Here is a 72,089-nt window from a genome sequence, read left to right as displayed (position 1 = left end):
ATGTCGGAATGGATTCATACTACTTACCACTGTTGTCCCCGATACTAGGAGCTTGTTTAATTTAATATTCCGACTTTACAAAAGGACGTTAGAGAAAAAGCATTTTCAGCAACATGGTAAGTTATTTTGAATATGCCAGTATTATATATGAAATATTTAGTCAGTTAAAACCTTGCTTGAACATGTTTTCATAATATATCAGATAATATATTGTATAAGTTCTTTTTCAAAAATAATTGCAAACCGCGAAAAATATTAAATTTGATATATAAATGATTTACTTACACAATGTCATGTATATCCAAGGTAACTGCACATACTTTATGATTTATATTCTACATGTTTCAATGATGTTATAAATACTTGCCTTATGATAAATGCAAGTGTCCTACAAAATGACTGAGGTAATGATGAGCTGTACCCTGTCGTAAGTTATAAAGTATAACAAATATTTACATTCACTATATGTTTTGTATAGAAAGGAAAACGCGTTTATTTTCGTATTTATAAACAACATTGGCGCAATAATATAGAGATACTAGTAATACAGGTTTTTATTCGGTCTCGCTCACAAGGCTTCTGCAGACGTTATATGCACAAAACAAACGTGTATTGTCGCTATTCTTGCATAAAAACATGACACGAAGACTAAATTTATTGTTTTCATATGTAACCATAACCGGGGCCCAACAACACTACAAAAACATATATTGAATGCTTTAAAACGATTCTTATTTCTCATGACATTACCCATAATGTTGCATTTAACTTAAAAATTTGGTAAATAGGAACACAATTTCAAGAATAATAACTTTACATTCGAGTTTCTTTGAGTACGAACACATTTCGAGTACGGATGAATACGAACGAATTGACAAGTTTTCAAGATTTATATGAATTCTGTGAGAAACTAGACGGATACTTCCAAATTCATTTATATGATTCCTAAACTTGAACAAACAATCGCTCAAGTTACACGCAATTCAATACATTCACGGTTATCGACAAAAAAGGCCCACGAGAAGCGAGAAAGCACATTGCTGGATCTGCAGGGGAGATGGCAGTGCGTTTGGGGTCGATAACTACGGTGTTCCGTTGGGGCCATCGCAGTTTCGCGTTGTCGTCCTAAGGGCGAAATCGCGAAAACACGATATTTTTACGCGAAAACGCGATATTTTGACGCGAAAACACGATGCTATAACGCGAAAACACGAAGCAAAAAATATCGCGTTTTCGCGCTGTTAATATCGTGTGTTCGCATTTTCGCACTCGATCTGCCATCGTCTTTTCGTATTTTCGCCTTCGTGACAAGTAGGGCGAAAACATGAAAACACGATATTGATAGCGCGAAAACGAGATATTTTTGTATCGTGCTTTCGCGATATTGTATCGTGATTTCGCGTTTTCGCCCTCTCAACTGCAAAGCGCGAAAGCACGATGTTTTAATATCGTAATTTCGCCTTTCGGTTGGACTTGCGCAAACGCTTGCAAGACATTTCGAGAGACCGTAAATTTGATACATTTCAACCCCAACTCCTTGGACATTTCGACCCCTCCTTGGACATTTCAACCCCAATCTAATCCTTTTTTCGACACCTATTCTGTGATATGCATAGAGGTTAAAATATGTAGCTGTGTAGTTATTAATCCAATTTAGAGTTAATTGATAAAGATAATATGTAAAACATGTAATAAAATGATGAAATCGGGATTGAAGGTGATATAGGTTTTGATTTTTTTAATATTCAGATAACTATTATTCAATATTATCCGTGTATATGCACGCTCGCCTGTCTACCTTTTCATCAGTCAAATAAGGTAGAACTTGCTAAGACTTTATTGAATGTGTTTTTACATAAAATCTGTTTTATAATTAGAAGGCAGTCTGAAGGATATACTTACGTACAAGTTTACAAGTATTTTATTTAGAGCAGGGAAATGTTTATAAATGTATTCCTCTTTTTTGTAAGTATATATAAAAATACTGTGTGAATCTAGGCGATGCTCTTGTTGAAACACGCACTAAGTGTATAAAACGGCAATGTTTAGCCGCATCTGCACATAGAAAATGGTGACATACTACATGTACATGTAGTATTGTACATGTCACTATTCTTTCATTTAATTTTTTTTAGTTTTCTTGACCAATATTGGAAAAGTTGGGAAACTTTGCAGACGAGAAGAAAGACTTTGAAATATTTCAGCAGATTTGTTAATGTACACTTGATATTATCTTGAGATGCGCCTTCTCGTATGACATTGGTGTGCAACGTAGCGGGTATGTACATGTATTTGCCAATTTGAAGCATGATTGATCAGATTTATCTGAATCTTAATCGATTTCGTAGTGCAATTAGCATTAAAGTAGATCTATATGGATCGAGTCTTACCTCTAGACTATATCTCAGGTACGCGACGAATGTTGGCAGAACCCCTTGTGCGTTCCGTAAATTAGCCGGATTGCTTTCTTACATTGATAAATCTACCGCCAAGCAAGGTTTAGAAACCGCAGCAGTGAGGGTAAAGTGGTTCGAAGTCAGCGGCCTTTACCACTCGACCTTGGAGGCCCCAAATAATAACAATGATAACAGTAACGAGTCGTTCAAGAATTACAGATGTTGTAGAATTTTATGTTTTCATTAAATTTCCTTATGAAAATTCGTTAACGATTATGATATTTAAAATACCATTTGTTTCAGAGAAACACATCCGTATGTACAGGCAGTGAATGATCTGGCAACAAGTAATTCTGAACGTTTGAGGTAATTCAGTAGAACAGTCTTTGGCCAAAATCTATTGCCATTTGACCAATATGACAATATTCATACCTTTAATACTTTTTACGTATATAGCATAAAAACAATATCAAAAATTAGATTAAAGTGCCCCAATATTTTTTATATTTCTTAAATTTAAATGCCATCTACAGCTCGTGTATCGCACACTATCAAAGGAGTTGCCTTAACTAAAATGTTAAGCATGTAATAGATTAAATGTACAGAATGGATAGTGTATTTATTTTCCAGGGATCCAGTTTTTTCACCAGACATCATTTTCTACAGAACTAAGATGGGGAAAAAGTTCAAGCAAGATTGCGACTTTGTCCATAGTGTTGCGGAAGACATTATGAATAACCGCAGATGTGCACTGGTAATATTAACTGCAGTCAACCCTGTATATACAGACGTCACTTTAGAGAGCCAGACACTTTTTATTTGCTGTTGGTCTGTATTCAATCACAGGCTGAATATTCTGCAAAGAATTCAATCACATGAAACCTGTGATCTTCAGAGCATGGTGGTCACTGTTAACAAGGTGATGTTCGGCAAAGGTTTCACTGTACTGTTTGAATAAAGCTGTATATAAAATTGACTTACACTGGATACAGCATAATATCATAATAGGGTTGCGTAGCTGTTCGCTCTTTCTAAGAAATACGATATCATTGTCTGTAGGTAAAATATCTAGCTTTTAGATTTAAACATAATTTCACAATGCACTGAAGTTTGCTGAGCTATATTATGCAATATCATTTTTACTCAATCAAAGAAAAAATGTGAATATATAAACCTTATAATAACTTTTACAGGAAATTGAGGATGATGTAAGCAACAGAAAATATCTTGACTTTCTAGATATTTCACTGACAGCAAAAGATGAAAATGGTGTTGGTCTGTCAGACACGGATATAAGAAATGAAGTTGATACGTTCTTGTTTGAAGGTAAATACCATAATGTAAGTATTGGCTAAAGGGTAAACATTAGTGACAGTAAAAAATACCCGAATATCTACCAGTGTAATTACAGATGAAGGAATAAGGGATCAAATAAAACGTAATACAAAGTCAATACTGTAGATTTCGGATGTATGTGTATTTTTATGGTCTACCATCCATGGAAATATCTGTATAAAATTAAATTTCTTCCTATAAAACACTTTTTTGAGAAACCAGCATAATATTTTTCAAGGTTATGACACAACAGCAAGCGCCATTTCATGGATTTTGTATTCTCTTGCAAAACATCCGGAATACCAGGAGAAATGTCAGGAAGAAATCGATGATCTGTTACAGGGTAGGGAGTCAGACGACATCAAATGGTAACTACATGTACATTGTATATTTTCCCCTGACGGTATCTAACAATTTCTTTATCATAAAGCTTGTTATTGCTGCTAACTTTGTAGAGAAGCTTTCAGACTATCACGCTAGAAGTCGTGAGTTCGATGACCGTGCCAAACAATGTTCGCCGTGACGATATGCCTAAATTCATAAGTGCCAATCTATGATCCTTGTTGAGTGCTTTCAGTAAGTAAGTAAGACGCTGAATCAGAAATATGACCACCCTAATATATATTTAAACTGACATAATGTTCAGAAATGAAAGGCAGCAAATTGAAACCGTTTGCGATTTGATTTTTATCACTGGCTGTAAAGTCATACGGTCCATTTTCTGACGGTTTTCTACGACCAAAGAAACGTGCGTCATTGTTTAAAAATCTGTGATCTTGAAGGTGAGTAAGACTTACTAATGCAGTTACTTTTAATCTATCTAGGAACAACTTGCCTCAATTAGAATACCTAAGTATGTGTATAAAGGCAGGCGTGAGATTGTACTGTCCGGTAGCTATAGTCGGTCGTGAAACAACAAAACCCTTTGACCTAGGTGACATTACGATTCCACCAGGGACAGGAGTTGCCGTAAGTCACGTTGACTTCAATCCATTTACTACTAAATAAAAACATTTAACAATTTCAAATGAGATTATGGAAAACCTTGCAACATACTCTATGTATGAATTATTGGTGTTCATGCGTATAATAAAAGAAATTGTCTAAAAATGTAATTGTTAAAATGTTGACAAATGAAATAATTCCAATAATGTTTTCAAATCAGACAGAATTTTTAGACATATATCATAATATCTAAATAGGCACTTAGAAATATACATTTTAGTTGGCTATATATTCCAGTTTATATGTACATAATTCAAAACGGTGATAAGAAGTTTTGATAAAATCTGCAAGGTAGAAAGTTTTCTGTTTGCAAAAATGTTATCGAATATATTGTGTTTTATTTTGTATACATACTTCATGTTACAATTTTCTCTGAAAAGTTCACATGTCCTACTGAACAGAACATCTTTAAAAAATACTTAATCTATGTTAAAATAGTTTGGCTATAAATGTATATGCGCATTTTAATACCAAATAAATAATATGTTATGTTACATTTATGACTGGAAAAGTGGATCTATTGCCGATACGAAAAAAAAAAAAAAACTCCAACTATCCTAAGATCGCGTCTCTCGAATTTACGGTCTCTCGAAATGTCTTGCAGGCGTTTGAAGGCGAAATTACGATATTAAAACATCGTGTTTTCACGCTTTCGCCTTTGCAATTGAGAGGGCGATAACGCGAAAACACGATAAATATCGTGTTTTCGCGATTTTGCCCTTAGGACGACAACGCGAAACTGCGATGGCCCCAACGGAACACCGTAGATAACTGATACAGCAAAACATACGATGGATTAGAATGCATCTTTTATGCTACAAAAAAGTAGTTATTATGGAAGAAACAAGACGCAGATACCAGATGTCCATCTGCGTAGGAATAAACGTACGTTACTGGCAAAGCATTTCAAGTAGTTTTTATGCAAGAATGATTGAAGGTGGCTGTATCCGCGATATTCTACGCGCGATTTGACGTTATTCATATAAAAATATGAACAAAATAGCAATAGCGTCGTTTCAAATTTCTGATGTTCAAAACAAACAGAAAGCCGTGACATAGAAAATGGGTCGTCATGAAAGCAAAAAAATGCCATTAGGGGTACTTTTCTATTTATATAATAAGTTCAATGGTAGTCACTTATTTGAGACCGAAGAACACTATATTGTCAAAAAAAGATAAATTTCTACCCTACCCTATTTCCGTTTCCAATAACACAGAAATCGTCCTGAAAGCCGTGACACTTATTCCGTTACCAAGGCTCGTCGTAAACCATTTCTTCGTGTGACTAACATCCCTAAGCATGGATTTGTTCATAGGGTCGATTAGATATAGTATGCTCCAAACACGTTTAAGCTCTAAGTTCCCTGACCGTTCCAAGGCGGTGTCCCTATTTTCTACTTGCTTTTTGTCCGCACCGTTTTATATGTTTTGAATGTTGTCTTACACGTTTCTGGTCTTCACCCCCCACTCCCACACACACTCCTATCCCCACATTTAAAATTCGTAAGCCCCCCCCCCCCCCCACTCCCATCTTCACCACTATCCCCACATTTAAAATTCGTACATTGTTATAAAAGTGTATTTGAAGCTCATCTTTTATCTACAGCTTCTTGTTCATACATATGCTCATACAAATGTTCAAGGAGTTTACAAATACTGAGTGCCTGGTACCAACTTCTAAAATTTTTAAAATTGTTCTTTCAGTCTTCGTCTTCATGAATTGACCAAATACACCCTAGTTTCGTAACTCTGACATATTCTTTTAAAGGCAAAGAAAATCTCCTATATAAGTGACCCCCCCCCCCAAAAAAAAAAAAATACCAGACTTTTTAATCCCCAATATACAAGATCCTGTCTGGTCCAGTCTGATAAGGGTCAATAAAACCCCTGTAGACTTGACATGTAGCCTAATTATTGTCACAGAATCATAAATTTTATTGCTTACAGATAAATTGGTTATTTCCTGTGTTTTGCATTTTATTGATTGGAATGCTGTTTTTTTTTCTTTTTTTTTTCTTTTTTTTTTTAGAATGTACACAAAATTAAATTTAATAAAAGAAATTAAAAGTTTGTTTATTTAATGATTATGATCTTTTTATCAAAAGTAACAAAATAAAACCAGAAAAAGAAATGATAATTACTGGATTTTATTAGAAATTAAAGAAGCGTTCAGTTGCATTTTTAATAGATAAAATGGAATATGGACAGACAGATTTTTTATATTAAAAACGCATAATTCCCCTTGTGTTGTCTAAATAACGACTCTTTTATACGTATAATAAAATCCAGCAATAAAGAGATATCATTATTCAAAATACACATATAATTTATTATTTCTAAAAGTTATGTGCCTGAATGCATTTTTTATATATTTGATTAAAAAAAACAAAACAAAAAAACCCCCACAGCAATGATGAAATGTAAATATTAAAAAACTTGAATATTAAAAATACGAAAAAACATTGTTGTATCTTATCACTTTGTTTATTTAGCCCTAATTCAATCAAGCTTTCTAAACTCGTTATAAAGGTGAGAACTGATTTGCTCTGAAGGTGAGAAATATCACCTATAATTTATGTACTGCACAGTAGCTATACAGTAGCTTATCATAATAAACAGAAGCAAGTCTATCAATGGTCCAGTCTTGTGTATTGGCCCTTACCACCAATACGCAGACCTTATCATTCCCATAGGCCACATACCTGGCATACCAGAATCAGTGTCTTTAAAATCAAGCCCCAGTTTGACATTCAAATTTTACTGAAAGTTTTACATATGAACTTGTTTCACTACAACTATTCAACAGAATGCCAGAACATTTCTTTTACAGTATGTTGAAGCCAGTATATTTTTTTCCAAAGTCAGAAATGTTTTTGTTTCGTAAAATTTCAGCCCCATGCCCCCCCCCCCCCCTCCCTACACACACACACACCCGAAACACACAGAGAATATCAACTGGTCGACCATTAAATCGTATATCATATATAATGAACATAAAAACAGACGATTAGTTTTTACCATCTTATCGTTCCAAGTTACACATACATACTATATAAGACATTTATTGCGATACTGATTACAAAAAAATGTGTGAAAATAATAAACGAAAGACAAAAATAATTAAAGAAAAGACAGTTACAGATACCGCACGGTCGACAGTCAGTGAATCAGAATATAGTAAAATGCAGCTTTCATAAAAGTACAATGTTGCCAGTTTTAAGTGATGACGCTGATTTTCATATCACCAGTAAATGACACAGTTCAATTCGTTAACTGATGAGCTATCGTCCAAATCTGCCATTAGACAGGCAGAAAATATGTGTAGTCGCGTTGCGGACTGAAAGGTGATTTGCTGGGGCGTCTTATAAAACTTTTATGTATGTTTTTATTCGTATTTTATGCATATAAGGGTGCATTCCTTTTAGAAAACGAGACCAAATATGTATTTTAGACAAAAGAGTCCGTATTATGAAACTGCAGGAACTGGCTCTCAAAAAAATGAATCTGAATCTAAACAATATCTTTCATATGAGAAACGAAACTACAATCTGCGCTTTCTGCTTCCGTCCTGAGTCCTCATAATAGTTGACAAACTCTGAATATCCTTTTATTTTGTTTGCTAAATATATTTTCTAAAATTCGGTGCAAGTGTGATTCGTGTTAATTGTTGAACGAAGTTTTATCAGAAAACGTTCAGTTTATTTACACAAATAATGTTATATCTACGTAAGGGGATCTTTGTATGCAAGATCTTATAGGGGTGGATTGAGATCAAGCAGAGGGCCGGTGTAATGAAGTATTTCGACCCCCATAGAATAACGACCCCCCGGTCATTATTCTACAGAAAATGTGACTCCTTTCCTGTAAAATATTGACTCCCCTTATAAAAAACTGACTCCCTTTGAAAACTCTATAGAATAACGACCCCCGGTCATTATTCTATAGAAAAACTGACCCCTCCAAGTAAAATACTGACTCCCTAAAGATGACTCTCTTCGAATCTCATAGAATAACGACCCCGGTTATTATTCTATAGAAAAAGTGAATTCTTCCATGTAAAATACTCACTGCCGAAATTACTACATTCAAACTCTCATACAATATCGATTCCCGGACATTATTCTATTTAAAAAGGTTACTCTTTCCGTGTAAAACACCGGCTCCTAAAAAGACTTTCGACGATAATATCTATTAAAAAGTGATCCCCACCAAACCTAACGGACAATTTCACTAGATCTACAACTCTAATACCCTACATTGCCAATAGTTAACATTTTGATTGTACTACTACTACTGGTGCCGCTACTTCTATTGCTATTACATGTACTTCTTCTTCTTCTTCTTCTACTACTACTACTACTACTTCTACTACTACTACTACAACTGCTACTACTGATACTACTATACCTGCTTCCACTAATACGTCTTGTACATCTACCTCTTCTTCTCCTGCTGCTGTTGTTGCTGTCACTTATTCCTCTGCTGCTGCTGCTGCTGCTGCTACTGCAACTGTCACTACCACTGCCATTACTACTACTACTACTACTACTACTACTACTATGCTGCTGCTACTGCATTTGCCACTACCACTGCCACTCCTACTACTACTACTACTACTACTACTACTACTTTCTATTGTTGCCGCTACCGTACTTTACTGCCACTGCTAAGTATTGCAACTTCTATTAATACTATGTTCTATGCTAGCAGTTTCTTGTGCAGTTTTCTTCTGAAGAATTACTTTATACCGAAGTTTGCAGGGATTATTGACACTGGTGTGTTTTGTGAACGTATTGTGAATTGTTATTTTCCTGAAAAAAATGTATACACCAAGATACAGCGTCTAGAAATAGAATCCCTTTTCCCGTTGCGGAATGCTCTGATATTTGTGTCAAGTGATGGTATCTGGGGCTAATGGTCAAACGGAAGGACGGATGGACGGACAAGGGCAAATCTATATGCCCCCCTCCCCCGAGTGGGGGCATAAAATGCAGCAGTTAGGCCTTAGATACATGAGTTATCGCTAAATTTGACCAAATGACCGGGGGTCGTTTTTTTATGGGAGTCAATATTCTTCGCGAGGTTCAGTTTACTTCACGTGGGGGAGTCATAGTACTATGACCGGGGGTCACTTTTTCTATAGAATAATGACCGGGGGGTCATTATTCTATGGGGGTCGAAATACTTCATTACACCGGCATAGCCACCAATGGTATATTCGAAAGTTGCTGAAAAAAGGCCTGATGATGTTTTAGACACTTACAGACAACAGTCAAGCATTATTTGTGTACATTTAAAAGACAGAGACAGGAAGAAACTAAGTCAAATAGATATAAAAGAAAAATGGGTCCAAAAGAAATGATAATTAGAAAGCTTTGTTAAAAAGTATCCAACAAGAGTGCCAGAATGTCACAATATACGCCTGTCACAGCAATTTCTTTACTCTAGCACCTGTATTTGCAAATGGAATTTTAATTTTGTGGTTGTTTAGTAATCATTGTAAGTCTTTTGTTTTTCTAAGTCCACCTAAAACTCCTTACCAGGTAGAGATACCTTAAAATACACCTAAAAATGGAAAGTAACATCTATGTTGTACCACAGAAAGTGGTCTTGGTTTTTCCCTACGGTCAATTATAAAAAAGTTACAATATAAGTTATTTATAGTAACAACTAAGGGAAGTTAATCTTAAAAAAAAAGTGTAAGTCCACATAAAAATATTTACCAGATAGAGATTGGTCAAAATACACCTCAAAATTGGATGTAGCATGCATGTTGTACTACAGAAAAGTGGTCTCGATTTTTCCCTACGACTAGTAATGAAAAAGTTACAATATAAGCTATTTATAGTAACAACAAAGGGAAGTAATTCTAAAGAAGGGAACTGCGCATGACACTTCGTCTCATGATGGTGTATAATTGTGCCAAGTTACATCAAAATCCCTCCATGCATGAAGAAGTAATGCTTCGGACAAAGTCATTCTTGTATCTGACCTTTGGCCTCTAAGTGTGACCTTGACCTTAGACCTAGGGACCTGGTTCTTGCGCATGACACTCCGCCTGGTGGTGGTGAACATTTGTGCCAAGTTATATAAAAATCCCTCTACGCATGAAGAGGAAATGCTCCGGACAAGGTTTTCATTCTTGTATCCTTTGACCTCTAAGTGTGACCTTGACCTTAGACCTAGGGACCTGGTTCTTGCGCATGACACTCAGTCTCATAATGATGAACAATTGTGCCAACTTTCATCAAAATCCCTCCATGCATGAAGAAGACATGCTACGGACAAAGTCATTCTTGAATTTGACCTTTGACCTCTAAGTGTGACCTTGACCTTAGACCTAGGGACCTGGTTCTTGCGCATGACAGTCCCTCTCATGATGGTGAACAACTGTGCCAAGTTTCATCAAAATCCCTCCATACATGTAGAAGATATGCTCCGGACAAAGTCTGTGGACGCCGCCCGCCCGCCCGCCTGGGGCGTGCCTGCGAAATGATAGTTAAGTGACTGCATAACGGTACTTTCTCTTTGATGTCATTCATTCCGTTCTGTTTATGTGACCTTTTTCTTTTTATGTGACTGTTAGAACAATAGAGAGAACAATGGGGTGTCACATAAATACCGTTTCGTTAGAACGTCCGTTCTCATAATACGTCCCCTTTTTCAAACGGGCGTATAAAAAGGGACACACACACACACACACACACGCATGCACACGCACGCGCACGCACACGCACACGCACACACATAAGCAGGTAAAAACAACAGTAGGGCTCCGCCGGAGGACGAACGGCGGTCAAAATTATGGTGGGCACGATAACTTACGAGGAGTGTTCGATATGAATTGCTTATTGTCCTCTAGCTCGATATCCACGTGGGGCACGATAAAAACCAATACCTACCTGTATAGGATTATTCAATACCTACACAACGGTGTATAAATGTACATGTTAGACTAAGTGTAAGACATAAAATTTGCCATTTAAATACACGCAATCATTGACCACTGTAGTAAAAATGGTTGGTAGAAGCGTCAACAAGAAAGATGAAATACGGGCTTACATCAAAGCTCGCTCAAAACTTGTTCTTTGAAGCAGCTGATGACTGAACTTTCTACTGCTTATGGACCTTCTTGTGTGTCTTATGACACAGTTTGGCGGTGGAAAAAGAAATTTGAGTCTGGTGTAGAGTCCATCAAAAATGCACCGAAATCAAGTAGGCCAAAATCTGCATCTCGTAAAGAAATCGTTTCCAAAATAAAGGAAAGCATTGAAGGAGATGCCAGATTTACAGTTCGTGATATTGCACGAAAGATAGGCATATCACTATCAACGGTTCACCTTATTTTGAAGAAGCATTTGAAAGTCAGAAAGATTTCTGCTAGATGGGTGCCACATCTGTTGACTGATGAGCAAAAGAGGCAACGGGTTAAAGTGGCCAAAAAGCTGCTTCAAATGTTTCCAAAATATGACAAAAAGCAGTTTGCCAATGTCGTCACAGGTGATGAAACCTGGGTCTATTATTTTGAGCCCGTCAGAAAGGTTAGCAATAAGATCTGGGCCACTAAACACAGCAAACGCCCAATAATTGCCAAACGTTCTTTGAGTGCAAAGAAGGTCTTGTATGCAATCTTCTTCTCTGGTGAAGGAGTCGCAATAAAAGTGCCGGTGAAAAAGGGCAAAAGCATCACCGGAAAGTACTACAAAGACGTAGTACTGAAGAAACTGAAAAAGTATTATCAGAAACGACGCCCTGCCACTGGTTTTAAACATGTCCGTCTTCTACATGACAATGCCCCCGCTCATACCTCCGCAATAGTTACGGCGTTTTTGAAGAAAGAAAAAGTAACTGTTTTGCCTCACCCCTCGTATTCCGCAGACCTTGTCCCATGGGATTTCTTTTTGTTTCCGAAATTGAAATCATTCCTTGCGTGGCGGAAATACCAGTCCCGACAGGCACTTGGATCTGCCATTCATCAGTACCTTATTACTGTGCCCAAATCAGCGTACCGTGACGCCTTCAAGAAGTGGATACATCGGCTGAAACTTTGCATTTCTAGCCACGGGGAGTACTTCGAGGGCAGAAATGAGCCCTTTTGGGCTAACTTGAAATTTAAAGTCTCCAGATAGAAATAAGCAATTCATTTCGAACATCCCTCGTACTCCTGGTAAAACAGGAAGGTCTAATACGCAGTTGTTCCAGGGTAAAAGGAGAGATGCAGCAAATGCCAGGGATTATAAATATAAGGGAAAGGGATGGGATGAGGCGATGTGGGTAAATGGGGTAGTGAGTAGAAAGAGGAAATAAACGCTAACAACAAACAAGACAACATACACAACACAAAGTACGAGACGGGTGGAAAACAAGTTGAAAATAGGGGCAGCGCCTTTGAACGGTCAGTAACCTATAAAAAGGAAACTGGGGGTTTAAATGCGTTTAGGGCATGCCAATCTTGCACTTATCCTATTTTCAACAAGTTAGACAAAACAGTGTAAATAAAATCACTTCCTGCTGAGAAAGACTCTAACACTAGTAACAAAATACCAGATCATCCATCAATAGTTTGACCATTTATTAGCAATTAGACTTGTCTAAAATTAGCAACATAACAGATTAATAAACATAATACAGATAACAGATAACAGATTAATAAACATAATAGTTTCCACTAATTTCATAAATACACATTCATTCTGTCTCAAAGATAAATAAAATTGCCATAATATATATGTAACAAATATGTAGTTTGAGCAAAGTGATACCTGATAAATTCAATGAGACAATAATGTAATATGAACGTTTGTGAGTTACAGGAAAATAATCTATGCAACTAAAGAATTAACCTGGAACTCGAATAAACATCACACTTTTATGACAACAATTTTTATCTTTTATCATAGAATGTTTATCACAGCATGTTACTGGTATTATACACTTATAATTAAACGGCACAACTAAATCTATCTCTGCGTTGCTCGAGTGCTAATAAGTTAACCACGTAAAGAACGTTATTGCCGTTTATGAGTTGTATCTTATATACCTAGACATAAAAACGATTATTCGATTGTTTGAATCTGTTAATAACAAAATTTTCAACACAACGACACAGTTACAAAACTCTGTCCATTGCAGTTTTGTTACTATCTATAGTAAGTTATATAATAAGGAAAAATACTTCAGCTTTCACTGTTTTAGAGAAGTTCATAATATGTTTCTATAAGCGTGAGTTAATAGAAAATTTTTCGGCACTTTCTAACATGAAAGCACTTCTAATTATTTTCACTTCATATTTTGATTTAACAAACTCACGATTTACGCATTAAGGGCTTGGTTTCATTTTTTAACCGTCATATTCTGCTCAAGCGAGACATCTGTAACTTATGGTGGCTGATTTCTGCCATTTCGTGTCGGTGTGTTGGCGGGGCGGAAACACGAAAACGGGAAAACTCCACAAATATCTTAGTTGTCGAGTTTTCGTGTTTTCGTATTGGCGGGGCGAAAACATGAGAACACGACACATTCTACCGAAAACTCGACGTTTAAAGGACGCCGGCACAACACATTTATCTGTCGAGTTTTCGTGTTGGCTGGTATGAATATGTTGTGTTATCACCGTTTATTTGTCGTGCTGTCGTGTTGTCGTGATTTCGCAACGTCGACACGAAAACACGAAAACACGACAAATACGATTAAATAGAGATGGCTGGAAAGTATTTATCGAGTTTTCGTGTTTTCGTGCTTTCGCGCCCGCAAATACGAAAACACGACAAATACATTATTTGTCGATTTTTTGTGTTTTTGCCCCGCCGACACGATAACACGAAAACACGACAAATACTTTACAGCCATCTCTAATTAATCGTAGAGTTATTCTGAAGTAGGTGGCAAAGGGTATGAGAAGCATTTTTTTTTCTGTTCGAACGAACCGTCAATATTCATATTCACTATAGCAGCTTTCAGAGATTTGAGATTTTTAGACAGTAGATAAATATGTCAAATGTTCATTTATCGTTTTAAGAATACGAAGTGTATGTATAATTAGAAATTAGGTATACATTAATATTTACACGTAAAGAGCTATTATTTATGATAACTTGCAATTACATTCCAACCAAGCTAGCCGATCACATGTAAGTAAAGACTACTGAATTGCATAAGAAGATATGATGCGGGTCTCTGGTGGGCCTCCGTTGAGCTTAATTCTTACATTTTGTAACTATCTAAAATCATTCACAGTGATGTAACATCGCGTAATGCACGTCACTCATCCCGTGGCAAAAATTGTTTGATGCTTATTTGTAAATACACGAAAGAGGCTTACATTATATTATCATCTTGATGGCTAAAATATTTGATGGTATATATTCACTCTGTTTAAATTTCAAGAATAAGCCATGTTATGTATACGCACATCATTGTTGTAATATATGTCTTTCCTGTTTATTAACCAAAGGCAAGCTATTGACGGTATTTGCAAATAAACTTTGTTGTCGTATAAGTATGAAGATAAAACAAATGAAAAAAGACACCTTACATGCATATGTTATATATAAATTATTCGAACCATTCCAGCTGATTATTTCCAAAACAGACCAACAGCTCCCGTGAAGGTAATGTCAGGTTTCAATTGTAATCTCTGAGACAGAAAAGGATATTCAATTCAACACAAAAAGCACTAAATATTAATATGAAAGTTTCTGACTGGCAACAGACATTAATTAAAACTGTTTTCATTAATTTCACATATGAACGTGAAAATGGAAAACTTAAATATGGAAAGTATGATTAACGATCTAAATTGTTTCATCACATGCCACACTTGTACTAGTGGCAGTAACTAATTTCAGCATTTTCTAATACATGTGCCGCAACACTTTATCAGCATGTGAATATAGTATACAATATTAATTGGTTTTACACAACAGTCATTAATACTTGCATGTTTTGCCTTTAGGTTATCAATTTACCACAAAAAGACACTTGGCATTTCAAATTAAATTAAAAAAAAATGAACGAAAACAACGTAAGAAGGACACGTTTTAAGGAAACAAGACAGAGTACTAGTCACAACATGGTACTAAGAACTGTAAACAACATAAATATTAACAACATAGATGCGTAATTCAACAAGGCAAGGACGATGCGCAATTTAGTTAGAAACATGGTAAATTCAGAACTATTCGCAAGGCATTTATTTATGCTACACACAAGCTTCTAGCAAAATTGATTTTTGTGTGATGTCTGCTGAACAATAGATTTGTAGCTAATAAAATGTTGTAATACTTTTTGTTTTGTACTTACCATGACCAGTGTATAGTATACACTACAACACGAGAAATAAACTGACAAAAATGTTTAGAAAATCACCTGGATGGCGTATGTTGACAATTGATTTGGTTTTCTTGAGGATGAAATATAACAAAATCAGAATCTCTAAATTCAGTTTATTTTATATATTTGCACGTATACCAAACATTATAAAAGTAGATATCATAAATATCAGTATAAATTAACGAATTGCCGAAAAAAAAACAACAAAAGACATATTTCAGTATTATCTAGGGACAGCATACGATTGCAGCAATTTTGTGTAGTATGTAAACATACTAATAACTTATTTTAGTAAAAAATGTTGAAATTAATCGTCCGTTTGCACGAGTTTAGCATTGTATCTTATTTTGAACATTTCTTTTCAAGGTCTGAATCCTATCCAGATATCTATATAAGCGGGGGACGATACTGTCATAAGCTAAAGCGAAAAAGTTTTAACACATAGCTCACGTGGATATTTATTGTTTTCACCATAATAAGGTAACATTTTGAATCTAGATTTCATAAGTCTAACATTTGGCTTGCTCTAAAAAGTGATTATGTTATAGAAACGCCAATGAAAACACAGAATTCATATTCTTGTTATTCTGTGTTATTTACAATAAACATTGACTTATGTAAAGAACAACTATTTTTCTGTTTATGTGTTTGGTTGCCATATTCTATACCAGTACTTACTTGTTCTCTGCACTGAGGTGGAGGACAAATGATTTCAGACACATTCATCACGGAGAACATATGCCTCGGCAAGGTATCGAACTCTCCCTATTTAGCTACGAGGCCGGTGATAAAATAACTTCTATCAATATCAGTTGGTAACATATTGTTTTATACAAAAAAATACTAATATAAAATTGTTTATAAAAATTACAAAAGAAATGTTACAGAAGGAACATGACAGTCATATGAGAATATCCGATTCATTTACAGGTAGTTGATGATGACGTCAGTTATGCTTGTTATGGTTCTTCTTGCTCTTGCTTCGGCAGCGCCACCACAAACTGATGAAGGGTCCAGTTGTCATGCACCGGTAAATAGCTTTGGAGATGCGTGCTAGTATGTATCAGATCTGCATTTATATTAAGAATAAAAACTGAAATGATTTAAAAGAATACTCAAACAGGTACAAATTATTGACAGTGAGATTATTTGTAAGAAAACGTTTCTAAACGCCAAAAAGCAAATTTTTGCATACTTGTAAACATGGCAAAACGGATCATGAACTTTTAAAATAATGGTAAAACAATATTCCTTATACCGTTTCTGCATATACATAAATATAATTATTGTAACAGAAGCTAGCTCAAAGCTATTTTACACAAGTTCCATTAATTGTTATAGATACCTGTAGTTATTTTACTCAGATTGCTTTCAATGTCTGTGCTAAATATTGCGTTGTATCATTCCACACTCTTTGAGCATTTATCAGAGATGTTTTTACTTCAAACTACCCGTACGTACAAAATAAATTTCTGATTGATATTTCAATCTATTTTCTAGTTCTAGTACGAAAGTACAACGAGCTCCAGGGGAAACGCTTAAGTACCATATAACTACGGATGTAAGCACCGAGATATGCTGCAAGGTGTATGCATGCTGGACATCATCTTGCACAATGCAGGATATTGGTTGTGGACATCAGTCACTGGAGTCCAACTCTCTTCCATGGGAAGGCGAACAGAAACTTGATACACCAAAAGTGGAATGCAAAACTACTGGTGTCCATGCTATCTATTACAGTTTTACGACATCTCATTAAATTGTTAAATACTTATCTACAGAGACATGTTATAAAATATTACCTAAAAATATGAAAAAATATATTTAGACATTTTAGAAATTAGATAACGCGGGAGACGATATCTATTTATATGGTCGTATGTATATGGGATGTAATTATTTTTGGAAAATGAATTTCAAAATGCACACAAAAAGCACATCCTCTGTGTCAAGAGTCAGCAGATTTGATGTCATCATAAAGAATTAAGAAAGAAATTTTAAAAAAATAGTTCGAGGAAATTGGTGAAATAGACATTACTATTGACGCGTTTTATCTCGTAAGACAGCCGTTTTCAATCTTCAATTCGACGTTTTTTTGTGTAATGGAAAGTTCACAATTAGGGTATATTAGTATCAATAGATAATGATAAAACGGACTTCATATCGTTCTGCACATTAGGTTTAATTATTTCTGCTAGGTAGAATTTGACTGAACAATTCATTTTGTTAAACTTAAAAAAAAAATAGACACTAAAAATTGGACAGCGTAGTTGACTTTTTTCAGGACTTAGTTTTATTTTTTTTTAAAGTGTATCCAGATATAATGAGTATAACATAATTTTAATGACATTTCCGCATATAGAAAATTTCTAATTCTGTAAAATTAAATAAATTGTCATACTGTGTAGATTTACCTATTAATATACTTTAGTTAGATAAATTGTATATGTTCATGTACCTAATTTTGAGATATTTTGATTAAAGAGAATAACAAACTGGACTAACGTGAATGTTTTTATGCATCCGTTTTATTGACATAAATGAACTGACAATTTAACATTTTTGAAACGAACATTAACGGAAATTTAGTAAACAAAACGAATTATGCTATCGGTTTCTCACTGCTAAGTTGGATAATCATAAAACAATAAAAAATCGCTCCTTTCTTGGACCGAGTGGTTGTATTACTCGTATTTTACAATCAATCCTGTAGAATCAGGGAATCTATTTCACGTGCCTGTATAATTCAGATAGATTGCAGCATACATCCGTGCTAGGGTAAGTCAGATGTACTGCACCTTTCATTACCTATATTAGTAAACAGACTCAGTCTAACCGAGTCTGCCGCCGTCAGTTTGCTTCGTTCCATTATTAGTTAAAGTGCTTAGAGCTCAAAATTGGACGAATCGTTCAGATAATTCTACAAGCAAACCGCTTTGCATGATTATAGTTTGACATATTGCCTTTAATATTTGATCGAGACCCCAACCTCAAAATCAATATGGCGGACAAAATTCAAGATGGCCGCCGCATGGCTACCAAGCTTTATGACAATTGCATAAATTTTGTTAAAAGTGTGTTAAAATATGGTAAGTAAGGTTATTTCTTATTTCTTTATCGATTTGTATTGCAGACATGTTCGACTATTTACTATAAGGTTTTTGCCGGAAATATCAATTTTTGCTTAAAATATGCGCATTTATAATTGTAAAATGGGCGGAAAATTGTCTTTGTTTTTTTTTTTATCAACACATTGAATCTATTTTTTCCAGAAGATTAAGCACCCAAGTATTACCAAAATGGTTTTATAGTCTTATTTGAATTGTTTTAATGGTTTTACCTGTAATACAAATTTTTTTGGCATTATTATCGAATAAAGGCGAGGCTAGGCGGGTGGGGTAAATTGACCCTCTGTAAATTCATTCAACCTGTACATTACTTGTATATCATTTTAAACATAATACGAATGAATTTGTGATTATGTGAACTGCATTATATGACAGTATTTCTTAAACACATTATTTAAGAAAAAATCAATATGTAGCATACTTTACTCAAGTTACGTTACCTTTTCATTTAACTTGTTTTATTATTTCAAATTATTTGAAAGATTTTAAATTCAAGTAGGCAGATTTTAAATTTAAATCACTATGAATTTTGCTGCAAAACATGAAAAAAAAACTTTTTAATAGCATAATCATATTTTGGTTAGTTTGAGGAAAGACTATATGCAAATTATTTTACATATTTTACGTTACCATTTCACTAAACTTATTCTACTGTATCATTATATTTATTATAATAAGATATTTCAAAAATAAGTTACTGTGCATTTAGTTAAAATTAATGCTGTAGGTATGAAATATACAAAACGTACTTGTCAAGTATTGCTGTTTTTCTTACCTAACAACACTTTTAAATACGTTACCTTTATATCTGGTTTTATTTTGAAAACATATTTGGGAAAAATACTGATTTACTGATATCAAAATATTGAGGAATGACAAAATAGTGAGACGAAATGTATAATTCGACAGCCTGAATGCAAACGTTTCTAATAGTCATATAATTATGTACAAAGGGTGATCCAAAATTGCATGGCCTTTTTTCATAAAATTTTATTTAGAAATATACCACACTGAAAATTGTTAAGTATATACTTTTACTTTTTATCTATTGTCTGCAGGAGAATAGAATTTAAAAGTTCCGTCAAATTAAATTTTCTTGCAAGAGTAACAAGTAAAATATTAGGTGGGGCAACCATAAACGGTGTAGTTCCAATGGAATTCAAATACACAAATATATTAAGTATCTGCTGGGGCACATTTGTGTAAGTAAGTCCACTGACTGGTTATGTCAATATGTTATACATACAGAATTTCTACATTATATCGTTGTCTTCACAGAAATTGTATAACGATACATACTTTTGTACAAAACCTTTCAAAACTTTAAAAAAATAAGATGTGAAAAACACATAACATGACAGAAACTAAAATGGCACTAAGACACTTTTTACCTGTGTTTCCAAGCCTTACCTATTTCTGATGTAAATATTAGGTACACACGATTTAAATTTTGTAAAATTCTGTTAATCCAAGATTAAAACCTCTGACTACAACACATTTAAACTTGGAATCAATAAAAGAGCACATAAGTGCCATATAAAACCAAAGTTAGAAACACTTAGATATTTAACTCCCCCTAAACTAATGAAAAAAGGTTAACATTTGTCTTTTTTTGGTGTAGTTATGACAGGGTAACTAAAAAGAGGTATATATACACTACATAAAATAAAAAAAGTTTCTGCGTTGCAGTATATTAAAACAGGTTTTGGCAGAATACCTAACCATATTAACATTAGATAAAATAACAATAATTTTGTCTTCAGCCGAAAGAGTATCAAAGGTGCTAACAACCTCCCTAGCTTTGTTAAATAGCTCAAAATGCAAGTCCTCATATAGTTTACAACTTGTTAACACATGAACCTCATTCTCAACCTCATTGCAAAATGGGCACAAACGGTCATTCACTGGGATATTTTCATATCGGCCTGTTTCAATCCGCAAAGGTGCCACACCACATCTAAATTTACTGAACGCAGCTCTATGTTGTAAAGGGAGAATTAATTTACAGTACTCTTCTGTTTGACATTCTCTTTTAAACGAACAGTAGGTTCGAAGCTTATTCCTGCCATTACGGGACGGACCAATATTGCTGTTCAGTTTAGTTCTCCATTCTACCTTATAACTATTAAATAAGCCCGTCTGTATGTCTGACACAAACTGATACGTACTGTGCTTCAAGATCAATGCCATAGGTGAGAACACTATACCTTAATAACCCTAATACATTGGCAAAAGTACTTTTCAAAACTTACTACTGAATATCTTTTTGGTTTAAACTGTCATCGAATTCCATTAATCTTTCAAGAAGTAAAAGAAATCATGGTGCCAGAAATATATATTTGCTTGATCAAATAAAATACCGAAGATAAATGCATTATTTTGAAACATCTAATAAAGTCTATAAGAGTAACCGAGGCCCGGATACAGGGCCAGGCCGAGGGGGCCCGTGCCGCACGCTACATCCAAGTTTCTAACAAGTTACCTATAATACTCATCAAAGTTGCACCTGACTGTTTTGGCAAAGAAATATTTCTCACAATTAAGACCCAATTTAGACCCAAAATATGATTCAGAGGCCATCATTTAATACCAATACTTCAACATTTTCCAGGGGAAGAGCCTCTTTACTCCCTTAAAGTGATGGAACACCCCCAACAGTACCGCAAAATTTAGACAAAAAATGCATCAGAGGCCGTCATTTCATACCTGTATTTCAAATATTTCCATGGGGAGCCCCCTGAACCGGCTAAAATGAGGAGGCTACTCTATCCTAGGGGAGATTCCTCTTACCCAACATGTGGGTCCAAATTCCACGCCTAAACCATCTCGTCGCTAAGCATATCGCCGATGACGACTTTATACTTAACTGGTGCCCCCGCCGCCCCCCCCCCCACCACCCATGCACACACACACCGCATAGTGTATACCGCAATATTTTTGCATCCGTGACACGGCACTTTAAGACTATTGTTTTGATAGTTTATAAAACCTAGCTAAAAGAGAAAGCGTAGATCAAAGGACCAGAAAATATAACAACACTGCATGAGAATGCATTCAATACTGACACAACATGATAATGGTTTAAGAAATTTGGTCCACATATCAACATGGCTTTTCTCTGTAAATCAGCTTTGATATTCAGTCTTAGTGAATATTATGTTTACATTGTGTTTAATATTGTCATTATATAAAGAAATAGAAAACAGTGGAACAATATTATATTTACATGTAAAACTGGGAGAATATATAAATGGTCATTTTCAATGCATTTCTTGAACTTAAAGGGCTATTGCCAATATCTTGTTGATTTGCATTGCGATACACATTTCGTAATGTAGGAGTTCATAATATGTCACATTAACTAAAAGGCCAAAATGCAACCAGCTTGGTTCTTTGTGTGAACGGGAAATTTTTTTCCGTCTCTTTTTCTTCATTTGAGGACTCTTTTCATTTTTGACGACAGGGGATTATGAAAATATACCAATTGAATAACCATTTCTTATTGGTCACTTTTCAATAAGCTAATTTCCTATTAATTATGTGTTTCGTTGCCAGCTGCAAATTTGTAGTTAAAGGAGAAGCTGGAAGTCAATCACTTTGAATTGTTTAGAGTTGGAGATAGTTTTAACTGTAAAATTTAATAATTATACCATCTCACCAATTCAAATGGGCATAAAATATCAACGAAATCAATGGATGTTCAGTTAGTAAAACATCTGACGGAGAATCTTGGCAGCCATTTTGAATTTGGAAAACTGTCAGTCAAGTTATATCTAGTGTTCAAGTGAAATAAGGGAACTATATCTCATGTTTATGAACTTTATTCAATAAGATTTTCAATGAAATATGAAATGTGGGCAAAATATTTTAGATATTTTGAAAATCTAAATTTTTGGCCATATTATGTCGGCCATCTTGAATTGTGTCGGCCATTTTGAATATAGGCTTTCAAAATCTTAAATTTTCAAAATGTAGATATAAATATTTCATTATCAAAACCCATTCTGCTTACTGCCAACATAAAATATTACTTAATAATCATTTTAATGAAGTCTAAGAAAATTGGCGGCCATCTTGGCGGCCATTTTGAATTTCAGACGCCATGTTGATTTTGACGCTGGGGTCTCGATCAATAATTCAGCGTATGGTTTCAAACAATCAACATGCAAAGTGATTTGCTTGTAGAATAATCTGAACGATTTTTGTATATGTGCGTCCAAAGTATCTTCTTATAGATTCTGTTGTTGAATAAAGGGCCTCCGTGGCCGAGTGTTTTAGGTCACTGACTTCAAATCACTTGCCCCTCATCGATGTGGGTTCGAACCTCACACGGGGCGTTGAATTCTTCATGTGAGGAAGCCATCCAACTGGCTTACGGAATGTCGGTGGATCTACCCAGGTGCCCGCTCTTGATGAAATAATGCACGGACGGGCACCTGGGGTCTTCCTCCACCATCAATGCTGGAATTGAAGGTCTAAACACTTGCTATAAAAACGTCATTTGAAATATGACATACAAAAGTCCTTCGAGCAGGAAACATCTGATAAAAATCTATAACTTTAAATTTACTAAACTTTTGAAGCAGGAATATGTCAACACATCAGCAAAACTATATACAAAAAACATATATAATTACTTCCCTGCTCTGGATTTCCCCCAGTTTCAACGGACTTTCCTTACACCCTTTAAGTGGCATTCTAAAGATATTGAGTATTAACAGAAGAAGACATCTTGAGTATTTAACACTTTTTAGCTTATTCCCGTAGAAGTCAGAACAACCGGTTTTCTGTTTTGTTCATATCACTTGAACGGGTGTTGGCCCCGCGCCCCTGCTGTTCAGAGAGTTTTCTCTCCGCGCCTTCGCCATTATGGCTTCTTAAATCTCGTGTTTGCGCTTGGTGTGGTCGCGACATGAAAACACAAAATGACACAAATCAGTTACCATTTTATCACGATTGTTCTTGCGGTATACACCCTCGTGACTTTCACCGTGCACATTCGTTAGGCAACAGTAAAGATTTTTGGACTGCTTTTCATGATGTTTTGTAATTATACATCAACGAAAGTTCTAATATGTCTCTATTCTGCAATTACTACGAGTATATTATGTTTTTCTATCTTTTTAAGACGTTATGGCCGTTCCTACAAAAAGTCTGTGGTACACAACATTTTGCTTTGTAACATTCCAGTCACACAATGTTTGATGTGGGGTATCCAACAACTTTTCTGTGACAGTGAAAATACAAATAGGGTCCAGCTACCAGTCGTGGTCTCCAAGTTTAAAGTGCGCCCTACTTATTTGCGTTTCGACTGCTAATGTTTATAAATAGTTCTTACTATCATTATCAACTTTGTTTTTCTTACATCAGTAATGATTAAAGTTTTGGTAGAAAAGTTATAAGGATCTTCTAGCTGTCATTTATAGTGTGTTAAAAGTGCAGTACTTTCCCATGAATGAGTTTAGAACTTAAACGGTTGGATTCTTAACACAAACCAGTTTCCCATTGCCAACCGAATGACAAAACATCTCATAGAAACAAAAATATAACAAAACTGGAGAAATTTTACAGCCACCACACGACACCTAAAGACTGCTACAGTGATAAAGTGTAAGAAAATTTGTAACAAAATTCTGTGGAAACTGCAACAAAGCAAACTAATCAGATTCGTCGGTTTGATTGAGTCCGTGAGAATGTGCAACACTCCCTCCCCCCCCCCCCCCCCCCCCCCAACTGCACCGGCTTTGATAAATTCTGTTACAGTAAAATCGAATGAAAATCAAGAAGGAATAACAAATATATCACAACAAATCCCCAGCTTGTAAAGATTGCCAGGTATCTAACATACCAATATATCTATATCAGCTTTGAATTTTCTTTTCAAAAAGCACAAATTTTGTAATTTCTACATCCATAATAACATAACGTGACGTACAATTGTTACAAACAACATATTGTTATAGTACAAGTTAAAGCATAGCAAAAGTTCCTTCTAGGGCACATCTATATAAATATATAATGATCATCTTGTAAATTTTGGTTACAATGTCTGTTTTAAATATTGGTCATCAGTGTGTGGAACCCCAGGATCGGACAGAAGGACAAGACCATTTGGTCCGAGAGCTCACGGGCTTTTATTGCAACAATTGAGGCCAAAAGAAGTTTATACTTTTTTGGAAACAATATTTCATATCCTTCATGAAAACTCATTTCTTAAGTGTCAAAGCCGTTCCTATCTATATTTTGTTCACTTATGTTTGTGATAGGGGAGGTAAAACTCACTTGTTAAAATTTAGGGGGTAGGGTAAGGTTTACGTCTACCAGTTTTTTCTCTGTTTAATTACAGTAGCTATCTGATTGTCAGTAAATGTATATATGTCAACCCATGTCAGCAAAAAGAAATTCATCAAAAAGGAATGAAGGGCAAACTTGACATTTAAGGTCAAAGGTCAATTTTATTTACAAATCACAAAAATTGGCATATTTGAAATTTATTTTTATTCTTAAAAATTAGTTTGTTATCATAAGTCACTCAGCTTTATATATGTAATGTGTATATATCAGCCAAAGTCAGAAATGCAAATCTTATTGCAAAACGTCAAAGTCAATCCTGATAATTGAAGGTCAAATTTCATTTTCTTGCAAAAATGTGAAAAATGTTACCTTTACTTTTTCTAACGTTTTTAATATGTATTCACATTATTTGTCACTGAAGTTAACTCGTTTTAGAGTCTGTATGCCAGGCAAACTCAGCAGTGCAGATGTAACCCCAAAACTGCCAAGGGTTAAGCTTATATCAAAGGTCAAAGGTCAAATTTGCGTGAAAAATTGCATGTATAGCTTCCTGTTTGAAATATAACAGCTATTTCTAATCATTATTTGTAATTGCTCGTGATTTATTTTAATGTATATATGTCCCACAATGTCAGTAATAAAGATATCGTCTGAAATCAGACAAGTTCAAATGTGATATTAAGGGTCAAAGGTCATTTTCAAGTAAAAGAATGAAAAAATAGCTCTTTAACTTTCTTCTTGTTAATAATATTTTGTCGATATTAATCAACGATATCACTTCATTTTAATGTATAAAAATTAGGCGATGTCTGGTATGCACATATTATTTCAAAACATTCAAGGTCAACCATAATAACAAGTCAAAGGTCAAAAAAGTAAAGTAAGTAAAATGTTGCAATAATATCACCTGTTTGTAATATTTTTATTGTTTAAAAGTATTTGTTTTGTCATTTTAGTAACTGATCGTTGTTTATTTTACTGTATATATGTCAGACAATGTCATGGAAGAGAAAATAAGTCAAGGTCGAACCTGGTATTAAAGGTCAGGGGTCATTTTTGTGTAAAAGATCAAATTGTAGCATACTTACTCATTACTTTGTTAAAAAATAATAGCTCTTGTTATAATTTTCTGTTAGCAATTTATTTTAATATATACATGCCAAGCAAGGTCAGCAATGTAGGTCTTATCCAAATAAGGCAAAGCCAACCCTATTATCAAAGGTCAAAGGTCAAATTTGCGTGAAAATTAGCAAAACAAACCAGTATTTTTGCAATGATTTTTTTATTTTATTTTTTAGGGTATTTCAAAACTAATAACTAATTATTATTTATTTTAAAGTATATACAACAGATGATATCATTCTTGAAATAATAATGAAAAATTAGTCAAGGTCAAATCTAACATTAAATGTCAAAGTAGGGGCTTTAAAAAAAAACTCGCCATTATGAAAAAAACTTGCTGGAACAAGTTGGGGAGCATATGCAAAGATCCTCTGCAAGTTTGCAAAGGCAACGTACGGCCCATAGCAGAGTACGCATCAACCTCATTGGTAACTGTTTCCAAAACCAGTAAAGATAAACTGGACAAGGTTAAATTTCAGGTCTGAGGATAATCCCGGAGCAATGAAAACAACTCCAATAAAATAAATGGAAAAGACAGCCAACCCTGAGCCATTAGAGACAAGACGAGAGTACAAAGCTTTTGTGCATGCAGAGAAGGCAAAGAGACTACCATCCCATCCACTCCACTCAAAACACGAGAGCAGAACCATGAACAGACTGAAAAGACAGAGTCTCAACCACATCGTCAAAGAACTGAAGAAAGGGAAAGCAGCAGCATTGGACACAGAGGCAGAGCCGCTCGAGCCCAATAAATGGGTTCTTAGACAATATGCTCCCAAGATCAGATTGGAGGCGCCAGGAGTAGAAGAAAAGGGAAAGCAACATTAGGCTTACCAACAATCTCTTACGCTAGAAATGACCAATAACCGCTATCCAGCGCACTCTTGGATCCAAGCATATACCGATGGATCAGTAGAAAAGGCTGTTCAAAATGCTGGGAGTGGTGCCTACATCAAATTTTCAGACAGCTCCTCTCTCGCACTCTCTCATCCAGTCGGCAAAATATGCTCCAACTACAGATCCAGATGCAAGCCCTCACATCGGCGACACTCGAAATGTATGAGCGAGGAGAAAAGTGAAATATATTCCGAACAGACTCCAAGTCACGTCTTCAGGCTCTCTCAGCAGGTCCATCAGACAACTTTACCAAACAGCTGTTGAAAAAGTCATCAATCTCCTGTCTGAGAACAACAATGTAGCATTACGATGGATTCCTGCACATGTAGGCATAGCTGGAAATGAAGCTGCGCACAAAAGGAAGTAACCAGGCAAATACAGCCCCAACCTCCAACTTCATACAGAGAAGCTCAGACTCTGTGGAAGAACAGCTGTGTGTCAGACTGGAAGAACAAAAATGGAGACTACCTGCCAAATCAGGACAGTTTACACAAGCTAAACAGGCCCAGCCAATCAACTGCCTTCCGTCTGCGCACTGGAGACTGTGGCCTGAGAAAACATATGAAGAAGCTGGGTGTTGCAGAGACAGATAAATGTCAGTGCGGATCAGAAGAACAAACACCGTTTCACATTCTGCTGAGCTGTTCCTATCTGGAAGAAGCACGCCAGAAAGTTTGGCCAACAGACATCAAATTTGAGACCAGTCTGCGGAGAGATGCCAGCGACTTGCAGAATACGGTGCAGTTCATTGACGCATCTAATCATAAGATATAAAACGGCCATAAGAAGATGGAACGTAGTAAGGAAGTAAGTAAGAAATGTTAACATTAAAATGAATTAACATCAAGTTATAACAAGATATGTTTGAACAAAGAAATAAAACAACAGTGCTACCTTTTGAATTTATTACCCGAAAATGGATTTTAAACTTTAACATCAGGGCAGATCTAGACTCATGTCTTATGATATCTTCATTGTTGACATTGACCAATATTATACATGTATGAAACTTCAAGGAATAACCATAAGATACTAATAATGACAAAATACCTTTAAACAATGAAGAGTATTGCAAAAATGCTATTTTTGCGATCTTCCACGCAAATTTCATCTTTTACCTTTGATATAAGCTTTACCAATCACTGTTTTTGAAATAAGATCTGCATTGCTGACATTGACTTACAAATAAACATAAGACATAATTATTTTCAATGAACAAAATGACAAGATAATTTTTAACGAAGAAGAAATTAAAAATGCTGTATTTTGAATTTTTTCATGGAAATGACATTTGAACTTTAATGTAAGGTTTTTCATTATCATTTCAACAGTGATATTGTCTGTTATATATACTTTAAAATGAATAATGATCAGTTTTAATGGTAGTGACAAAAATAACCTACACAATAAAGAAAAATCATTGCAAAATTGCTGTTTTTGTGAATTCTTATACAAATTTGACCTTAGACCTTTGATAATAGGTTTGCCTTTGACTTATAGGGATAAGACCTACACTGCTGACCTTGCTTGACATGTATACATTAAAGTAAATTGCTAACAGTGAATTATAACAACAAGCTATTTTTGAAAAATGTAATGAGTAAGTATGCTATATTTTGTGATTTTTTATACAAAAGTGGCCCCTGACCTCAAATACAAGGTCTGACCTTGATTTATTTTCTCTTCTATGACATCGTCTGACATATATACAGTTAAAAAAACAACGATCAATTACTAAAATGACAAAACAAATAGTATTACTTTTAAACAATAAAAATTATCACAAATAGCTGATATTATTGCAACATTTTACTCACTTTTTTTATCTTTGACCTTTGATATTATGGTTGATCTTGAATGTTTTTAAATTATATGTGCATATTAGACATCGCCTAACATTTATACATTAGAATGAACTGAGATCGTTGACTGATATCGAAAAGATATTATTAATAAGAAGAAAAGTAAAAGAGCTACTTTTTCATTCTTTTACATGAAAATGACCTATCACCCTTAATATCACCCTTTTGAACATGTCTGATTTCAGACGATATCTTTATTACTGACATTACTGACATTGTGGGACAAATATACATTAAAATAAATCACGAGCAATTACTAATAATGATTAGAAATGGCATTTATATTTCAAACAGGAAGCTATTCATGCAATTTTCACACAAATTTGACCTTTGACCTTTGATATAAGCTTTACCCTTGGCAGTTTTGGGGTTACATCTGCACTGCTGACTTTGCCCGACATACAGACATTAAAACGAATTAACTTCAGTGACTAATAATGTGAATACATATTAAACAGATTTAAAATGTAAAGGTAACATTTTCACATTTTTGCATGAAAATGAACTTTGACCTTCAATTATCAGGGTTGACATTGTCTTTTCGCAATAAGATTTGCATGTCGGACTTTGGCTGATATATACACATTACATATTAAGTAAAACTTTTAAGAATAAAAATAAATTTCAAATATGCCTTTTTGTGATTTGTACATAAATTTGACCTTTGACCTTAAATATCAAGTTTGCCCTTCATTCCTTTTTGATGAATTTCTTTTTGCTGACATTGGTTGACATATATACATTTACTAACAATCAGATAATTACTTTAATTAAACAGTGAAGAAAACTGGTAGACGTAAACTTTACCCTACCCCCTAAATTTTACCTCCCCTATCACAAATATAATAAGGCACGGCTTTGACACTTAAGAAATGGGTTTTCATGGAGGATATGAAATATTGTTTCCAAAAAAGTATAAACTTCTTTTGGCTTCAATGGTTGCAATAAAAGTCCGTGAGCTCTCGGACCAAGTGTTGATATGCATAAATTTCGTACAAAAATAGAAAGCTAACAAGTAAAGTTCAAATTTAGACAACAGCTATATGTATATCACAAGTGTACGTTTACATACCTTTAGACCCTATTTGTATTATTTCTTACTTCAAAAGCTTTGTATATATAAATGGAAAAATAACGCACATCATTAATATTATCACTTTAAAGTAACTGTAAAGACTTAAAAAAGCTAGGATGGCGCCAGAAATAATTTCTGATATACTGTTTTCGTAGGCTTAAGAAATCCTGACATTCCATAACAAAATGGTATTCGTCCTCAAGTGCATTACACCTTGTACATTTACGGTCATCATAAGGGATACTTTCTGGTTTTCTCCATTTGCCTGTTTCCACTGCAAGTCTATAAGAGGCTAATCTTAATCTGGACAGTGCAAATCGAAATTTTTAATAGTTATAATGTCCAGATATTCGTTAAATTTGAAGTCAAATATATTTCTATAAAATATAGCTCTACTCGATTCATTTAAACTTGTTCTTAACTCTTGTACGTGTTTGTCCTCAATACGCTGTTTCAACTGACGCAGAAAGATGTTGACATCCCCTAAACCCTGCGAAAGCCAGACCTCATTATAACCTAACCTTGATAATATATGTTTAATCTGTGAGACCTAATTTATTTTCTCTGGATTTAACTCGTCATAACTTTTTAAACAATTATAGACCTGTTTAATATATTTATCCTCATTACAGTTACAGATTTTCAACCAGTGTAAAATTATTTCGCAGTCAAAAACATGACTTTAGTTATTCGTGCATATTATTTATATCATCCTAATTACTAATTCTTCAAATGATACCAAAAAAAAAAAAACCAACAGCATGGAGTAATCAGGCATCGAAATGTTACCTATTTGTCGATCGAGTACCTTAAATTATTATTTTGAACACTCGTGAAAATCCTGCTTTAAAAAACTGCATTACTTATCATTATAAAGCTATGCCTTACTGATTTAAAAAGTAATACTACAAACACAGAATTAATTTTGCATTTTGTATGAATAATTATGATCTGAAACCTATACATAAGTGAAATTTCAAGAAATGTCTATTTGAGTTGAAGCTCTGATGCACAAGCGTGCCACCCTGATTGTAATTGGATAAAAATCGTAATAATACATTGACTGTTATAAAAAACTGCTGAACATATCAGTAAAATATAATCACGATATATGTATTTACCCTTCTTTGATATTATTTACAATTTAATTTCTAGTGTTGTTTCTGTCCGAATCCATATCCGCCAGCAAAATGTTTAGTTTTTTCTTCATGGTATTATGTAATCTTGTAGACGCTGGGTTTAAGATAGCTCTTCATGTATTGATGATTTCACGTTTTCTATTTTTTGTTTAAACTGTAGCTCTGATACCAGCAGTGTTCCACAACCAGTAGCAACACTCCGATATGATATAACTGTACGTGGGAAATTAGAGATATGCTGTTAAGCTCAGACATGCTCGAGATACTTCTGCTCTATGAAGTACATTGGGTGTGGTCGTCAGACATGGAGCTCCTCAAATCTTCCCTGGGAGGGCGACAGTGTAGAGACGCCGAGAATGCAATGCAAGGCATCAGAGGGTCGCTGGACCATTCATTACAGTTATAGAACTACACATTAAGCTGCCACGTGGTTAAATGCTGTTACAAATATAAAACTATTTATGAAGCTGTCGCTGGATAATATATAACAACAACAACAACAAAAACATTTATAATCAATTATAATTATAAATAATTCTACCAAGTAATTTGAAAATAAAACCAGGAGTTTATCAACTGATGTTTCGGAAAAACTTGATTTACTTGGTCAGTGTCCCCGTTTCTGTTTACTTCTACTGGATACCGAAATCACATTAATTCCGTTGTTGCCAATAAAACTATCGAAAGCCGTCTTCAAAACCATTTTTCATTTCTCAACATTGTGTCATTTTACAACAAGCACGCTTTTCTACCATTACTACTAGTACAAAATTCGTTTCGGTTCGCTACTGAGCCGTTAGAACACCGCTAAATCACTTCATTCAATCAAACATATTCATGCATTTGTTATTATTCAACACAAAGTTTACTGGAACGCAACGAACTTAAAACTCAATAATTTGTAAAATCTGCAAAATATTGTGATTCTCCAGTGTTTTTGTGGGGAAAAAATTCAGTTTTTGATGGTGAAGGGGCCGAACATCGATACCTTACGTTATCTATTGATACAACCAAATAAAGGAGGACAGCGGTACACAGTACTGGAAATGTTTTCTAGTTTTTATCAAAACAGTGTTGAATACTCATGTTTACGAGCACACACCCTTCATGTCCTTCAGTGTACTGTTTAAACTGTACTGGCTTACATTTTCTGCTCATTTTTATATGCACAGTTATTATCTATGATAGTGGTATACGTTATGCATTTTGGTTTAATTTAGTCTCTTTATATACAATGGCAAAACATGTATGGTCACGTTCAGAATTATAAGAGACTTATCACAGATTTTAGAATAATAACATTACCAAGTCATTACATTAGTATTCAAATGGCACTGATGAGATATACAGGCAGTAATGCGCAGTTATAAAATGTTTTTCACAAAATCAAAAGACCGAGAGTGACCTTAACACACTGGATACGTCCGCTGGAAATGTAACCCAGCTGGAAATGTAACCCAGCTGTAAATCGGTAGGTCAAGTTTTTCATTTATTTCTATTAAAACGAAGCCAATTCTTGCATATCAACTTGACAGTTTTGTCAAGGAATGACCATGGCTTACATTTACAAATTCTGGGCCAAATACGATCGTTATTTTTTGAGATATTCGCTAACAGTTTCTTCAGTTTGAAAAAATCGAGCAAAAATCCAAAGTTTTGCGCAAATTGTTTTGTTTATGAACAACCTCGGAAAACTTTATCATCTGGTTTAACAAATGTGTCCTTTCGGAAAACCTGTGTAAAGTTTCCGGGTTCTACGTTATTCCTGAAAAAGTATATTAGCCGTTAAATAGGCATGGTCGAGAAAAAAAGACTGTCGAAAACGGCCGCTAGTGCTGTCGTTGAACTCGGATGTTAACATTTATAGACTATCCTTTAACTCCGATGGTTTTGAATACTTTTGTATGTAAAAAGTGTTGCTGGCAGTGATTTGTCGGAAACTTTATTATTTTTTAAAATGACACTTTTATTTCAAGAGGCTTTAGGACTATGTTCCTTCACACCCGGGCTGAATTTTAACCTAGTTCACGCGTTCTTGCCAGTTTTCCGCCATGCGAAAGCCAACCATATATTTTTTGCAGTTACACCGAAACAATATAGTACATATTGCTATTTTGCCAGCTTTTGATGTTGGAGGAAAACCACTACAGGTGCCTCCGGGCTATTACAGAAAGTAATTTCACCTCGGGTTTTGCAAGTGCAAATGATTGCTTCTGGTCGTCAGTTCTTTGAATTTCGTTTCAAGAATTCAGTAACTTTAACGAATCTCAAGTGCCCGTTCTTGTTTTGAAAAGTGTTCTTAGTGCGGTGCTTGATAGGTGTATAATCTTATTTGCTCATACATAATTATTTAATTGCTCCTAATGTAAATCTGCCATTTTGTTTTATTCATAAATATTTTTTCAACAAATACCAGCTTATCCATGGTCTAAAATTGCAAGTTGTTGATGTATAGAGGCAAACGATTGAAAACGATTGTTTAAAATCTAAATAAGCAGAACTTTGCAAAATGTCACATGACTGTTAATCAGTTATTTCTTATTATGACAGCCACATGTAGCTTTAATTAACATATAACAAGGTAAATCTGAAGTCTGCTTTGCTTGTTTACGATCTTACACAATCAGCTATCAAATAAAACCGCATGAAGATAAAAGTTCTACTATACGACACAAATTTTGTCTATGCATGTAGGAATTGCCAGCCTGACACAAAATACTTATTTATAGCTTTGTGTTGAAGATATTTTTGTTGTACTGACATTGGATTTAATGAATGAGCCTCACTAATACTTGTATCATCGGTAACACATGTTTGAAGTTAAAAAATAAATATTTAAAAATCAGTCCATGCATGTAGAATCAGAGCCCGGACAAGACACTGCGGGCGGACGGACGGACGGACGAACGAAAGGAACAAAACAACTTCTAGACTCTAAACCATTAAATAATGATAATGAAATCAACCAGTATTACTCGACATGGCAATAAGGACCATACATAAGTATATACAAACTGTTTACTGACTGCAAGTATACAAAATATTACACAAATGAAAGATGAAAGAAATCGCAAAAACACAGACAGACTAAACAGATACAAAATATACACAAAGAAGAGATACAACGGGGCATATAACATGTCTAGAAGACAATTGTTTTACTTTTATACAGCTGTATTCTCGATAGCCGACAGCTGACTTCAACGACTGCCTATTTCAAATACAGCGGCCGTTTTCAACAGTCTTTTTTCCTCGACCATGCCTATTTAACGGCTAATAAACTTTTTCAAAAATAACGCAGAACCTGGAAACTTCACACAGGTGTTCCGAAAGGACACATTTGTTAAACCAGATGATAAAAGTTTTCCAGGTTGTTTATAAACGAAACAATTTGCGCAAAACTTTGGATTTTTGCTCGATTTTTCAAACTGAAGAAATTGTTAGCGAATATCTCAAACATAGCGATCGTTTTTGGCCCAGAAATTGTAAATGTAAGCCATGGTCATTCCTTGACAAAACTGTCAAGTTGATTTGCAAGAATTGGCTTCGTTTTAATAGAAATAAATGAAAAACTTGACCTACCGATTTACAGCTGGGTTTCATTTCCAGCTGGGTTACATTTCCAGCGGGCGTCAGGATAGCCGGTTATCCACTGTGCTTAATAACTGCTTCAATTCAGATTAAATAATCCTGCTTAACCGAGTTTAAGAATGTTACGTTGATAAATATTGCGTCTCGTATAATATTTCAACAAGTTTTGTTAGAGCTACGTATCAAGAGACTGAAGATGTGTTAACATTATTAAAATTCTGGAGACTCACCGCTAAAATTTGCATAAAAAAAGTCTTCATGTGGTCTACTGTCTAGCAGTACATGAGATTGATAGAGAAAACTGGCACACTCTGTTTTAGTCGATCCCGCTGGCGGAAATGTGTTTTTGCTGAACTACTGAAGAGAAGGTACATTAATACAGGGTATATTGATGACTCACTTTTGCAAGGAGACACTTTTGATGACTGAGAAAGAAATATGAAAGAAACTGTATGTTTGATGAATTAGATCTAACAGTGCATCCAAGAATGCCTTTTTTCATACCAAAAGATAGTAAGTAAGGGTAGATTTCTTGGAAAGACAGAGCACCACAAACACAGCCTCAGAGTCACACATCTACAAAGTAGGCGCACAACAAAAAGAAGCTGTAGCGGAAAAATATTTTAGACGGGTCGCTTCTAAACTCCAACAAGTATATTTTAATTTTATGCTAAATATAGAAAAAGGGGCAGGAAGGGGTAGGGGTAAGAAAAAGGGGGAAGGAGGTGTGTGTGTGGGTGTGGTGTGTGTGTGTGTGTGTGTGTGTGTGGTGGGGGCGTGTGGGGGGGGGTTGAAAGGGGAAGTGGAACAAGGATGAATATTCAAAAGGGAATGCTACATTTCTTAAACACAGTTAACCTACAACGTAAACCACAGCAGCGCGCGCACACACACACACACACACACACACACACACACACACACACACACACTGAAAACCTTTATTTAACTGCCCTAATTCAATCGGCATCCCTGTCTCAAAAGTCTTTCAACTAAACTTCTTTAGTGTTGTTTTCAAATGGTAGCAAAGTTTTATTATCTTATGAAAGGCTTATTATATACAAATTTGATAAAAGCTAAAATGTTCTGCTTTGTAGAAACTAATCACATGAGATCAGTAAAATGTTTACCCCAACCAAAACGAAAAGAAATAAAACATAAACTGCTGACAGTAAGATTGCTGAATACATCCTTTCCATTTACTGTCTTCCGTTTTAGACATCATTTTTGTTAATATTAGTTTAAACTCCAAGTAACTATTATAGTCTAAAACTGTCATTTAGTAGTCCATCTAATGAGAACAACTCTATAAGACTTCTTTTTTACTTGTTTTATTATCATATTAAAATGTAAATATGTGAAAAATTATTTGAAAACAAAATGTGTATGTTTAAAGTTTAGACTAATATAAAATGAATGAATTTACAGCAGATAATATAAACAGGAAAATACATCATATAATTAATTAGGAACTTTTCTCCTTTCTTTTTCAGAAACATTAGTGATGGGAAAATCCGATTCCAAATTTGCCAGTAAAGCTTTAGAAGTAACATGTAACGTTACTCATGGCCTCCTGGGCAAATCAGAAGAGGGATATCACATTGGACCTTTTCGCTTTAAGGAAAATCGCATTAGTTTTCGGTTAAATATGGGTCTTGCCAATATAGGACTAGCAATCGGAAAGCGTGATGATGGTAAATGGTCAGCTGATGCGGATATTGGAATAGGTATTCCGGGTGTAGCTGAAGGAAATCTCGAGGCAAACTGTAGTAGTGATGGTAAGTTTACAATCGGATCAAAGGCTTCCTTGAAATACGGAGCATTTCAAGCACAGGCAGGATTCAAAATCGACCAGGATGGAAATTTTGAATCAATTAACGCCGGTATAGATGGTCCGGTAAAAGCTGAAATGAGCACAAAGAGACGTGCCGGCGATGAATATACTGTTGACTGCAAAATTGGTGCAGACCATGGCGACATTGTTGATGGAACTTTGGGTTGTACAGTGACGAATCGTGGTTTAGTGGCGCAAATATTGGTATAAAGAAACAAGAAAAGAACGATATAAAATTCGGAGAGTGTGTTGACAACAGTGGTAATATGTCTGCGGATAATAGTTTAGGAGTTCAAAATGAAACAAGAGAATGAAGAATAAATGCATCTTTTGACAACAATGAAGGCTTTAATTTCGAAGCTGGTATGAAGTCAAACGGAAATTTGAATGGTGAAGTAAAAGGTGGTGTTAATAGGAAAATGGAATTGAATGCTCAGCTAAACGTTGAAAAGAAAGATACTGGCAGATTTGGCGGTCATTTGGCAGGCGCACTTGATAGAGATACAAAGTGGAATGCGGAGCTAGAAGTTGAAAAGAAAGGTCTTGGCAGATTGGGCGGTCAATTGGCAGGCACACTGGACAGCGATACAAAGTGGAATTCTGAGCTAGAAGTTGAAAAGAAAACTGCTAGCAGATTTGATGGACGATTCGCAGGTACACTGGATAGTGATAGAAAGTGGAATTCTGAGTTAGAAGTTGAAAAGAAAGGTATTGGCAGATTGGGCGGTCAACTGGCAGGCACACTGGACAGCGGTACAAAGTGGAATGCTGAGCTAGAAGTTGAAAAGTAAACTGCTGGCAGATTTGATGGACGATTGTCAGGAACATTAGATAGTGATAGAAAGTGGAATGCTGAGTTGGAAGTTGAAAAGAAAGATCTTGGCAGACTGGGCGGTCAATTGGCAGGCACACCGGACAGCGGTACAAAGTGGAATGCTGAACTAGAAGTTGAAAAGAAAACTGCTGGCAGACTTGATGGACGAGTTGTAGGTACACTGGATAGTGATAGAATGTGGAATGCTGAATTGGAAGTTAAAAAGAAAGGTCTTGGTAAATTGGGCGGTCAATTGGCAGGCACACTTGACAGTGATACAAAGTGGAATGCTGAGCTAGAAGTTGAAAAGAGAGGGTAAGAAATAAGAAACTAATGGGAGTGAAAGGAAGTAATAAAATAGAAAAAGTGGAAAGGTCGCTCAACACGACAAAAACGAAAATGTTGCAGGTTCGGTTTGATTCACAAGACAATAAACGTAACATACGATACAAACAAAAAAAACAAGTTTAAATATTTGAAATATAGTCAGGAACCTTTATTAAGGAGACTAGGGGTTTAAACACGTTTGGGAAATGCTAACCTCACTTTTGCCCTATTTTCAGCTGGTTGGACACGACCATGTAGATAGTTCCCCGCTGAGATAAGATCTGACATTAGGGACAAAATAACAAGACTACATGAAGTAAAACATACAAATAGTGTTAAACTGAGGTATTAGTACACCGGTGTACACAATAACTTATCTGAAGTCAGATAACATATATATACGTATTTTGTTTGTCTAAAAGGCTGAATTTTGTCCAAGGCATTTAACCTTATATCCTTTTTTATGTAAATTGTGTGATTTTTTTCAATTTCCATTTGAATGGACTGTCAAAGACTTGACCACAAGGCTTTTCAGTTGCTGTGCTATAAGTTTTTAATCCCCCGCCACGAGTGGTGGGGGTTATAGGAATGGTCTCCGTCCGTCCTTCAGTCTTCCGTCCTTCCGTCTGTCCGTAACATTTTGTGTCCGCTCCGTATCTCCTAAACCCCTTGAAGGATTTTCATGAAACTTGGGTCAAATGATCACCTCATCAAGACGATGTGCAAAACACATCAGTCAGCTATGTTGACTCAAGGTCAAGGTCACAACGCAAGGTAAAATGTTTGAGCCTTCCATTTTGTGTCTGCTCTCTATCTCCTAAACCCCTTGAAGGATTTTCATGAAACTTGGGTCAAATGATCACCTTATCAAGACAATGTGCAGAACTTATAAGTCAGCCATGTCAGCTCAAGGTCAAGATCACAACTCAAGGTCTAGGGTTTGAGCCTTCCATTTCGTTTCCGCTCTGTATCTCCTAAACCCCTTAAAGGATTTTCACGATACTTGAGTCAAATGATCACCTCATCAAGACAATTTGCAGAACTTATGTGTCATCCGTGTTGACTCAAGGTCAAGGTCATAACGCAAGGTCGAAGGTTTGAGCCTTCCGTTTCGTGTCCGCTCTGTATTTCCTAAACCCCTTGAAGGATTTTCATGATACTTGAGTCAAATGATCACCTCATCCAGGCAATGTGCAGAACTTATGTGTCAGCCGTGTTGACTCAAGGTCAAGGTCACAACGCAAGGTCGCAAAGGTTTGAGCCTTCCATTTCGTGTCCGCTCTGTATCTCCTAAACCCCTTGAAGGATTTTCATGATACTTGGATCAAATGATCACTTCATCAAGACGATGTGCAGAACGAACTCATGAGTCAGCCAAGTTGGCTCAAAGTCAAGGTCACAACTCAAGGTCAAAGGTTTGAGCCTTCCATTTTGTGTCCGCTCTGTATCTCCTAAACCACTTATAGGATTTTCATGAAACTTGAGTCAAATGGTCACCTCATCAAGACGATGTGCAGAAAGAACTCATTAGTCAGCCATGTTGACTCAAGGTCAAGGTCACAATTCGAGGTCAAAGGTTTGAGCTCTGTATCTCCTAAACACCTTGAAGGATTTTCATGAAACTTGGGTCAAATGATCACCTTATCAAGACGATGTGCAGAAGTTATGAGTCAGACATGTTGGCTCCAGATCAAGGTCACAGCTCAAAGTCAAAGGTTTGAGCCTGCTCTGTATCTCCTAAACCCCTTAAGTTTTTTGAAATTCATTGATTTACTCATACATGGACAATAAAATATACTTAACAAAGTCAGAGCTTCCACCCAATACCATCAACCCTTTCACTATCTATAACAGCGGCGGGGGATATAGCTGTCTTTCAGACTGCCCTGTTGTGCTAAAGGCTACACGTAAACAAAATTTAAAGTCACTAGAATGTTGGAACTTCAAAATTTGAACTATTACACCTAGAGCAATCTTTGATCACTCAGTTTTAACCTGGAATATTATATTGATTTCTAGTGTTACTGGAAGTGAAGATAGTGTCTATAGCCAAAACGATATTCCTTAATAAATATCATACCAGAAACAGTAGAGGATTATTGCAAAGTCAAAGATTGTTATCTACATACTACTGTTTTAATTTAGTCTAGTCTACAAGATTAATCCAATATTCATATGCATACACGAAAATCAGTAAGAAATGGCTTCAAAATAGAAGTAAAGGCATCGTCACCTGAAATATAAAGTGTGCACATTCATCATTATCCGACAAGAAAAGAATAAGTGGTAAGCCATGGTGAAATGATAAGAAATTAGTGGAAGAGGTAGCTTCTAGGGTAGCTTGAAATTGAAATCGACTAATTGAGAGTTGAATTTTGATCTTCGAGCTGGCATAAGATTCATAGCTAATTGAATTTCGATCTGTGATGTATCACTCCGTAATAATATGCAACCATGGTAATTTGATTACACACACAACTAAGTTAAACTTTTATTTCATTGTTTATGATTATCAAATAAAGTTTTATATAAGCGAACTTTTATCTGATCCTAAGATAGTAGAAATTATTAATGCTAAATTCCGGTTGTGCCATGGGCTGACGATTTAAGATTTGAAAACTACATAAAGGCGATAAATACTAATGATGTTATCTTCCAGGAATTCAACCGACCAGAAAGTCTTTACATGAAAATAAACAATGTTACCAGATGGATGCAAGCAGTTTAGTGCTAAATAAATACCTGAAAGGATATATTAACATAATTCCAGGACTAAAAAAAACACAGGATAAGACAGGATATTACTGCTCGACGCATTATCATTCTTTTTATTCAAGCGTTTAGAAAAGATAAAGAACTATCATTAAATAACAGTCAAGATACATTTTGCAGTAAAATATCGTTTGTAACTTTTAATTTATTGCAAATACGTAATTTATCACTTCGATGTTGACAATAGTCAGTGTTTTCTGCGTTCCACACGAGCCGAGATTCCATTTTGAGCTCTCATTACCGCAGATAGCCGCCATTTAACTTCATGGCCTGGAGTAAGACTGAACTTGAAACTGCAAATGTGTATACAATTGGCATCATTTTTAAGAAAATTCGTAATGGCAATAGTTACCGGTTTAGTTTAAGCATGTAAGCAATCTAGGGTATACCAAAATCACCAGTTAAAAGTTTATTTATAAATAATGAGCGGTAACTGGAACTCTGTAGAGCCATTGAGACATACCTCCCCATCGTAAACCCCCTAAACATCCAGCATTATATACATGTATGTGTAAAACAGCTGCTTTTTCTTTCGGAAAGCAGTATCAGACATTATAGCATTTAGTTTGTTCTCATTTTTATTTTAAGTTGATTGTGAAACAAGTTCTATAATTTAATATAAATTACTTTCGATACGACACCCACATTCCTGATGGAATCCATCGCCATTACAGCCAGTTTTCTTTTTAATGTTGAGCTTCTTTGGTATGACGCGGCCAGGCCATCCGTATGAGAAGGGAACGCTCTACCACTAGGCTACCGAAGCGGTATATATAGCATTTCAAAATTCCAATACAAAATCCACACTGGCAAGGGTTAAACACAAAAACAAACATACCAAAAAATAAAGTATAGATAAGAATCAGGTCGAAAATAGGGACAGTCTTAGGACGGCAAGTCACCAGGTTAATTGTATGAAGGTGCTTTAAGGTTTCATGACCTGGAGAAATAAATATATATAACTTACTTATGCAGTAGTTTTGCGAGAACTACTTTCTCCTCATTCATAGCAAAGTTCTGTCCGATGCAGTTCCTGAAAAGGTAATACATGTGATTTATTATGTGACCTCTTTTACTACACGACATTCGACTACATTCTATCCAGATCACATAACATATTGCATATTTTGACATGCCCTGTAACTTTTTGGAAGAGGATCACTAGCCCAGCACTTCCACAACGACCCGAAATCAAAATACACAGTGCATACCATGGAGAAAACGAAACATATTTTATGAATACTGCGGATGCCTTAAAACAGGAATCATTTCTCTAAGAGAGACTTTCAGTCCTTTATTTAAGTTCATGGTGTATAAAAAAGGTGATAATTAATTTAAAACTATTATCAAATATGCCACAAATTTTCCTATCTGTAACACTTAAATGTTTCTTTATAAACAGTCTTGGAATTTCACTTGTGTCTACCACTGTTTAGAACATTTTACCAGAACATAAATTTGGTAATTAGTGTGCTGTCTTTTAGGACATTATTCTAGGATATAATTTTGGTCAATTGTCGGTCGTCATTTAGGACTCTTACCTGGACATAAATGTTATCATTTGTCCACCGTCTTTAAAGGCATTATACAGGATATAACTTTGACCAACTATCTTACGTCTTTTAGGCACGTTTACCAGGATATAAATAAAGTAATAAGTATGCCGTCTTCTAAGACATTTTAACAGGATACCTTGTATAATTTGGGCCAATTGTCCGTCGTCTTTTAGGACTTTAACCAGGATATAGATTTAGTATTTAGTGTGCCTTTTCTAGGACATCTACAAGGTTATGATTTTGGCTAATGGTCCGTCGTCTTATAGGACATTTTACCAGGATATAGATTTATAATCAGTCCGCCGTTTGTAGAAATTTTACCAGGTTATGATTATGGCCAATTGTCCGTTGTCTTTCAGAACATTTTCCCTGGACATATTTTTGGCAATTAGTCCGTCGCCTTTTAGGGAGTTTTTTTCCAGGATACAATTTTGGTCAATTGTACGTCTTCTCTAAAGACATTTGCCAGGACAAAAATTTGGTCATTAGTTCGCCTTCTTTTAGGACATGATAGCTGGATATGAGTTTGGCAATATTAAAAACTCTATCAGGATATTGTTTTTTGGCTAACTATCTGTAGTATTTTAGGATATTTTAAATATAATTTGATCGTAAGTACAACGTCTTTATGTTTTTTTTTACCGGGATATTCACGTTGCCATTTCTTCGATGTCCTTTAGAGCATGTCGGAAGTAACGGCAAAATTATACCAATTCCTTTGAATGGTAAGTTTAATTTCCAGTGATCGTCTGATAGGTCTAGCAGAAGCATAACGGTTTCAAACTCGACGTTTATCTACCGCTATGCATTTAGATTAAAAAAAATCATTCTGTATAACCAAATACCTCGGTCCGCCTGAGAAAGGAACAAATTGATAGGGGTCCATCTTAGCTACATTATCTTTTGTGAACCTCTCTGGTTTGTACTCCATATGGTCCTTGCCTCAAACATGTTCGTTGTGATGGAGGGTCCATATGTTAATCTGTAAGATAAAACAGTGCTATGGTGAGAGTCCATATGCTAATCTGTAAGATAAAGCAGTACAGTGCTATGGTGAGAGTCCATATGCTAATCTGTAAGATAAAACAATGTTATGGTGAGAGTTCATATGCTAATCTGTAAGATAAAACAATGTTATGGTGAGAGTCCATATGCTAATCTGTAAGATAAAACAATGCTATGGTGAGAGTACGTATGCCAATCTGTAAGATAAAACAATGCTATGGGGAGAGTCCATCTGTTACTCTGTAAGATAAAACACATGCTATGGGGATAGTCGATCTGCTACTCTGTAAGATAAAACAATGCTATGGGGAGAGTCATTAAAGTTATGCTACTCTGTAAGAGAAAATTCTATGAGGAGAGTCCATATGCTAATCTATAAGATAAAAACGCTATGGGAGAGAACTCATATACTAATCTGTAAAATACAACAATGCTATGGCTAAGCGTCCATATGCTTATCTGTAAACTATTATGGTTATTGTGGAGTGTACTTATGCCTATCCATTTTCAGGGCGCGTCCATATGATGATCTGTCAAGTACAACAATTCTAAGGGTGTGTTCATATGTCAATCTGTAAAATACAACAACACTATGGATAGCCTCCATATTCTAATCTGTAAAATACAACAAAGATACGGTGGGGTGTTCATTACGTTAATCTGTAAATACAATAATGATATGGTAGGGTGTTCATATACTAATCTGTAAAATACAACAATGAAATGGTGTGGTGTCAATATGTTCATGTTATGATACAGCATCCATATGCTTTATTAGTCTGTGACATGCAACGTGTTCGTATGTTCTGTAAATACAACACTGATCTCAAATAATGAGCGCGAATATATAGTGTTTTTGATCTGAATGAGGTGCTCACTTTGCCATGGCCAAAATTACTTTTTGTATCAAAGACTGAAACTGAATCCATTGATTCCTTATTGCAAGCGCTGTAAGTACTCAATGAGGCATTCAACATGCCACCGAGGCACCCATTAACATAAAATCAAGGATAAAATTATATTGTAAGTTTTTCCATAATCTCATTTGAAATTATACTAAACATGTGTTGTTTTTATTTAGTAGTAAATGGATTGAGGTTAACGTGACTTACGGCAACTCCTGTCCCTGGTGGAATCGTAATGTCACCTAGGTCAAAGGGTTTTGTTGTTTCACGACCGACTATAGCTACCGGACAGTGCAATCTCATGCCTTCCTTTATACACATACTTAGGTATTCTAGTTGAGGCAAGTCGTTCCTAGATAAATACAAAGTAACAACATGAGTAAGTCTTACTCACCTTCAAGAACACAGATTTACAAATAATGACGCACGTTTCCTTGGTAGTAGAAAACCGTCAGAAAACGGAAACTTTTAGAGAAACCGTATGACTTTACAGCCAATGATAAAAATCAAATCGCAAACGGTCGCACTTTGCTGCCTTTCTTTTCTGAACATTATGTCAGTTAAAATATATATTACGGCGGTCAGATTTATGATTCAGTGTCTTACTTACTTACTGAATAATAAAATCTGTAAAAAGATCCATTGGAAGCAAAGAATGCAACCAAGAAAGAATAATAGCAGACTCGGTTTGATTGAGTCTGTTCATGCGAGTAATGAAATGTGCAACACCACTCACGCCCCCTAGCACCGGCTTAAGCGTAACTCTATTACACATCTATTGAATGGACTCTATGATCCCAAAACACCATGAAAACACACCAGGATCGTAGATTGGGCACTTATGAATTTAGGTCTATCGTCACGGTGAACATTGTATGGCACGGGCATCGAACTCACGACTTCTAGTGGTATTCTGATAGTTTCCCTACCAAGTTAGCAACAACAACAAACTTTATGACAAAGACATGGTTATATACATCAGGTGGAATCATACAATGTACATGTAGTTACCATTTGATGTCGTCTGACTCCCTACCCTGTAACAGGTCGTTTATTTCTTTCCGACATTTCTCCTGGTATTCCGGATGTTTTGCAAGAAAATACAAAATCCACGAGATGGCGCTCGCTGTTGTGTCATGACCTTGAAAAATATCATGCAGGTTTCTCAAAAAAAGTGTTTTATAGGAAGAAAGTTAACTTTATACAGATATTTCCACGGATTGTAGACACAAAATAAAAAATACACATATATCTATACATCCGAAATCTACAGTATGGACTTTGTGTTGCATTTTATTTTATCCCTTTTTCTTTCAACTGTAATTACACGGGAAGACATTTGGGTAATATTTTTTGTCACTAATGTTTACCCTTTAGCCAATACTTATATTATGGTAAAACAAGAAAGTATCCACTTCATTTCTTATATCTATGTCTGACAGACCAGCACCATTTTCATCTTTTGCTGTCAGTAAAATATCTAGAAAGTCAAAATATTTTCTGTTGCTAACATCATCCTCAATTTCCTGTAAAATTTTGTTATAAAGTTAATATATTCACATGTTTTCTTCGATTGAGTAAAAATAATATTACATAGCTCGACAAACTTCATGGCATTGTAAAATCGTGTTTAAATCTAAAAGCTAGATATTTTACCTACAGACAATCATATCGTATTTCTTAGAAAGAGAGTACAGCTAAGCAACCTATTATGGTATTATGCAGTTTCCTGTGTAAGTCAATTTTTATATACAGCTTTATTCAAACAGTACAGTGAAACCTGTGCCGAACACCACCTGTTAACAGTGACCACCTTGCTCTGAAGATCACAGGTTTCGTGTGATTGAATCATTTGCAGAATATTTTAGCCTGTGATTGAATAAAGACCAACAGCAAATAAAACCATTGTTTGGCTCTCTAAAGTGGCGTCTCTATATACAGGGTTGACTGCAGTTGTTATTACCAGTGCACGTCTGCGGTTATTTATAATGTCTTCCGCAACACTATGGACAAAGTCGCAATCTTGCTTGAACTTTTTCCCCATCTTAGTTCTGTAGAAAATGATGTCTGGTGCTAAAATTGGATCTCTGGAAAATAAATACACTATCTAGTAGTCTGTACATTTAATTTATTAAATGCTTAAATATATCAGTTAAGGCAACTTCTTCGATTTTGTGCGATAGACGGACCGTAGATGGCATTTAAATTTAAGAAATATAAGAAAATATTTGAGTACTTAAATTTAGTTATTGATACAGTCATGTCTTTATGTTATATACGTAAAAAGTATTATATGGATATTGTCATTTTGGTCAAGTGGCATTAAATATTGGCTAAAGACTGTTCTATTGAATTACCTTAAACGTCCAGAATTACTTGTTGCCAGATCATTGACTGCCTGGTCATACGGGTGTGTTTCTCTGAAACGAATAATATTTTGAATACCATAATCGTTAACGAATTTACATAAGAAAATGTAATGAAAATGTAAATTTCTAAAACTTCCTTGCTTGAACGGCTCGCTACTGTTATTGTTATTGGGGGCCTCCACAGTCGTGTGGTCAAGGTCGCCGACTTCGAACCACTGCGATTTTTAAACCTCGCTTGAGGAATAGATTTATCAATGTAAGAAAGCCATCTGGCTGATTTACGGAAAGCAAGTGGGTCTGCCAGCGTTCCCTGCGTATACCTGAGATATAGCCTAGAGGTAAGACTCTTATAGATCTACTTTAGTGCTAATTGCATTATGGAATCGATTAAGATTCAGATAAGTCTGAACAAATATGCTTCAAATTCGTAAGGAAAATACATGTACATACCCGCTACGTTGAACATCAATGTCATACGAGAAGGCACATCTCAAGATAATATCAAGTGTACATAAACAAATTTGTTGAAATATTTCAAAGTCTTTCTTCTCGTCTGCAAAAGTTCCCAACTTGTCCTGTAATTGTTCACGAAAACTAAACAAATTAAATGAAAGAATACTGACATGTACAATACATGTATTATGAGTCTATTAAAGTTTTCATACAGTGGTGTACAAAATGCCTTATGAAATAATAATACATAAAATATAACGAACATACTCAGCAAGTTGCCTGCACAAAAGATGAAAAAATATATTTCCATTTGCAGTGGTTTGTTGGAGCAGGTTTGTCACATAGTCCGACTGAAGCTTAACGTATAGGTACAATGTTATAAAAATAGTTTCTCGAGTTTTCAAATAATAGTACGTACTAGTATGCGCTTTTGCGGAAAAGAAAATGGTATTTTCGTTACATACAATCAGAACATTTGTCGAGTCGTTGTACACATCTAAATATGGTTTGAGGATATCAAAATGGAACGCTGGTGTGAGGAGGCGACGGTTGCGAGCCCACTTGTCGCCACTTGATATGAGTAAGCCGTCACCAAGCCATGGCTTCAACGTTCTGTAGCCGCTTGTTAGGTTCATAGCCTTTGGTTCTAAAAACAATCGGAGTTACTACTAAATAGTTATAATAATTATAATAATAAAAGAACAACCTCTAACCCCCGAATTCCGAGCCCCCCACTCCTTAAACTGAACAGATTTTGTGGTCCCAAAATTTGCCCTTATTTCATTAGAAAATAACATGAAAACTGGAACCCCTTTATTCCGGAAATGAGACAATATTTCCAGACCGAATCTCTATTTATCAACACAGAACTGCCCCTGAAGACCGAACAATTTTAAAGGCAACCAGAGTTTTGGCACTTGCCTTTTATCAATATTTTCAGAATTTTTTGTATTTTGTACAGCATTATTTATGTCCATAAAAACGTTAATGGTGTTGTTTCATATACATGTAGTAACTAGAATTTAAAGTGAATCTGTCTGCTTGGTAATCGTGTAACTTTTTATTTAATTTAGCAAACATTCAACCAACAACTCCTTCTAAACAAAACCGAATTTTAACTCTGGTCTGGAGGTTGTTCGGTTTAAAGAGGTTCCCTTTTACGAGATGACACATCTTGACAATTAATTTTCCACGAGGGTCTCTACAAATTAACTAGATCTACGCAAACATGATTAGAGAAAATTTATCACAACAGATGCTAGCTGCTACGTACTTTGTTTCATTGCAGATATAATGATTTGGAATGTTTTAAAGAATTTGCATAGGGAATCCTTCCAAACTGAACCAGAATACAGAAACGTTTTTCTGAAAAAATCTCTACATGATGTGTATTCAGTTTGGATGTATAGCGATGACCTTAGTGCTCTAGAATGAATATTAGACGCAAATGTAAGTGAATCTTTTAGATACCCTGGAGCTATGACGTATATATGATGAGAACTCTTAAAATCTAACGCGTTTGGAACAATATAACAGATGATGTTTCAAAATCTTTATTAAGAAACGAATTGAACATTTCTTCTTAGGCGTATCGCAATTTCCCCAAATTATAGATACATACGTTTTAGTTTGATTTGAACATTGTACATCATCCTATACATATATATTATATACAGTTAAACAACTTGTAGTAATCAGTTCAATAAAATTGAAGTTAAGATATTATTTCTTATATCAATATAACACTGGCATATTAAGATGAACATGATATTCGTCTTCAATATCTAATATGCCGCAATGTAAACAGTTTCTTTTGTTGCGCGGTATTCTATTTTGGCCATATCCAAGATCCGATTCTTGTAACGTAGAATATAAGATCATTAAGCAAAACATTCAAGGTAATAATTCATACGCTAGTGTCGTTTTACAACTTCTATACAAACCTAAGCTGAACTATTTTCAATATTACACAACAGTAGTCATATTATGAGGCAAAATGTATGGTTATAAAAACGTTTTCGCATTTTCCAAAGAGAGATTCAAGCGTTTTATGCGTGGCAAAAGGTACAAAAGGAATAAAAATTTTCAAGAACAAGGTTATTATGAATATTCCAAGTAAGCGTGCTGTCAATGTTAACATAAAGTAATTTGTCATTAAGAACATAATTATCATACATTCTGTTTAGCGTTCAGACAAGTCCGTATTCCAGCAAAACATTTATTCATCAGAAACGAAAACTACATAATATCATGCTTTAAAAAGGAGAGCTCACCCATATGCGTAAAAATCATCGGATATATATATAATACAGCTTTTTTTTCCTTAGCATGTCTGTAAATTTCCTTAGGAAAAAAGCTTTTTTGTCAAGCTACTCCCTTTCAGATTGCAGTTTGCGAATCAGAAAAATGTCAGATATGGGATTAATGATTGTATGTCAGTTTCATGGCATTAACATATGCTTAGTTTTATGTTGATACTTAAACATGTTTTCATCCGGCAAATAAAAATTGCCCATTTTTCAATTCAAACTATATCATCATTTTCACGTATACAGAATTACGCAGTGGATGTTTGGTAGTACACAACAACATAGATGCATTTTATTGTTAAATAAAATAATTTATGAAATCAGTTTAATGCGAGTATTGTCAAGGTATCTTAGTGTTTCCTTCCCATACATGTTTATTTTTGCAAGTCCTGATTATAAGGCAGCGAAATAAGTTTAAAATTGTTGAGTTTTATTGTGAATCAAATCACCAAAAATTGAACAATGTTACTTTAACTGTAACATACCTGCTGTTTTGAGGATTCTTTTCATACTGGAAGGATGACAAGCAATAATGAAAGGTCGTCCCATAGTGCCCCATACACAGATATAACCTTTCTCTTTGGAATACTTGTTTACCCATTCAATGAATTTCAACAGCCTCTCTTGTGCATCCAGAGTTTTCATCTAAACATAAAAATAGACTGATATCAATCTCGATTTTAGCAAGGTTCAAACAAAATATATTGTTTTTGTCTTTATTATGTCATGTAATGTATTTGTGCGAATATCGAAGGTGAAAACCGGGGTGTCACGACATGGGATTATTTCAGATAAAAGAACAAGGTAGAATGATCGATCCTGCACATCTAGGCTGGGTGGTTTTCTCTCTTGAAATACATATACGCTGGCGAGTCTTGAACCTATAAAGGTTAGGTAAAATATGATAGTCTTGTGTTTTGTTGGTTAAATACATTTTCCGTTCAATTTGATACCTAAGACGCATAATTTCATGGCGTTCAATTTCTGTCCTACTTATCAGTCAACACACAGTCAGAGAAGCTGGGCTGGCGGCGGGTGCAGGCGAATATTTTGGGGAAAATAAAAGCAAAAATAACTTACAACAAGAAAACTTCCGTAAAGCCATGTGCGTTCTTTTGGTCCTGGTAGATTGCCGAATATCTTTTCAATTCGCCTTCGGTACCTGATGAAAGAGATAATCTTGTAGGCAACAAAAACAGCGCCAATAAGTACTGTCGTCTGCAGCATGAGCAAAATTGAAGCCCGATATACACTGGGAACTGATGTCACTAAGTCGAGGTTTCCTAACATGCTAATCATGCTTATTACTTACTTGATGACTGAAAATGAAAATGTAATCAACGTTACTAGAAGACAGAACCACAGTAAAAAGAATTTCTGTATGCCTATTCATCTAATCCTCTCATCTTTCTACTATTTTAAACATATTTTATTGCTTATAATACATGTATTTATATCATTACAGCAACATATGGATATTAACAATCGATTGAATTATAGCAATAGGGTCGGACCACAAGTTCTGCCAACATTAGTAAAGGGCCCTTCCCTCGAAAATTAACTATTACATAAAATTAGTTACTTTTACGAAATAAACAGTTATAACAAATGTATTACAAAAGATTGAATGAAGAAAAGACCAAAGTATGACTGTAACTAAAATAGAATAAAATAGCTAGTTTAATGTTATATATGATGTTGATATTGCTATTTTTCATCATGGATCTGTTTCCCAGAAGCTAGGCAAGGGCAAGAGTAACTGTATTCGTTTGCGATAAGTTGAGGTTTGATTAATAATCAATATCAAATGTTAGGTACTGGTAGAAATTACAAGTCACAGCTATTCTCACTGAAAACGATTAGAATTTATGATAAATTTATGCACCGCCAAAGTAATCATTGTATTGCTTTCGTCTGAGTACATGTCAGATCCAAATAATAGCAGTGTGTCATTTAAAGGATGAAAAGTTCTGGTTTCGTGAAATAGGTCGATTCTTTGTTCTCTAAATTTCATACACTGAAAGAAATAATGTTCAGCATTCTCGATGGATATCCACAGTCACAACTGGGATTATCTCTTAAATGATTTCTGTATAAATCGTTATTCAGATTACTGCATCGGTTTCTTAACCTTGCATGTAAAATTGAGGGCAGTCTTTTACCAATCAAAAAGTGTTTGGGGAATGTTGGTGCTTTGAACAAATCTTTTAGCCTTGATTTAAATATATTAAGGGATTCAGAATTTCTAATATTTATATCAAGTGAATTCCATAGATCGGTAGATGACGGTATAAATGAGTTACTATAAATCTGAGTTCTTCGAGCTATTGTTACATACATGTAGTTATCATTGTTTCTCAAAGGGTAATTAGATATCTCTGCTACAACAGGAGGAAAAATATTTGACAAGAATTCAGAGAGTAGACTATTTTTAGCTTTATAAACTGTAATAAGCTTTTGAATATTTCGTCTGTCCTCTAAGGAGACCCATCCTATTTCTTGAACTAAATTTTGTATTGAGACAGACCTGGTTAATCCTGTAACTATATGCGCCGCTTCATATTGTATTTTTTCTAAGGATTGTTTTTGTTGTACATTGCATCCATCCCAAACGATAGATGCATACTCTAATATAGGTCTCATATATGAAATATAAATTTGATTTAGAGTAGATCTTTTTAACTTTAATTTAAGTGCTCTCATAGAACTCAAAACTTTGGATGCAGACTTTTCTATGTGGCTAATATGCTCGTGCCAATTAAGATCGGACGATAAAGTTAAACCTAAATATTTAATCTAGTAAAATACCATTAAAATAAAGAGATGGCTTTACATGTAGATTAGAAAAAAAAACATTACTTCAGTTTTGTTAGGATTAAAATCAACTAACCACTGTTTGGACCACTGGAAAATTGTGGTTAGATCACTATTTAATACAGATTCTATGTAACTCACATCATACGAAGTTACAGCTAAGGAGCTGCCATCTGCAAACAAACGGATAATGCTTAAAAGATTTTCAGCTATGTCGTTTACATAGATTAAAAAAAGTAGAGGTCCAAGAACCGAGCCCTGTGGAACGCCAGCATTTAGTGGGAGTATCCTCGAGATTTCACTACCAACAAAGACAGACTGTTTGCGATTCAAAAGATAACTCTCAAACCAACTAAGAAGAGTATCATCTAGGCCGTATTGCTTAAGTTTAAAAAGAAGACCACGGTGCCAAACTCTATCAAATGCCTTAGATATATCACAGAAAACAATGCAAGTCGATTTTCTCTCGTCAAAAGATTCACATAGTTGGTGATACATATCTACTAGCTGAAAGACAGTTGAATAACCAGGTAAAAAGCCAGATTGTAGGGAATAGATCAAATTATTGGAGTATAAATGGTTATAGATATGTTTAAAAATTACCCTTTCCATGACTTTTCCGACACAATTTATTAAGAAAATAGGTCTGTAATTCGATGGATTATTTTTCATTCCTTTTTTGAAAAGGGGCATTACTTTAGCAAGTTTCCAAGCACTTGGATAAACACCTTCATGAACAGATCTGTTAAATATGATACTAAGAGGTTTTGCAACTGTTAAACGTGTTTCTTTAAGTAACCTATGACTTATATGGTCCGGACCTACAGCTTTATTAGTTAATAATGAAGATATAATGTCAGCAATTTCACTTTCAGTTATATCTTTCTACTTTCTGTATATAAGTAAATATTCTTTAATAGACGAGTTTCACAATCCCGTTAATCCGATAATCTTTTAATCGAGCTGATTCGAAAACGAGGCTGAGGATGTATTGATTTTATTCATGATTAAAACAATGGCGGATAAGCATACAGATAACGCGTTAGATGTCAATATTGATAAATTATGGACTTACACATGTAAAGATTTGAAAGATATTTTGCGGAATCTTGGACAACCGGTGGCAGGAAATAAGGACATACTTGTAGCTCGTGTTTATAGTGCTTCATTAACGGGAAAAGTGAGTGAAAGTCAGCCGGTTGAATGCGGAAGTGAAACACAACACAAAGAATGCGATGCGTTGAGTGATCTCCGTACAAGTCAAACCAAGGAAATAACTTATAATGACATAATGCTTACAACTAGCGGTCGAGTATGGTCGAATGATTTACGTGATTTACCAAACTTTACATTTGATAAGTTATTCACATACTTGGTGGAACGTACCAACAAATATGGTGCCAGTGAGATGAAAGGTGTTTCATACAAAAAAATGAAATCCTACCAGTTCTTTGTGGAAGGTCATGTTACTTCTTATGAGATTGCTAAGAGCAATGGACTTTCCTGGGTCAGGTGTAAGGTGATTGCTTCCATGAAACAAGAGAAGTACAAGGTGATAGTTGTATTTGAAGATGATGATGTGAAGTTTGCAGCATGTGAATGCCCAGCAGGGTACGTACCCATTCATTTTCCTGTACATTTTTATTTTATTTGTAATCAGTCTCACTCGCGGGTTCTAAGCATATATATCGAATATAAAATGTTAACAGTGATTTGCAGCATTCTCCGTTATTTATTAACTCGAGTAGTAAAACTAATTCAACAATTCATGAGCACAATCCATGTCTTCATACTAAAGAAACATTAAGTGTATTATTTAAATTTATCAGTCCCGAGAAAAACAAGAGTTTGATAAAAGCTTCCAGTTACGGCATACAATTGCTATTATCATTCATCAAATATATGCAATTATATTTTTTCTCGGGATTAAAGATTTATAAACAGTTTCTACTTGTTTCCTGTCACCGGACCTCTAGACACCGGCCCACTGCCATTCTAGAATAGTGGTCCACACGTGTAAATTTTTATAAGAGAAGTTTCATGAATAATGAATTGCTGTAAGGCCGGTTTTTGCATGACGTTGATCATTATGATCCATACTGTACCTGAACATCTCTTGGTACCTATACTGTCTGAATGGTGAACAGTATGGATCCTGATCAGACTGCACGGATATACATGCTGATTTTGATCCATGCTTTTTGCGTGGTATCATTTAGAGACCCTCGCATAACTAATGGGTTAGTCACACTACACCGTATAGCGTTAACGGACTTCCAACGTATGACAAATTTTCAATCCGTTCGTGTCCGTTTGTATGCGTTTTATTTTTTTCCGTTTCTCAAGCGGTGCCTGCGCTCCTTGTCCGGCGATGTTCGTTCCATCCGGTGGAAGGTTTTGAGCATGTTCAAAATTTGGAACGTACACCACCGGACAAAGTCCGTTAGATGTACGGTAGCAATGCGCTGATATGCGTTTTGTTCGTTACTCGTGCGTTCCTTATTCTGTTCTTGTCCGGTGGACCTGACTCACTGCCGAACTACTACCGGACATGCAACGGATGTAACGTATGTTCAAAGGACGATAACTAACAATACATTCGTCAAACGTTCAAAGAACGTTTTGTCAGTTTCTCATGCGTTGCGCTTACGTTTTACGCGGTACAAGTCCGTTACCAGTACGACGTTGTTCGCCCTGTATATGTGCGTTGATCTTGCGGTCATTGTGCGTTTTATGCGCCCCATACACTGATCACGAGAGCACCGAGCAGCAGCAGCGGATGCCTTTCGTCACCGGATAACTTTCTACCGCAATGTTTTATACGTTGGGCATTCGTTAACGCTATACGGTGTAGTGTGACTGACACAAAATATTATCGTCTGAAGAAATGGAGAAATAACGTATTATTTACATAAACAGAAATAAAATCCCGAAATGTTAAAATATACTTACATAACTAAAACGTAAAGACTCTGCACTCTTCATAGTCATTTTAGAACTTCAATTTATATTATGTAATATATTATTTGCAATAAATTAAGTTATTGATAAATTATCATAATAATATAAATTCTAACATCGTGACTTCCAGTTAAACAAAGAAGGAATAAAACTCTGTATATTCTGCGATAAACAACGGTTGACACGCGGACCGGTAAGAGAGCATTATGACGTCAAATTGCTACATGACGTCCGATACATTAATCCTCGGGTAAATGAAGTCCAGCATAATATTTCTTTAAATGTGTCAATGAGCATGTCAGAATGAAAACAATCAAGGCCTTCTTGTGATTTATCGTCTAATTTACCACGGTTCATCGTTCAGATGCTTCAGTATTTTACCACACGGGCGTTCAATTCCTACGCATCTGAACTCTGAACCGTAGTTAATTAGACGATAAACAACTCGAAGGCCTTGATTATTTGTTAATTCGCCAAAGGATGATATGTTATCCTGCACTCATCCATGAAACTGGCTTTACCACTACACTGGTGAAACTGTGCCTTCCGTTCTTCATCTTAAATTTGAAAAAAGTCGGAATGGATTCATACTACTTACACCTGTCGTCCCTGATACTAGGAGCTTGTTTAATTTAATGTTCCGGCTTTACAAAAGGACGTTAGAGAAAATGCATTTTCAGCAACATGGTAAGTTATTTTGAATATGCCAGTATTATATATGCAATAATTAGTCAGTTAAAACCTTGCTTGAACATGTTTTCATACTATATCAGAGAATATATTGTATAAGTTCTTTTTTAAATAATTGCAAACCGCGAACAGTATTAAATTTGATATATAAATTATTTACTTACACAATGTCATGTACGAGTATATCCTAACCAACAACACATACTTTAGATATGATGTATATTCAACATGTTTCAATGATGTTATTGTCCGTAAGTGCTGACCTGGCACTCATGAAAATTCCGTATATTTCCGTAAATTACTTTTCGGTGTTCGAACATAAATAGCGATATAACTAGATATTACATATATAATTATTAATTGATATTATATACCTTTCTCAAATGCGCTCATCTGATTGGTCGAAATGAGTGCACGCGCGGGTCCGCAAAAAGCGATATTGACCTGCAAAAGTGATAATGACTTTTTCTTATATGTATGAAATATGGGCCAGTCGAATGAAAACATTCGAGAAGGGCATATAATGTAACAATTATAGATTTATGTTTCGGTTAATATGTGTTTTTACAGACCTATCGGTCAATATCATTTTTACAGGTCCGTAAAAACACATATTGACCTCAACATAAGTCAATAACTGTATAATATACTGTCGCAAGTGCAGGTAGCTGTGCGGACAAAGCGTTTAGCTGCCAATATCAGGGTTGTGGGTTCGAGTCCTACGTCTGACCATACCTTTTTTGTCCCCAAATTCTATATGCGGACTTACTACTTATTTGATCAAACGTATCGTGATATTTATGGTTCATTTATTAACGGTAATCATATTTACCCGTTGTAAAAATGTGGAATAAAATTGTTTTAAAAGTATCTTATTCCGACAGATACATTCCATAATCGTTAATATGATTCCTAAAACGGTGGCACTTGGCCCCTTTTAGAATCCGCTAGAGAAAGAAATAGAAAAACCTTCGAATCGACTTTTTCTGGTCTATAGCATCATTATGAGGTCCTCTTTAAAATATGGGGGTGGGGGGTGGGGGAAGCTCGGCCGCTTTTTAGGGGCTGCAACAGCTAAAACTAGAAATATCTTTAAACGACTTCCTCCCACGAACCGCTTTTGGGGTTGCAAAAGCTAAAAATAGAAATACTTTTATACGACTTCTTCACGTGAACCGCTGGATGAATGTTCATAAAACTTAGTCTGTGAAATCATTATAAGACCTTCTCCAAATTTTGCTCACTTAATGGCACTTGGCCTTTTTTAGGGACCACTACAGCTAAAAACATGATGGATCTTCATCAAACCAGTTCTGTAGCATCATTATGAGGTCCTCTCCAAAATAGAGGCCACTGCAGCTGAAAATAGTAAACATTTAAACGAATTCTCATGAACCGCCTGGTGGGTCTTCATTTCATTATAATGTTCCTTCTAAACATTATTCAAAAGGGGCAGTTCGGCCCTTTTTACGGGCCGTAAGAGCTAAAAATAGAAAAACAAAATACAGTTAAACGACTTCGCTTGATGGAGCTTCATTAATCCTGGTATGTAGCATCGTCATGATGTCCCTTCCAAAATGTGTTCAAATGGGGGCGCTAGGTCCATTGTCCGGGATGCTAGGCCTAAAAATAGAAATACATTTAAACGGCTTTTCATGAACCGCCTGTGGTCTGTAGCATCATTATAATGTCCTTTCTAAATTTAATTCAGAAGGGGGAGCTTGGCCCTTTACAGGGGCCGCTAGATCAGAAAGTAGAAATACTTATTAACGACTTCTTCTAACCGCTTGATGGATTTTCATAAAATTTGGTCTGTAGCATTATTTCGATCAAATGAGGATACTCGGACCATTTAAGGGGTCGATAAAGCTAACAACAGAAAAAAACCTTCAAGAGACTTCTTCCCATGAACCGCTTGATGGATTTTCATAAAACTTGGTCTGTAGTACTATCCCCTTAACCCAGTAAAGGCAGAGTTTTCTCCCTTGATTTGGTAAAAAATTGGGGATTTTGACTGTATCTAATTAACCTGTTGATGAATCTTCATGAAACTTTACACAAATATAGAACACTATAGGGCAGTGGTGCATGCACAATTGCGTTAGGATCCCTTCATTAATCAGAGAAGTACCCTTTAATTATTTTACAATTCATAAATTATCACATATCAAAGTAATCCATTTATGGATCTTCGTGAAATTTTACACAAATATAGATCACTATAGGACGGTGATATATGGAATTCTTTCATCAGAATCTCTTCAGTAACTGCAGAGTTATTGCCCTTTGATTGTTTTAAAGTCCACTGATGGAGCATTGTAAAACTTCACTTCACTAGAGATCAGACGTTTTTGTTAAAAACAGAAACCAACAAACTGTTGCACGGTCCTGTTGTACATAACTTGTGTTTATCTGGAAATAAAATATCTTTCAAAATATACTACCCTTATTCATGAAACAACTTTGCGGAATTCGCTTGTTTAATTATGAGGCACATATCAATTATATGAAACAGACTTACAGAAATTGGTCATCTGGTATTTTCAAGTCTTATTCTATTATATTATTGGTTGCACGAATATTTTATATTGTGTAAAAAGGAAACAAGTATATGTGTAAATATATAAATCTTTGGGACTAAAATCAAACAAAAAACGTTTAAAATGCGCAACAGTACAGCTTTTAGTCCGTCTAATGTCAACACCATCGGCTAGCACTTCGTCAGATTTTTGGTCCTGTGGCTTGTAAGAGTGATCAGACCCGAAACCAAACACACTTGCCAGCTCGACACAATAAAAGAGATCCCACTGAAACAGCTATTGAACAACCAAATGCTTTCAAACGCCTACGAAATTTTCGCTTCGTTGTCTTCAAATAACATCAGATCAAAGTTCCCTAACTATGACTCACATCTTAAACAAACCATGTACCTTTAATACTGAAAAAAAGTTTGATAAAGCCTTTGCATGACAGCTAGTATCCCTGGCAACCTAGAAAGGTAGGAAAGTTTATTTCATTTTGTAGAGCGCGCAATTATTATTCTTCTTCTTCCCTATAAAATCGAGACTCTCGGGCTAATGAAATTGGGAATCTCATGTAAATGAAACTGGGAATCTCAGGCCATTAAATTGGGAACCTCGTGATTTTGATTGGTTTGCTACATTTTGTTGCGAAACGACGCTGATTGGCTGGAACGTTTTACCTGTAATGCAACCAAACCCCAAATATCGGCAAAATGTGCCAGAAATTCATCCGGGGAACCACGGTAGACCTCTGGTATGCGAGAATGATGAAACTGGGAATCTCAGGCTAATAAACAGGGAATCTCAGGCTAATAATTTTGGAATCTCAGGCTAATAAATTGGGAACCTCATACTAATGAAACTGGGAATCTCAGGCTAATAAATTGGGAATATCAGGCTTATACACTGGGAATCTCAGGCTAATAAATTGGTAATCTCTGGCTAATTAATAAGGAATATCAGGGTAATGAAATTGGGAATCTTAGGCTAACGAAATTATAAATGCAGGTAACAGCCCACACAACTAAGAAAAACTTAATTTTCATGAAATCGTATGAATAAAATAATGAATATAAAAAGAAGATTTGATTCGTACCATTTTATTGTTCCATATTACACATATACTTTACTTAAAACATTTATTTCGATATTCATTACATGAAAATAAATGTAAAAAAATGAAAGACATATAATACAGACTTCATATCTTTAAATTCTTGTTTTGAAAAAAGTTTAAAAAAACAACAACAATTACAACAACTACTTTCTACGTCATTCATACACATGCAAAGAAAATCTGAGTATAGTAAAATGCAGAATCTATAAATGTATACACAGTTTTGTCAAGCGATGCTTGTATAAATAATTCTCATATCACAGGTTAAAACGCGTTCCATTAGTTCTTTGATGATCTGCCATAACGCAGATTCATGCTTCATTTGCAGAATATATAATGAGCGTTGCCACGTTAAAAGAACCATCTGCGAAATATGTGATTCCTTGATATACGACGATGTCTCGTAAAAGTATTAGTTTTTTATTTTCATTCGTACAATTATGTTTATGGAGATCGAGACAACATATATTGAGATACGTGTATTTTAAACACAATGGAGTCACAGTGTTATGACATTAAAGAATACGTTCTCAAATTCTTTGCAGTTTGAACTTGGCCTTCATGAAAAATGAATCTGATTAAATTTAGTGCTGAAATAATATCTTCCATGAACAAAGTAACTTTCAGACGAAACTACACTCAGTGTTTCCTGCGTTCCACAGTCGCCAAGATGCCGTCCTGGGCCCGCATAACAGCTGACAAACGCCACTTCACCTCATGATCTGGCTTTAGGCTAAATTTGAAACTGAAAATAGAATAGAAAATCAGCACTGATAATTTCTTGCAATGATGAATGACTGAATAGAATTATATTGTGTCTGAATCACTTTTTTCTATTTTCAATAGTTTTATTTGCAATATTTTTTATTTCATTAAAGTACTAACATATTCAATTATTAAATTGAATATTATCAAACGACTAACACGTTTATACATTAATTCTAACTTACTTGTGCAGTAGTTTTGCGAGAACTACTTTCTCTTCATTCATGGCAAAGTTCTGTCCGATACAGTTCCTGTAATAAAATATTTTTCAAAAATAGTTCTACTGCACCACAATTGGTCTCAACTACTTAATACATAAATTTAACTATATAATTCTTCACGCAACGCCAAACAACTTATTTTGCTTTATTTTGATTTAAAACAAGTTTCAAACGATACCTAACCATTATCAGTCCTGACTGGTTTACGGTAAGTACCTGACAATTTTCCCACATTAATCAGAGATTGGGGACGAATGACCTCATATATTCGTCACGGAAGCATTCAATGACAAAGAGTTTTCAAATGCTTTCTGCACGGTTAACCCAGAAACTGCTAAATAAATGCTTGTCTCAGGATCGTATACATCAACTTCATAAATAAGGCGATTTTTGTTCTAAAATGTTTATGCTGTGTATAAAAGGGTCGGCTGACCGTTTTCATCGAATCTATAAATGTGCACATTCACCTTAAAATAGACCAATGTGCCACCTGGGGGAATTTCTTAAAATTTCCACTTTAGAAATGTCTCCATCGGAAACTTGTATGCGGAAAATTGGAATGTAGTTTGTACCAGTGAATGTCTTGATATGAAGATGAGATAAGAAGCAGGAGATCAGAATATTTTTTTCTCGTCAAATCATCGTTTACCGTCCTTTTTAAGGTGACAAGATACATGAACAGGTGTCTTACCGTGGTCCTCCAGAGAACGGCACAAACTGGTACGGGTCCATCTTTGTTACATTGTCTTTAGAAAACCTTTCTGGTTTAAACTCCATATGATCTGGTCCCCACACGTGTTCATTGTGATGTAGCATCCATATGTTAATCTGCAAGACAACGTTAAGGTAATTTATGTTTCCTCAGGAGTAGAAATGAAAGTTTGTCATCCCAGCAATACTAGTTTCATCTAAAAGTGAGGGTATAAGCCCCTGCCAGACCCATCATTTAAAACATTACACTTACTCCAAAGAAGTTTGAATACGCAACTTTCAGTGTTCAGTTTAGTTTAAAGGTACTACGTCTTTGATGAACCATCTATATACATATAACGTATTTGGATAAAACCATTTCTGCCTCACGTACTGTAGATCACATTAAATCGTAAACTGCCAAACAGTGATTACCGTCTTTCCCTTTCAACAATCGCAGTTTTATCGTTATGGCAACTAATGGTTTTGAAAAAACTGATACTAACTATAACTGAGGTTCCTTCTGGTACAACTGTATCTCCCAGATCAAAAGGTTTTGTTGTTACACGGCCGACTATGGCAACTGGACAATGCAACCGCATACCTTCCTTTATGCACATAGTTAGGTATTCTAGATGCGGAAGATCAGACCTACGTACATAGAATAGGTACAAAAAATGTAAGGAATAAAAAAGCACTTAATAACAAATTTTAAACAGGGCATATACTAACTTGCACATTTGTGCCTGCTGGTACAATTGTATCTCCGAGATCAAAAGGTTTTGTTGTTACACGAGCGACTATGGCCACTGGACAGTGCAACCGCATACCTTCCTTTATGCACATTGTTAGGTATTCTAGATGCGGGAGATCTGACCTAAGTACACAGGTACAGACATGATATAAAGAATTCATTAAAAAAGAACACTCATTAACCTGACACTGCAATATGGATTAAATTTCTTTACAGGCGTGACTCAATTGAGGAAATTTTCTAGTTATGTAGTTACCATCTGGGTATTAAATGCATAGGGTTGATTAGAGACTTAGAGGCTATTTATCCTAACAAAACCGCAAAATACGTCAGGCAATATATCTACCAGTAAAAGTTTGGTCTTAATAAAACACATTTTACATTCAAAACATTTCTTCTATCATTCTATGATACAACTAGTATGTTCCTTTGCGATACTTAAAGAAGGAATTCAAAATTAAAAGACTGATTCAAAGAAAACGTTGATCAGTATAGTTATGTTGAGCCCATTTCAAGCATTTTCAAAAATTATATTTACCACTTGATGTCGTCTGTCTCCCTTCCTTGTAACAGATCATCAATTTCTTCCTGACATTTCTCCTGGTATTCCGGATGTTTTGCTAGGGAATACAAAATCCACGAGATGGCGCTCGCTGTTGTATCGTGACCTTAAAGAAGAAAATGAAAACCCACTGTCTACAATATCTGCTGCGATACATTTGTGTAATGAAACTCCACACTGAAGAATGATTATAAAACTATCATCTGCGTCACTGCTTTATTCCTAATTCAATTTTAAAACTAAATAATTATGTAAAACGTAAAACTGAAACGTTACCATTTTGAAAATCAGTTCAATATTTCATCTCTACACTAGGAGTATACAATTGTCTTCTAGTTGACTGACCTTCAAACAAGAATGTATCCACTTCGTTTCTTATATCCATGTCCGACAACCCTGTTCCATTTTCGTCTTTAGCTGTGAGCAAAATGTCCAGAAAATCCAGATACTTTCTAGACTTGGGCTCTCCAAGCTTCTCCTGAAATAAAGAATACATGTAACTGTTTAGAACAAAAGAAATGATAAACACAACAAAGTAAATGGAAAAATTGAAAGTAAAATTTGAATCTTACCGATATTTTGCCATACTACGTTTTGTTATTTGTGTTGATTTCATTTCAGGAATATGGAGAGAGTTTGCAGCTTACAACGGCAAGCGAAGACACTGGAAACAACTCAGGGCATTATTATTATAGACGAGCATCATATGAAAGGTTCAAGACCAGCTTGGGTACGAATCCGCAGCGGTACGGAAAACTGGAAGTCATGAAGTATTTATGTGTTATTTGAAATGTGTGGATTAATACAAATAACACCAACAAGCTTAAGGGTAGTTCATTTTTTTTATCTCTTAATGTACTGATTCAAATTCCGATTCGATCCCACTGTACATAATATCAAGCAAAAGCCGACTACTGCGAGATCTAACGAGATTAAATATTGAATAAAAATGCAGTTTTACCAGAACACGCCTTCTTTTATCGATAATGTCTTCTGCTACGCTATGAACAAAATCACAGTCCTGTTGGTACTTTTTACCCATTTTCGTTCTGTAGAAAAGGATATCTGGTGCCAGCAGTGGGTTTCTGTAAAACCGTTCAAACATTCATTATTTATGAAAATGCGTACAGTCCTTAAAACACTTTTTATTTTATTTACAATCAGTGACAAATTAAATTCCTTTCTAAATTCTGAAAACACAAACCAATATCTGATGGCATATGCATATTTCAAAGTCATCGGTTCATTATGTTCTGACATGTAGGATATTTATAGGTTATTAGCTTTGTATCGGGAAATATGCACGAGTTCTTCAGTGGAAATATTGCGCGACTTTAGGAGCGCAATATTCTTCCGCTGAAGAACGAGTGCATATTTCCCGATGCAAAGATAATAACCTTTTTATTACATACGCATCTACACGTATAAATATTATGTAAATATCATAAATATGTTCAATAGCCTGAATAGGATTGACAATACTGAACTAAATAGAAAAAAATAGTGCAACAACAGTGACACTGAATTACGTCACGCACCCGATATGAAATTCAGGCGTCAGTGTATGGAAAAATATTGACGTTTCCGGTACCAGTGTAACTTAACGGGAAATAGAAACGAGTATGTAATAAATATATTATACACTCATCTCACCTTCGGGTTTTGAGTAAAACGTTTGACTTTTGACCGACAAGTCATTCAGTAAGTGTTACACGAGTATTAGAGGGCAACAGGGAAATTTCTTCTTCAGGTTTTTACTTAACCCTGAAAACATATGGATTGACTATAGACAGGTCATATGACATAGACTATTGAACAGTGGTTTGTATAAGGAATCTTATAATAAAAAAGTATGTTCTGCTTCTATTCCGTCTTGTTTCACACATATAGCAGAAGTAGGTGCTAAAAAGTAACATCTCTTTACCTGAGACGCTGAGAGTTGTTTATTGCTAAGTCGCTCACTGCTTGTACATAAGGGTGTGTTTCTCTGAAAGGTATAATACATTACATTATCATATTTGATCTAGAACAATTCATAATCGATATGCAACATTCAGTAGAATTACAGATTTAAACGCTCTTTTTAAAAACATTGTATCTCCGACGGTCTGAGTAAGCAAAGTCTTAAACAAGGCTTAATCAAAAGCATTGGCGCTAAGTAGGACCATACTTTTTCTCTAATCACATTTTTTCACAGACAGTGTGAAGAACTGAATGCTATTCGTCACAAATGTGAAGAATGGGATTTTTATTTTTCACGCAGCACAGTCACACATTTCATATTTTCTGCGAAATTAGTAATCGATGACGGTATTTGATGTGACATGAAATCGTACTTTTCGCTTTTTAATGTTAACCTGTATTTTTACCCCTAAACGCGTACCTTTACATCTGGACCTGGACCACATTGCTAGGTTATAGACTCCAAAATGAAATTTCTATAAGTCGTATGCTATAAATGGTCTTTATCAAATCAGGCTAACGTATACCTTTTCCGGGAGCGTTGTCAGCTTTAACAAGTTCGCTCACAGCTGTCGGAACGTTAGGATTTTGGGTATGTGCTCTAACTTTGTAATGGAATGAGGATTTTTAAACATAGCACAAGTATTCACATGCGACAAGACCATGTACAGAGCACATGCTCTGACAGATCAATATTAAGATTACATATTGATCTGTGGTCAAAGACATTTTATGATATGTTGTTTCGCTCCATATCTCCTAAATCCCTGAAAAGTTTTTCATGCGACTCGGGCATGTGTGTTTATCATCTTAGCACTGTGTGAACGAGCAGGTCGCGAGCTGGACTGGCGGTCGGAGGGTAGAAATCCGGTCTGAACCCGAACTCGAGAAAATGATAATTATACGATATGATGATGATGACGCCAAAAATGCTTTGCATCACCAAATCCGAACCTCTGAAAATTATTATTTTATTTTTCTTAACTCGCTTTTTTGATAAACACGTCTAATTTATGTCTAATTTAATCAATTAAAAGGGTGAAGAGTAAGATCTTATTCTAAGTACATGTATGTGAAAAATGTGATTTGGGAAAAACATGGTCCTACAGCGCTGTCTGGCTCCGTTTTCTACAACCTTTTTAAAAACTTAGTCTAATTATTTTACCAGTATACTTTGTATATAGTAAAATTGTAATGCTGAAAATTCAGCATCTAGCTGTATCACTAGTTGTGGAAGGCTAATTCATGCTAAGTTTCAATATAAAACCTCCTCTAATTAACAATTACAGGGGAAAAAATAGCAGTCTAACTTATGACGAATATGGATCCAGCTTTATTATCACAACCTTTCCCTTCGGTCAGTCGACATGATATATATATATATATATATATATGCTGAATCGGTAATGAATATATTTACAATAGAGGTAAGACTCTCTATAGATCTACTTTAATGCTAACTGCACTACGAAATCGATAAAGATTCAGATACGTCTGACCAGTTATGCTTCAAATTCGTACGTACATGTACATACCCGCTACGTTGCACATCAATGTCATACGAGAAGGCGCATCTTAAGATGATGTCAAGTGTACATAAACAAATCTGCTGAAATATTTCAAATTCCTTCTTTTCATCTGCGAACTTCCCTAGCTTCCCCTGTAACCAGAACAACAAAACTATCTAAAATTAATGTTATACTGGAAAAGTATACCATTTTTAGAAGGAGTTAGTAATGAATCTAGGTTACAAATTAAACTGATCAATCAATATCGTGAAGTTAAAAGCGAAAAATTCTGAAAATAACAAGCAAAGTCAGAGAATTTATATCGTCATCCGAATACTAGTAGGTTGTTTTATGAATTAGGAGACTATATTTTGAAAGATATTTCATTTACAGATGTATCTATGAATCTTAAATCAATTAAAGGGAAATAATTCTGCAGTTACTGAAGACAGTCTCATGAAAGATGTGCATGCACCAGCACCTTATAATAATTTATACTTGATAAAATTTGATGAAGATCCATCTATAGATTACTTTGTTAGGTGGGATTTTATGGAATGTAAAACAATTAAAGACCGATAACTAAAGTTACGGAAGTGATCCTGACGAAGTTGCGCGTGAACTACCCCTTATAGTGATCTAGAATTATGTAGAGTTTTATGAAGATCCATGAATGTTACCAAGATAAGTAAAAATCCCTATTTTAACCAAATCAACGGGAAAACTTTGCTTTTACAGGGTCAAGGAGGATAATACTACGTGTCCACTTGTGATGATTTATACCAAGTTTCATTTGAATTAGACGAAAACTGTATGAGTTGAGTACACAAGAAAATGCGACGTGCGGACATTTCAAACACTATATGCCTCCCGGGTCCTCGAAATAAGGGGAATAAAAAAAATATATATATATTAAAAGGAATTGCAAAGAACAGCCGCACACAGTCACGGTAAGACAGCAATCTTGCCTCGGCGTTTATTACAGGTTAGTTGTTAAAACACGTTTAACTTTCCTAGACATAAAGAAACGCATAGCAGAAACATCACAGAGTGAATAGCGCAAGATCCCTGTTTTTGAGTCATGTATAGCGAAACCATTTTAACTATAGGATAACGTTTAAAAAAAACTTACAATCAAAACATTTGCTGAGTCATTGTAAACGTCTATGTACGGTTTGAGAATGTCGAAATGGAACGCTGGTGTGAGCAGACGGCGGTTTCGCGCCCATTTGTCGCCACCGGAAATGAGTAATCCGTCTCCAAGCCAGTCTTTCAACGTTCTGTAGCCACTTGTAAGGTTAAGAGGCTTTGGTTCTGAAATATATTATTCATTCAATGTACAAACTGTTGTCATAGCCCTTCTTCAATGTAATATAAGGAGCCGTCTACATTAATACTCACTTGAAAGTACTGACAGTTTGTGTTTTAGAAAAAATATGACAGCTCATCAGATCTATAAATTCGTTATTATAAATATATTTCGGCTAGATAAAACACGTGTAGTAGAAGAATATAAGTGGCAGATTCAGGCAATATCCAAATTCCAAATAGGATATCTTCTACAAGTTTTTCATCAAGCCTGCACTTAAATACTACACACCTGCAGTTTTCAGAATTCTTTTCATACTGGAGGGATCGCAGGCAATGATGGCTGGGCGTCCCATAGATCCCCAGACTCGAACATATCCCTTCTCTTTTGAATATTTGTTTCCCCATTCAACAAATTTTAGAAGCCTTCCTTGCGCATCTAGTGTTCGCATCTGAAAATATGATAGGCCGAAAAAATGCAACAAACTGTTCAGAATTCTGAAACTTTGGCACACAGTGGAACCCATTTAAAGATAAACTATAAAAATTACTATTTATATTTCTTTTAATCTTTTACCAATGTATTTACATGTAGGCCTATTTATAAATATTTGTATGTATGTGTTCTTTAATGTCTTTGTAAAGCACTTTTGAACGCACATATTTTGTATGAAAAGAGTGTTGTATAAATGTGGTATAATAATAATACTAATAACATAATGCGGGGTTATTAATGCACAAACACCTACACTAAATAAATATTATTCAGATACATGTTTTTCTCCCCACATCGTTCTGATTTATAACACCGTTCTCCTTGCTAACCTCAATACTGATAAAAAACAAATGTACCAAATATAGAAATTTTCACCAGCAACATTGCTTTGATAAATACCCTTTCGGAAATGGAATTTGTTTAAAGGGTCATGTCACTAAGTTTAATGGTATTCCCACAAAATTTAGATAGAACGCGCCTTTCTTTGTGATTATAAAAATGACTTGATTCTAATAAGTATTTATTTATAAAATATTTAAGTAGATTTTTTTATTAGATTCGTTCATCTACATTGAGGCACGTTTTCTCGCAAACACTTGACACATTTTTCCATGTTTGTTAGTGCTGGAAAAAAACTTGTGATGTAATATGGCTCGTGTGCTTTAGCTTATGAAAGAATGCGTGAATTCATTCGCTTCTTTTATAACATATTTTCTAAAAGAAAAATATTCGTTTTATTTTATTTCTTCTAATATTTGAAGACTACGACATGCAAGAAAAGAATCTGTCACCAGTGGAAGGTGCATATGGAAATGCATGGCTCACAGGTAACTGTTTTGCCGAGTCACCGCCAAAACAGTTACCCGAGTGCCGCACCTTCAAATTGTGAAAGATTCTTATAATCTTTCTACTTACAACAACAAAACTCCCGTAAAGCCATGTGCGTTCTTTTGGTCCGGGAAGATTGCCGAATATCTTCTCAATGCGCCTACGATATCTGATGAAAGATATAAACTTGAAGACAACAAAAATGGCACCAACAAGAAATGTCGTCTGCAGCACGAGAGAGGTGGAGGCTTGATACGTGGTGGGAACCAGTGATGTCAAATCCAGTGAACCTATCAAGCTCAACATCTTGAAACTGTGGAGACATAAAAATAAGTTACAGATAAGATATAATTGAATTAACTGTTTTGTAATACTAAGCATGAATGATATGGGTTTAATACTGTAGAAAACTTTAAATCGTAATATCATTTACCAAGAAAAGGACAGAAAGATCGATCAGCACTGTAGATCTAGAGAAATTCATAAATTTGATTTAATTTTATATGATAGCATTATGAAAGGGTAAATTAATGAATTTGACTTTCAATCGCAAATTACATTTTTATAACAAATATTCTCTCAGATATAGTAATGCGTATTTACAACTAGTGCAAATGTTCTCAATTTTACCGGAGTAAGAACTTCATTTAAAAAAAAGAAAGAAAGAAAGAAAAAAAACACCCCTAAATATCAACTTCTTTAATTATTTCAAATAACTTCTGACATTTGTATCTTTGAAAGTTAGAACCTAGTCTGTAGCACAAAGTAAGAATGCTGATCTAGCCAGTGCTTGGAGTTAAGGGTGAAACCCCGTTTCTCGTATACTTAAAGTCTTCAAGTACATCTTGGATAGTCTAACACTGGCTACGATAACATTTTTAAAGGTATGCTTGACCCAAATTTCATATTTGAAAACATGAACAAATACTACATATGAGCCGTGCCATGAGAAAACCAACATAGTGGGTTTGCGACCAGCATGGATCCAGACCAGCCTGCGCATCCGCGCAGTCTGGTCAGGATCCATGCTGTTCGCTTTTAAAGCCTATTGGAATTGGAGAAACTGTTAGGGAACAGCATGGATCCTGACCAGACTGCGCGGATGCGCAGGCTGGTCTGGATCCATGCTGGTCGCAAACCCACTATGTTGGTTTTCTCATTGCACGGCTCATATACAGTTTATGTCAATGTAAAATTAACAACTTAATGTGTATTAACAGTACTATGCATTAGATTAAAAATAGTACACGTTGTATACATGTATAACTGAACACAGTATAAAGTGTGTACTAGAGCTACCACTAAACCAACTGAAGTTATTTAACCAATGACTGACACATTTAATTATGAATGTAGCGCTAAATACGTAATTATTTAGCAAATTTAAATATATCGGATGAGGAAAATCATTTTCTACATTTGCTGTGAATATCTAAATATAAAATATTGTAGTGAAAATTAGACATTGTATATCTTTAATATTTATATATATGACGTTCTAATGATCACGGTAAGCCTATACAACAATATTTTGTAATTAGATACTTTAATAAATCTATCAATGTAACGATAGTAAATATATTTAAATGTATATGTACTTACATGTTATTAGCGTTATTCCACACTGCTAAACTGTTTGGCTAACCGGTTCACCTGCGTGATCTAGTATATATTAATGACTGTCGTCCTAGTTTACCTGTTTATCTCGTCCTACTATATAACCTTATATGTATTACACATTACCATAACCAGAAAGTAAAATCGATAACGCTAGCTTAAAAATTATCCAAATGCGACGAAAATGGTTGTTCCATTAATATCTATTCTAGTGTCAATGTTCCGGAAGTCATGCTTAAGTGGTTAACAACATCTTATTAAAATTCTGTGTAAAGTTCATTTCGATTTCTTTTTATATTTATGGAGCGTCATATCCGCCATAATTAAAAAACAAGAAATATTTTTAAAAAGACAAACGGCGTAGAGGTAATAATGTTTGGCGCATGAAAAATTCAGAATTAAACAGAATGTACAGACATAAAAGATTTGAAATATGCATATATATGAACACATTATTCATTTGCAAATATTTCAACTAAGCAGCAAATTTAAATGATCAAGAGGTATCCTTTCAGTGATAGAAGGTCAAAATGATTTGACGACCTGGGCTGATTCTGAAATAATTTCGTGTTGGGTCAGAATCCCCCATAAGTAACCTACTAGCACAATATGTCGACCAGCGTACAATTAGTTGGACTGGAAAAGGCTAAAGCAGTTGACATGAAAATAAAACCCTAGCTTTTAAATCACTAGTAGTGACCCCCATAACTCTAATTACTTGATTAAGTTCTCAGTTTAAAAAAAAAAAAAAAAAAAAAAAAAAAAAAAAAAAACAAACTTAAAGCAAAAAATCAAACATTTGCAGACTGGGATACCTTCAATAGATGTTGAAATCTTTTTTATTTGGGTAAAGTAATAGGTAAATACTTACATAATATATGATGGAATAGTGATTTTTAAGTTTAATTTGCACATTGTTGTTGTTTGCATAGTCATTATTTTCATGAAATTTAAAAATTTGCAGCTGACCTACTGGCCTCCATTGGTGTTGTTATTGTTTTTGTCTGCACTTGCCAGAGCGAGGCTCCAGTGGGGAAATACCCCTGGTGTCAAATTATGTAGGGAATAACTCAGTTTCGTGACATTACCAACTTTTAGTAACATCGTTATTGGAAAATCGATAAATTTGCCTATATAACAGATAGGAAAAAAATACTTAATTAAATAGAAAAAGTTCTGTTTGAAACAAAAATTCGGAAACCAAAAAATTTAAATAGTAATAATTTATTACAACGAACCAAAATAAGTTTTATCCGGAATTATATTTTTTTTTTTTAAAATATTTTAATATTTGGTTGGTCCTTTTTGACTTTAAATAGACCCACCTCAGTTCATATAGACTCTGAAGGAAACGGGTAAAAAAAACTGACTTATTCAAATATAACAGATAAAATGAGATATTTTCCGCAAAAAATCAAAAATCCGATACCCCTAAAAATGTAGGAAAATTATTCAATTTTCGTTATGTGTAATTTGTTTTAAATTTGATAATGGTTTGTTTGGTCCTTTTTGCATTTTAGTGAGTACAGTGAACATTTCTTAAAAAATTCCGGCTTTTTCCGCCGTCATCCGTAAGTACTCGGAAGCTGTTACGGAAAATATTGTCGTCTGCTAGTCTGACTTTGTCGGTACAAATTGTTATAACTCAAAGCCTATAAATTGTAGGCAACTTCACATTGACAAAAAAAAAAAAAAAAAAAAAAAAAAAAAACAGATTGTAATTAGACAATTTAAAACAAATTAATTGTTGGACTC

The 72,089-nt window shown here is 35.0% G+C and overlaps 2 protein-coding genes, 1 long non-coding RNA gene and 1 pseudogene across 4 annotated transcripts in view; 2 read left to right on the top strand and 2 right to left on the bottom strand.

Annotated features, from left to right (window-relative positions):
* The window catches only part of LOC128548972 (cytochrome P450 4F6-like), a 13,630-nt gene extending 587 nt beyond the window's left edge, over positions 1-13,043 (top strand). The window contains exons 2-7 of the mRNA XM_053524819.1: positions 2,700-2,762; positions 3,027-3,150; positions 3,590-3,722; positions 3,970-4,099; positions 4,556-4,700; positions 12,939-13,043. Coding sequence (XP_053380794.1) covers positions 2,700-2,762; positions 3,027-3,150; positions 3,590-3,722; positions 3,970-4,099; positions 4,556-4,700; positions 12,939-13,043 — 700 coding nt within the window. The remainder of the gene's footprint in view (positions 1-2,699; positions 2,763-3,026; positions 3,151-3,589; positions 3,723-3,969; positions 4,100-4,555; positions 4,701-12,938) is intronic.
* Positions 13,044-16,390: 3,347 nt separating this feature from the next.
* Positions 16,391-18,567, top strand: LOC128551608 (uncharacterized). Its single transcript, XR_008368845.1, has 3 exons — positions 16,391-16,547; positions 16,998-17,123; positions 17,568-18,567. It is a non-coding gene; the product is annotated as an uncharacterized LOC128551608 (long non-coding RNA).
* A 20,673-nt stretch (positions 18,568-39,240) lies between these two features.
* Positions 39,241-50,870, bottom strand: LOC123562031 (leukotriene-B4 omega-hydroxylase 3-like; annotated as a pseudogene).
* An 8,720-nt stretch (positions 50,871-59,590) lies between these two features.
* On the bottom strand, positions 59,591-70,560 carry LOC123563501 (leukotriene-B4 omega-hydroxylase 3-like). 2 transcript variants are annotated; one of them, XM_053532448.1, is made up of 13 exons: positions 70,320-70,560; positions 68,805-69,030; positions 67,686-67,845; positions 67,218-67,399; positions 66,113-66,237; positions 64,540-64,602; positions 63,577-63,700; positions 62,961-63,093; positions 62,592-62,721; positions 62,032-62,176; positions 61,301-61,437; positions 60,574-60,639; positions 59,591-60,368 (listed from the first exon to the last, which is right to left on the bottom strand). In XM_053532448.1, the coding sequence occupies exons 2-13, from the start codon at positions 69,021-69,023 to the stop codon at positions 60,263-60,265; spliced, it is 1,590 nt and encodes a 529-aa protein (XP_053388423.1). In that variant the 5' UTR covers positions 69,024-69,030; positions 70,320-70,560; the 3' UTR covers positions 59,591-60,262. The 2 variants fall into 2 exon arrangements, with proteins under 2 accessions (XP_053388423.1, XP_053388416.1); XM_053532441.1 differs by lacking the exon at positions 62,032-62,176 and adding an exon at positions 61,806-61,950 and having other exon boundaries at positions 70,320-70,558.
* Between the last annotated feature and the right edge of the window lie 1,529 nt (positions 70,561-72,089).

This window comes from Mercenaria mercenaria, chromosome 2 (genome assembly GCF_021730395.1).
Source record: "Mercenaria mercenaria strain notata chromosome 2, MADL_Memer_1, whole genome shotgun sequence".
Classification (NCBI taxonomy): domain Eukaryota; kingdom Metazoa; phylum Mollusca; class Bivalvia; order Venerida; family Veneridae; genus Mercenaria; species Mercenaria mercenaria.
The sequence above is the reverse complement of the archived record's forward strand: the minus strand, read 5'-3'. Positions and strand labels throughout refer to the sequence as shown.

Coding starts and splice junctions, on each gene's coding strand:
- LOC123563501 (XM_053532448.1), bottom strand. CDS start 69,023: ATGTTGAGCTTGATAGGTTCACTGGATTTGACATCACTGGTTCCCACC. Junction 67,846..68,804: donor TTTACGGGAGTTTTGTTGTT/GTAAGTAGAAAG, acceptor TCATATTTTCAG/ATGCGAACACTAGATGCGCA. Junction 62,722..62,960: donor GGATACATTCTTGTTTGAAG/GTCAGTCAACTA, acceptor TTCTTCTTTAAG/GTCACGATACAACAGCGAGC.